Source organism: Rana temporaria, chromosome 3 (genome assembly GCF_905171775.1).
Source record: "Rana temporaria chromosome 3, aRanTem1.1, whole genome shotgun sequence".
Classification (NCBI taxonomy): domain Eukaryota; kingdom Metazoa; phylum Chordata; class Amphibia; order Anura; family Ranidae; genus Rana; species Rana temporaria.
The window spans coordinates 425066321-425129636 of NC_053491.1; the positions used below are offsets into that span (position 1 = coordinate 425066321).

The 63316-nt window shown below is 43.6% G+C and overlaps 1 protein-coding gene across 1 annotated transcript; it reads left to right on the forward strand.

Moving 5' to 3' along the window:
- The first annotated feature begins 2948 nt into the window (after window positions 1-2948).
- PLPP5 (phospholipid phosphatase 5) lies at window positions 2949-35145 on the forward strand. The gene is made up of 8 exons (XM_040346234.1): window positions 2949-3008; window positions 11151-11243; window positions 17303-17411; window positions 21610-21700; window positions 24256-24319; window positions 26130-26254; window positions 29759-29929; window positions 33946-35145. The coding sequence occupies exons 2-8, from the start codon at window positions 11173-11175 to the stop codon at window positions 34113-34115; spliced, it is 801 nt and encodes a 266-aa protein (XP_040202168.1). The 5' UTR covers window positions 2949-3008; window positions 11151-11172; the 3' UTR covers window positions 34116-35145.
- The last annotated feature ends 28171 nt before the right edge of the window (window positions 35146-63316 follow it).

The window sequence follows — 63316 nt, forward strand, 5'->3', positions numbered from 1 at the left end:
AAGTGGTTAAGCTGCATAATGGTCCGGGGCTTAAGTGGTTAAAAGATGGGGCATACATGGGCAGGAAAAATGGGGTGGAGCCAAGGGGGGTGTGGTAAAATTAGGTTTTACCAAGGGTGTCAAAAATCCTTGCACCAGCCCTGCCGGCATGGGGCTCTGTAGTTTGGAGATTCCATAGTGTCTTGGGTGGGACGGGATCTCCAACCCTGTGTCCAGATTTTGTAGATTACCAGCAGGGGGTGTGCTCAGCACTTATAATGAGGGTGAGGGAAGACCTCATGGCTCCCAGTTGGAGACTGCTCCACACCCAGAGAAACAGGAGGTCTCCAGGAGGCAGAGGGGCTGCAGGAGGCAGAGCTGTGGGTACTAAAGTGAAGCCGTCCACTAGAGTCCTGTGGTCTGGGTGACCAGGATAAAGTGCAGAAGTACTGCTACAGAGAGCCAGGTGGGCTAGCATTTTCTGTTCTGTGTATTTGCTAGAGAAGAACCCCTGCGTGAGAAACTTTGTTACAGACTTATTTTCCTGTTTTAATAAACATGAGCTACCATGCCCTAAAATATAATTCCTCACTGGCTTGGATCCGCGTAACCTATGTAATTTAAGATCCGCCGGCGCAAGTTTTTGAGGCAAGCGGGTAATTCACAAAACACTTACCTCAAAACTTGCGGCGGCGGATCGTAATTCCCCTGGCGTCCCCGCGCCGATCGAATCGCGCATGCGCCGTCCGGAAAATGAAAACGTAAAATGACTGCGTCGGGCCCGCGTACGTTCGTGAATTGGCGTATCTCGCTGATTTACATATCCTCGCCGTAAATCAGTGAGAACGCCCCAGCGGCCATTTTAAAATTGCAGTTAAGATCCGACGGTGTAACACAATTACACCTGTCGGATCTTAGGCATATCTATGCGTAACTGATTCTATGAATCAGTCGCATAGATACGACCGACGCAACTCTGAGATACGACGGTGTATCGGGAGATACACCGTCGTATCTCTATGTGAATCTGGCCCAACATCTTTATATACAGTGAATGGCCACAAGAGCTCCAACTCACGGCTCTCATATAGATTCCTGGTCACCCTCACCCGCTGAGTTGGGACACTGACATTTTTTTGCTATAGTGATTTGAAACAACGTCAGGGAATTCCATTGCTGGGGTGCTTATTACATTCGCCCATTGTGGCTATAAGGTGTAAGGTGCCCCCCGCATGGATTCACAGGAGGTCACGTGGACTGGTATCTAATTTGGAATATTTGGTGCAAATCAGGGGTAACATCTGGGGAATTGTCTGCGGGAGTAGTTGGCAGCCGTGCTGTCCCAGCTCCTAGGGGAGGCTCTAGTTCACATCATTGGGGGTGGATAATCATATTTATGGAGGGTTTGGTTTTATGGGAGGGTAGGAATGTAGAATTTAGAGGATGGTAAATGATTATGGGGAGCGCATGTATTCTATAGAGGAGATTGCCTGCTTCCACCGATGTTGTAATATTTGTAGCCAATCAATAAACAGTTTGGGAGATCGTCTTTGGGTGTTCACGTTCTGCTTTTTAATTTTTTTCTAAACAGTATATGCTTGTGAATACGCCCGGCCTCTTCGATGGGTGGCACTCCGACTTAATATCAGGTTCCCAGTCATTTTTCTCTTTAGGTTTTTATAAGAATAGATTCCCCCCAGCAACAATAGATCCCTAATATAACAATACTGTAGATCCCTCTCAGCAGCCACCGTCAACAGGGCCTATGCTCAACAGTAGGCACCACCAGCAACAATAGTTCCCCCCACAATAGATCTCCCCAGCAACAATAGTTCCCCCCACAATAGATCTCCCCAGCAACAATAGTTCCCCCCACAATAGATCTCCCCAGCAACAATAGTTCCCCCCCCACAGTAGATCTCCCCAGCAACAATAGTTCCCCCCCACAATAGATCTCCCCAGCAACAATAGTTCCCCCCCACAATAGATCTCTCCAGCAACAATAGTTCCACCAACAATAGCTATCCCCAGCAACAATAGTTCCCCCCCACAATAGATCTCCCCAGCAACAATAGTTCCCCCCACAATAGATCTCTCCAGCAACAATAGTTCCACCAACAATAGCTATCCCCAGCAACAATAGTTCCCCCCCACAATAGATCTCCCCAGCAACAATAGTTCCCCCCACAATAGATCTCTCCAGCAACAATAGTTCCACCAACAATAGATCTCCCCAGCAATAATAGTCCCCCCAACAATCGATCTCCCCAGCAACAATAGATCTCTCCAGCAACAATAGATCTCTCCAGCAACAATAGATTAGATTACCCCTGCGACAATAGATTACCCCCTGCAACAATAGATCTCCCTAGCAACAATACATCTCCCCGGCCACAATAGTATCCCCCCCAACAACAATAAACCCCGCCAGGAACAATACAGTAGATAGGGCCCTCTGATCCCTCCTGTATTGATTGTATTGTGACTGTACTGTCTTCCCTGATGTAAAGCGCTGCGCAAACTGTTGGCGCTATATAAATCCTGTATAATAATAATAATAATAATAATATCCCAGCAGGCAGCAACAATGGACCCCTCCCTCAACAGGAGACCCCCTCTCTCCCCCACTAATTTAAGATCCCCCCAGCAAAAATGGATCCATCAGCATCAATAGACCCTCCAGCATCAATAGACCCTCCAGCATCAATAGACCCTCCAGCACAGCCCAGCCCCCCTCATTCAGTGCTGAGCCTGCGTTTCCTCGCGTTCCTACTGGAAACAAATAAAAAAAGCCCTTTATTTATAGAATGCAAACTTTCTACACCGTCCAGTGTGTACCAATTCCGCCTGACTGATGGGGAGAAGCCAGCTGACAGCTGTACGTTCCTGGGCGGACAGCAGGTGGCGGTAGTCTTTGTGTCTGTCAGCAGTCTTCTCTGTCAGCGGCTTCCCTCTCGTTGTCACTGAGCTCCCTATATAAGTAGCGGATTGCAGCCGAGCCGCGGAGAGCGGGGTGCCACGTGTGCAAGGTAAGGGGGCGGGGTCAGGAGGTGATGGCAGCTGTCAGTGATAATGGGAGAATGATTGTCGGTGATGGGAGAATCCCCCGTCCGTTATAATGTGTGTGTCCGGGGATGGGAGAGATGGCTGCACAGGAAGGCGGAGGGATCACATCGTTACACGTCACCTAATACATTGCAGTGAGCGATCAGGTGTAACTTGTCATCTCCCATTGTCTGCATGGATTGGCACCGGGCACCGGGGTGACTCCCTGTGTCACTATTCTTATTATTACAAGGTGTTGCGGAGGAATGCTAATGTCATCATGCATGGGGGAAATTAAAAGATGCTTGTGGCTAATGAATGAATGCAATGTTTAATTCTCCACACGCATGATCACATTGGCATTTATTTGTCATTTGCTAGAAAATCACTTGGAACCCCCAAACATGATCTATTTACTGGCAGCGGAAGCCCTGCAGAATAAAATGGTGGTTGTTGGAATTTTTTTATGTCACGTTATATTTGCACAGCTGCAAATTTTCAAGAAGAAACACTACTTTTTTTTTTTTTTTATAGCGCACACAAGCACAATAAAATAGAATTTTTTTAAATTATTTTTTTTGTAAAAATATATAAAAAAGGTGTTTGTGTAAATAGATACCAAACATGTTCTGATTCAAAAAAGGCAAAGCAGGTTATCAGTTTAGAAAGGGCCTGTTCGTACAACATGCAGCCCAGTGCGTTTTTTTTTTTTCCTGCAAAGTAGGTTACATGGTTTTCAATGGCATAGTTCACACCACTTACAGAAAAAAAGTAGAACGTGCTGCATTTTTCATACTGGAATGCTGTAAAACGCATCAGAAAACACTCCGGGACACACGTGGCCTTAGGGTTATGAAAAAAAGAGGGGGGAAAAATTAGGGTTGTCCCGATACCACTTTTTTAGGACCGAGTACAAGTACCGATACTTTTTTTCATGTACTCGCCGATACCGAATACCGATACTTTTTTTAAAATGTGTCCCCAAATGCAGCCATGTCCCCCCCACATATGCAGCCATGTCCCCCCTATATGCAGCCATGTCCCCCCATACCTAGATGCCGCCGCCGCATGGGTTAAACAGCGTGCAGGGAACATCACAGCTTTCATTTGAATAGCTGTAGTATTCCCCGCTGCGCCGCGTATAGACACTCCCCCTTGCTCGGGATTGGACAGATCCCGAGCAAGGGAGAGTGTCTATACGCGGCGCAGCGGGGAATACTACAGCTATTCAAATGAAAGCTGTGATATTCCCCGCACGCTGTTTAACCCATGCGGCGGCGGCGTTGTTGTGGTATGCGACGGGGTCGGCGGCGGCATTCGTTGTATTCTATTTAGGTATCGGGGGTATTTGCGTGAGTACAAGTACTCCCGCAAATACTCGGTATCGGTCCCGATACTGGTATCGGTATCGGGACAACCCTAGGGAAAATGCACTGGACGGCATCAAAAACGCACTGGGACGGTTCAAAAAGGCGCATGCAGAAAAGCATCTAGAACACATCTGGGCTGCGTTTCTATGGTGTGAACTGGCCCTTAATTGTCAACTCAGGCTCTTGCACTGATGGTCATAGCGATCCCTCACGTTTGTGGTGCGATCACACTCCAGATCCGTACTGGATGTACTTCTGCATGTGCGTTTTTTGGCGCATTACGGTGTGTTTTCGATGAGTTTCTGGATGTGTTCCAGATGATTTTTTTTTTTTTGTAACGGGGGCCAGTGTGCTTTTTTTTTTTTTTTTTTCATTTTTGATGCAATTTACCACTTTCCAGTGCAGGAAAAATGCAGCATGTTCCACTTTTTTTTTTTTTTACTCTGAAACTGGAACTGACCACAGTTGGAAACCAAACAACCTACTTTCCATATGTTTTTGATGCAGAAAAACACACACTGGACTGCATGTGGGGTGAACTGGCCCTAAAGCTTTTAACCGCTTTAATACTGGGCACTTTCACCCCCTTTCTGCCCAGGCCAATTTTCAGCTTTCATCGCTGTTGCACTTTGAATGACAATTGCGTGGTCATGCCAAATTGAACCCAAACAACATTTTAATGTTTTTCGACACACATAGAGCTTTCTTTTGGTGGTATTTAATCACCTCTGGCTTTTTTATTTTTTGCTAAATAAACGAAAAAAGACAAAAGTTGAAATAAAGAAAAGAAAAAAAAAAAAAAAAAATATATATATATATATATATATATATATATATAGTTACTGATCAAAATTTTTGTGTTCGATGAATCGATTTTTTTTTTTTTAAATCGATTAATCTCGATTAATTATAACACACATACAGATCCAACTACTTTTAGCTGATCTCCTTGCAGGCTGATTCCCAGTGCAGCTACCAACCACTGGAAAAATGGATAGCAGGATACAAAAAACACACAAAGACAGCACTCGATGGGAATAGCGTTAAAACTTTTATAGTCTTCAAGTAGGTAACAAAATAAATATTGCACTGGAGATAAAATTGATGTAGCTACATAAACTGTAAAAATGGTGCAAGTAATACCAAACGGTACCAAAAGCAGTCATAAAAACATGTAGCTAAGTATGATACTGGTATAAAAATGTGTACAACGATGCCACTGCTGAATCCAGATGAGGAGAAGTTAAAGGGGTTTTCCACCCTTTTTTTTAAGTTTATTAAAAGTCAGCATCTACAAAAAGTGTAGCTGCTGGCTTTTAATAAACTGACACTTACCTCCAGTGACGCGCCGGCCGGGGCTCCGCTCCTCGCCCCCCCTCGCCGGCTGGCGTCTTCATTACTAGTGTGGGCACCCGGCAGTGATAGCTTTCGGCTTCACGGCCGGGCACCCACTGCGCATGCGCAAGCGGCACGGCGCGTCCGATTGGACAGGCACTCGCCTACAGGGAGGGGCTGTGAAAAGGCGATTAAGCTAATCGCCTTTCCAGCCCCTCGGCGGAAATGGGACAAGAAGTCCCCTTCTCCTGAAGCCCCCCCCCCCCCCCCCCAAAAAAAATTACATGCCAAACGTGGCATGTAAGGGGGCGAGGAGTGGGTTAAGAGGAAGTTCCATTTTTAGGTGGAACTCCTCTTTAACATCAGTCCGTCGGCATGTAGAAGGGAACTATCACAACTCCCAGTGGATGGTTGTAGAATCCCAGGTTGATAGAGGGAAGTGTAACAGCCCTTGCGTGTGGCAGATAGTAAGGTCCCACCGGCATGCAGATATGAAGGCACAGCAAAGGAGCCCTTCAGATGGACACGGCAAGCCCCGCCGGTGTCCGTGACCTTACTGGATCTCCGACGGAACTCCCTAAAGCCGGCGGAGAGGTGAGTACAAATCAAAATAATTTTGATCGATCAAAAAAAAAATACGGTAAAACCATTGGTTGCTAGGATGCAGGCAGCTGGGCTGTTCAGCAGCCCTAGTTGTTATGGTGCAGGCAGGTGCAACTAATAACATGGTAACACTGCCCTGTTTATACAATATTACTGTGCTGCAGTGAGGATGGAGTGTCCGGTATGGAAACTGGCTGCCTTTACTTACAAAAAAATGCATTTACTATTTTTTTTATTTTTTTCAAAAGGTGAACATATCCTTTAAATGAATAAACCTTTTGTGTGACGTCAGAGTGCGGCCTTGTCGTCTGTGTTTGCCAAAGTATTACGTGTCCTTTAAGTAATTAGTGAAGCAGGTTTTGTAGGATGTCGGGTTAAGCCTCTTTTACTGCTTTCTGGATCAGATGCTGGAGGTACAGATTATAGCTTGTGTAAAGTTTACCTCTCATAAATCTTTTTCTCTTTAAAATAATATGGGAACCCCAGGGTATATCTGCCGGTGAGAGCGAGTTACTGGTTTACAGATAAAAATCAGTTCAAGTGTAACTAAAGGCTAAGGTGTGTTTTTTAGGGAGATTCACCCTCTCTATTTGTCCTGTTTACTATTTATCATTGAAAGTAAAATACCAAGTTTTGGGCTGTCCCCAGAAAAGTAATAGCGGGAAAATCTTCAAATGGGGACACTGGTTCTGGTGACCGGGGAGGTTCCTAAGAAATATATTTGCCAGGACTTCCTGTTTTGGCTGTGGGGCAGGAAGTGAAGGTAAATCTCTCATTGGGACAAGGAGGGGTAAAAATAAACCTGACGGGTTTTAATCCTCCCTTGCTCTATCCAGAATGGAAACGTTGATTGCCTATAGTTCTACTTTTAAATTTATTTTAATCATTAAACAATATTGTTTTTCTGTACTTGCTAAAATTGTTCTTAGTTTGAAAAAAAACAAAACCATGCAGCCACCATATTTAAGTACTAGTAACATGCATTATATACAATTTTTGTATTGGGGCTTTGACACTTTTAAAGTGAAAGTTTTAGCAAAAAAAAATCGTCACAAGGAACATTAAAGCGTTCCATCCAAAAGTATGAGGAGCCGGTATTCTGCTTCCTACCTCTTCCGGGGCCACATTTTGACAGGTACCCTTTCCAACTTCCAGGAGACGGCGCTTGGAAGTTCAGCCCCCCCTCCTCCTGCCTCCACTGCAAGGCTTCACTGCCGGTTTCCCTTGCCCTGAATGACAGCAGCAGCACCCGAGAGCTGATCCAAAAATGTGCCTCGGGTGCCGACATTGCGGTCTCCCTGGACAGGTAAGTGTCCTAATATTAAAAGTCAGTAGCTACAGTATTTGTAGCTGCTGACTTTTCATTTTTTCATCGGGGGCGGAGCTCCTCTTTAACTTTCAATGTGTTTCTTGTGCATCATGTGACTCTTGGTTTTAGGGCCAAAACAACTAATCGATTATGAAATTAATCGATTACAATTTTCATAATTGATTAATCGGGCAGTAACATAATGGGGTTTATAAAACTAGAATTAGCCTTTTATAGTACAAAAAAGCAAATTACTACTGTAAATATTACTTTCACTGTCCCACAGTAAGAGCCGGTTCACACTGGGGCGACACGACAGGCGGCTCAGCCGCCTGACGTGTCACGTCCCATTCACTGCAATGGAACCGTTCTAATAGTAGCAACAAAAGTCGCTCCGACTTAGAAAAAAGGTTCCTGTAGTATTTTAGGGGCGGCTCGGGGCGATCTGCATTGACTTCTATACAGAAGTCGTTTTGCGAATCGCCTCTGAAGTCATCCTCAGGACGACTTGCAGAGTCGCCCCCGAAGTTGTGCCGCCTATGTGTGAACCGACTCTAAAAAAAAGAACCCCTTACAGTAGCGATTATTTGCTCTTTTTGTACATATTTTTGTTTTTTTAACCCCCATTATGTTACTAAACATCTCAGGCCGGGGTCACACCTCTGTTTTTTGGTGCTTTTTGCAGAAACACACTACAGTTCATTTACATGTTTTCCTATGGGACACGTTCACATCCATGATTTTCTTTTCGGCTGCTGTGTATTTGGAAAGGGCGAGGACTTTTTAACGCAAAACGGTGCTATTATTATTTATTTTTTGGTTCAATATATTTCAATGGAGAAGCTGCAGAAAAGCATGTAATTTTTTTTTTCCGGCAATTTGTGTTTTGTAATCTGCCCAACAACAAATTGGCCCATAAATGTTTTTTTTTTTTTTAAGGCCATTATCCGATTAATCGAAACAATAATCGGCCAACTAATCGATTATGAAAGTAATCGTTAGTTGCAGCCCTACTTGGTTTGTTGAAATCTTTCTCTTCTGATTTTATGTTTTTTTTATCACCCATGCCTGCTTCCATAATCTTCTGGTGCGACAGGGGTCAGTAGAGCTCAGAAACCAATGACAGATCCCCATTAAAAGTGCAGACTATGCCCAACCTTTCCTTCATTCATAGAAGCTGTACTATAGCTTCCATGGATGATATCCACTCTGGATTGCCTGTCCCATGTCCCTCAGCTCCCCAACCGCATCAGGAAGATTCTGGTAATTGGGCTAACTAATGTCCCTTGTGGTTTATTTATATACACTTACCGGTCACTTTATTAGGTACACCTGTTCAATTGCTTGTAGGGCTGTTACTGATTAAAATTTTCGTGTTCGATTAATCGTTTTTTTTTAATTTATTTTTTAAATGGATTAATCGACTAATTTCAATTAATTATAACGCCCATACACTTTTAGATGATCACCTTGCATTGCAACTCTGCATTAGTCAGTGGTGTGTGTGTAATAAATATATATATATATATATATATATTATAATAAATACATACACACACCGGCGCACACACAGTGGATATAACAAGTGTGTGTGTGTGTGTGTGTGTATTTATTTATATATATATATATATATATATATATATATATATATATATATATATATATATATATATATATATATATATTAGGGATGCACCGATATATCGGTGCCGATACATATCGCCCGAAAACAGCTGTTTTGGCGACATGCCGAAACAGCTTAAAAATTGCCGATAATGGGCATCGGGTGCCCGTAAAAAAGATGGCCGCTGGGCTGTCACGGCTCCGTCCGAGTGCACTGCACGAGCGTCACTGCCAAAGTGTCCCTGTGTCCCTCCTGAGTCCTCCTGACTCGATCGGCTATTCAAAAATGGCGCCGGGTGGCGCCATTATGTAACTGCGCATTCGCCGCCCGGCCGAGCGTATACAAGCTTTCCCGAGCCCGGCCGGCTGCGGGCTCGGGAAAGCTTGTATCCGCTCGGCCGGGCGGCGAATGCGCAGTTACGTAATGGCGTTGATCGAGTCAGGAGGGACACTTTGGCAGTGACACTCGTCACTGCCAAAGGTAATGCTGGCAGGAGGTAGTGGCTTCTTCTGGACGTCCTCTCAAAGCAAAAAGATGGGGTTACTGCTGAAGATATCTTGGTGAATAATCCTGCCAACTAGGACTAAGGAGAACATGGTTTACTAAAATCAAGGTACCATTGCAAACGTAAACTACACTATGCCTTACCTTATTTTATCCTCCTCTCTAACCTTCCAACCTTCCAAATTCTAACATCCTGGATTTTTCCCAAGGCACTCTGCTTCAAAAGGAAATCCCCCTAACAATGCTGCTTGGTGATCTGCAATCTTGGCAACCTTCAGGTCCACCATTATATCTTACCTCTTTAGACAAGCATATCCTTTCAGTTTTATCCTCTTCAATCATCTAGCAGGGCCTCATGTGCCAAAATCTGACATACGTCATTCCACCACCCTTACAATATGCTGTTCTACACCTCATGCCTCTAGAATGTTAGCTTGTGCTGGAAGGGTCACTCTGGTATTGTTTGTAACTGTAATGTTCTACTATACAAATGTTACTGAAACATTTCATATATATTTTCATATATATTTTAAGTATTCCCTCTCCGTTACATCCAGCAGGAATGCAGTTCCGGTACCTCCAGCAATAAATGTATTGGGAAGGAGTGCTGAGGTCTCCTGGAGGGTCTAGGTGGGTGCAGGAGGTGATGGTGGCAAGAGCTGGCAGGAGGTGATGGTGGTGAGAGCAGGAGGTGATGGTGGCAAGAGCTGGCAGGAGGTGATGGTGGCAAGAGCTGGCAGGAGGTGATGGTGGCAAGAGCTGGCAGGAGGTGATGGCGGCAAGAGCTGGCAGGGGGTGATGGTGGCAGGGGGTGGTGGGGGCAGGAGCTGGCAGGAGGTGGGGGTGGTGTTTTAACATACAATTATTAAAAAAGAAAAAAAAGAAAAGTAATTTTCGGTTTCGGCCTGACATTTTTTTTTGTTTCGTTTCGGTTCTGAAATTTCCATTTCGGTGCACCTCTAAAATATATATAATATAAAATAAATTAATTATGACAACTTTTTAGTGCATCACTGATGTATAACTCAATGATGCCACGTGAAGGCTCTTTCACGTGTGTATACATTTTTGGCTTTACTGCCAAAAAAAAAAGAGAACCTGTCTTATCTTGGCATCATAATATAATATCGGGGTCTGCTCTTTCTGGATGTCTTACTTGGTAACAAATTATGACGGCACCCAATGCTGATCTATATGGGTATACACCCTAGATATACCAGTGATTGGCTGAAGCCCTCTGTATACATTTGGAAAAAGCTGGATTATAGATCTCTGATTCGCAATTATTTGGCTGGGCTTCCAGAATGATTACATAGGGAGGGTCTGGAGGTGTTGAGATTTAAATCTGTGCTTATGTTACCTTTTGCTTGTCATCTGCTAGGAGACGCGACTTTTGTACCAGGATGGAGAAGAGGCTCCTGGAAGGGTTTGCAGCCGAGTTCTTTATCAGAGTCCTGCTGCTCGGTATTTTCCTGTAAGTACATCAGTCTAGTTAATGAGTAAAGCTGCAGTGATATGAATGTTTGTATAATGTGTTTTATGACCTATATTGATCCCTTCTTCTTTTATGTACACATAAAATTCCCTTTTTAACCATGGTAAGTGAGCAAACTGATTATTGTCACAGGAAAATTATATCTGTATAAATATTATATAGTAAATACTTTTTGTTTAAGGAAAGTCCTCTTGTATAATGAAACGCAAAATCCACAGGAAAGTGATTTGTTTGAATAGCCTGTATGTGGATAAGTGATTAAAATGTTAATCAATACTACTAGAAAAGTAACGGGTCAGTTTTTAGGGTACTTTCATACTGCTCTGTAGCAAAATTGCATTAAAAACGCTTATGCAATGTTCCCCTAGTGTCCTGTTCAGCTACAGAAGCGACAAGGGGCTTAGAGTGGTTGTAAGGGATAGGTTATTTTAAAATAATAAATATGTTCTACTTGCCTGCTCTGTGCAATGTTATTGCACAGAGTGGCCCCGAAACTCCTCTTCTGTGTGTGCCCTCATTACAAACCGATTTCTATGGGGGCACGTGTGCGGGCACACTACTGGGCCGGGCTCTGTGCGTTCATAGACACACACAGCGTGGCTCAGCCCTATTCCCCACTCTGCACACAGGATTTGACTGGCAGGAGCCAATGCCTCTGTACCCTTAGTATGTAAGTTTTTAGGGGGGGTAAGGGTGCAATACACCTGCTGGGACATTTTTTACCTTAACCACTTAAGACCCGGACCAAAATGCAGGTGAAGGACCCGGCCAGTTTTTGCGATTCGGCACTGCGTCGCTTTAACTGACAATTGCGCGGTCGTGCGACGTAGCTCCCAAACAAAATTGGCATCCTTTTTTTCCCACAAATAGAGCTTTCTTTTGGTGGTATTTGATCATCTCTGCGGGTTTTTATTTTTTGCGCTATAAACAAAAATAGAAAGAACAATTTTGAAAAAATGCCCTTTGGTATATGATGTGCGGCCCTCGGTCCTCAGCAGTCTGTAATGGGAACGTTGATTGGGGTAATGGCATTGTTCTCTACTAGCTGCATGTAACATGTTCCCAGTTTTGTATTGTCTTCTGCAGCAAATTTCCCGCCAAAAATGTGACATGTCCACTCCTCTGATTCTCATTTCCTCTATTTATGTCTGCAGTTTCTGACGGTTTTACATGAAATGTATTGAACTTTATGTGCGTCTCTTTGGTGATGTCAGAAGCCACGTTTAAGGCCCCGTTTAGCTGATGGGTTGATGGCCACTGCTCATCACGCACACTACTGTTCTGTGCTATAAGTGTATGTGTGGTGTTCTGAGCACCGCACACACAACCAGCGTGAGGGGGACACCGAGCCACTATCAGTCACCCTACATTCGCATGTATCTGTTTAGTGCGTTTTGCAGCTTGCAGAAACGCACTACAGTCCATTGAACATGGTTTCCTGTGGTACACGTTCATCTCTATGTGTTTTTCAGCCAGTGCGTTTTTGGACTCTGGGACTTTTTTATGCATTTTTACATGCCTTTTGTATTTGTTTGTTTTTTTCCTCCATAACACACTGTGTATAGCTGGTTACTAAGGAGTGGGCCAGGAACCCGGTCATGGTGTCCTTTACAACTGACAAGTCATGAGCTGTCGGCTTCCCCGCTGACACCTGAATGTAGAAACAAGAATTGTCGGCAATAAAATAAACTGGGGTCAAGGTGCTAAGTGTGTGTGTGTGTGTGTGTGTGTGTGTGTGTGTGTATAACACACACGCACTCACACTCTATCTCACAAAAGTGAGTACACCCCTCACATTTTTGGATATATTTTATTATATCTTTTCATGTGACATCACTGAAGAAATGACACTTTGCTACAATGTAAAGTAGTGAGCTTGTATTATGCCCTGTACACACGATCGGAATTTCCGAAGGTATAAAATCTGATGGAATTTTCCGTCGGAATTCCGTTCAAGCTGTCTTGCATACACACTGTCAGACCAAATTCCGACCGTCCAAAACGCGGTGACGTAAAAGACTACAACGATCCAAGGAAAAATTAAGTTCAATGCTTTCGAGCATGCGCCGATTTGATTCTGAGCATGCGTGTTCCATACAGACGATCAGAATTTCCGATGGGGGAAAAAAATCCTATTTCTAAACTCCGACGGAAAAAAGTCCGATGGGGCCCACACACGGTCGGAATATCCGATGAAAAAATTCCATCTGACTTTTTTCATCGGAAATTCCGATCATGTGTACAAGGCATAACGGTGTAAATTGGCTGTCTCCCCAAAATAACTCAACACACATCCGTTTAATTTCTAACGCTGGCAACAAAAGTGAGTACACCCCTAAGTGAAAATGTCCAAATTGGGCCCAAAGTGTCAATATTTTGTGTGGCCACCATTATTTTCCAGCACTACAACCCTCTTGGGCATGGAGTTTACCAGAGCTTCATAGGTTGCCACTGGAGTCTTCTTCCACTCCATGACAACATCACGGAGCTGGTGGATGTTGGAGACCTTGCGCTCCTCCACCTTCTGTTAGAGAATGCCCCACAGAGGCTCAATAGGGTTTAGGTCTGGGGACATGCTTGGCCAGTCTATCACCTTTACCCTCAGCTTCTTTAGCAAGGCAGTGGTTGTCTTGGAGGTGTGTGTTTGGGGTTGTTATGTTGGAATATTGCCCTGCGGCCCAGTCTCTGAAGGGAGGGGATCATGATCTGCTTCAGTATGTCACAGTACATGTTGGCATTCATGGTTCCCTCAATGAACTGTAGCTCCCCAGTGGAGCCCCAGACCATGACACTCCCACCACCATGCTTGACTGTAGGCAAGACACGCTTGTCTTTGTACTCCTCACCTGGTTGCCGCCACACACGCTTGACACCATCTGAACCAAATAAGTTTTATCTTGCTCTCATCAAACCGCAGGACGTGGTTCCAGTAATTCATGTCCTTAAGCCCCATACACACTATTAGATTTTCTACGGATTTTTGTCTTCAGATTTACCAAAACCATATAATAGGAGGTTAAACCTTAAGAGTTTCAATTTGTATGCAATCAAGCAGGCCCTTGTACTACATGGTTTTGGTAATTATGAAGACAAAAATCTGCAGAAAATCTAATAGTGTGTTAAAGTGATTGTAAAGCTTTGTTTTATTTTTAAATAACAAACATGTCATACTTGCCTCCACTTGTTTTGCACAGTGTGGCCCCGATTCATGACTTCTGGGGTCCCTCTGCAGCTCTCACGGCTCCTCCCCACATTTGATTAACCCCCTAAGAGAAGCTTTCTCCCGAGTGGTTACCTTGCGGGCACGCTCCCGAGTCATTCATTCAGCGTCCCTAGCCACTGAATGTATGACTCGGCTCCACCCCCTGGCACCCGCGTCATCGGATTTCATTGACAGCAGGGGGAGCCAATGGCTGGGCTGCTATCAATCTATCCAATCAAGAGCCAGGACCCTGTGGAGAGATGGAGAGCGCATCATCGCTGAGTGAATTCCATGGCTCAAGTAAGTAAAATGGGGGGGCTAGGGGGTCGGTGACTGACAGAATTTTTTTCACCTTAATGCATAGGATGGATTAAGGTGAAAAAACGCGAGGGTTTACAACCTCTTTAAGTCTGCTTGTCTTCAGCCAACTGTTTGCAGACTTTCTTGTCAATCTTTTTTAAAAGAGGCTTCCTCCTGTGATGACAGCCATGCAACCAATTTGATGCAGTGTGTGGCGTATGGTCTGAGCAACCAGGTAAGGAGTACAAAGACAAGTGTGTCTTGTTTACATTCAAGCATGGTAGTGGGAGTATTATAGTCTGAGGCTGCATGAATGCTCCTCCCTTCGGAGACTGGGTCACGTGGCAGTATTCCAACATAATGACCACAAACACACCTACATGATGACCACTGCCTTGCTAAAGAAGCTGAGGGTAAAGGTGATGGACTGGCCAAGCATGTCTCCAGATCTAAACCCTATTGATCATCTGTGGGGCATCCTCAAATGGAAGGTGGAGGACAGGGCTGGACTGGGACAAAAATTTGGCCCTGGACTTCATCCAGACCGGCCCACTTTAATTCAATAAAATGCTGACCCCACCCCCCGAAAAATCACCCCCAACAAAAGGCCCCTACATCCTTTATTGTATATCATGAGAGGGTGAGAGAGAGGGGAATGAGAGAGAGAGAGAGGGAGGGTTGAGGCAAAGGGGGTGAGAGGGGGTGGGTGAGAGAGGGGGGTGAGTGTAAGAAAAAGAGAGTGAGTGTAAAAGAGAGGGGGTGAGTGAGTGCTTTCACACTGGGGCACTGCCAGGGCATTAGAAAAAGTCCTCCAAGCAGCATCTCTGTTTTAACTCCCTGTAGTCCCTATGGCCAGTCCATCCCTGGTGGAGGAGCACAAGGACTCTAACATCCATCAGCATCCATCAGCTCCATGAGGTCATCATGGAGGAGTAGAAGAGGACTCCAGTGGCAACCTGTGAAGCTCTAGTGAACTCCATGCCCAAGAGGGTTAAGGCAGTGATAGAAAATAATGGTGGCCGCTCAAAATATTGACACTTTGGGCCCAATTTGGACATTTTCACTTAGAGGTGTACTCACTTTTATTGCCAGCAGTTTAGACATTAATGGCTGTGTGTTGAGTTATTTTGAGGGGACGTCAAATTTACACTGTTATACAAGCTGTACACCCACTACTTTACATTGTAGAAAAGTGTAATTTCTTCGGTGTTGTCACATGAAAAGATCTAATTAAAAAATATATAATATATATATATATATATATATACTGTCAGCGGGGCAGCCTGCTGACAGCTGATGACTCATCGGTTGAGGATGTGGCAGGCAGCTTCCCAGCCCACTCGTTAACCAGCTAAACAGTTTGTTAAAGAGAAAAAAATATCGAAATGCATGTTTAAGAAAACGCACCACAAAATGCGCTTGAAAACCGCATCAACCACGAAGATGTGAACTTGGGGTCACTGATGTGGATGAGGAGGAGAGGAATGGTTTTTGCTCTGTATGTCCCTCCTTGTGTTGCCTGTGTATGTGTGTGTGTGTGTGTGTTAGAGCTGCACGATTATTCGCGGAGGGAATCGCGATCTCGATTCTCCCCGCGGGATGACCCGCGATTTTTGGGTGCGGCCATAAATTATTCTCACCTGTCCCATGTGTCCCGGAATTCGCTCACATTCCCCATCACCACCATCCTCCAATCCGCAGCAGGAAGGTCATCATCCGCCGCCCGCTGCTGTGCCGCTTGGCATGCCGGGATATATGGAGTCCCACCCCTGTTAGTGAAGGGGGAGGTCTCCTTGTAGAACTACCAATCCCAGGATTCCTAGCGGGCCTGGTTCCAGACAGGGAGCAGAGCAGAGAATGCTGACCGGAGCCGGGGAGATGAGGGCAGGTGCTGGGGGAGCCCGGCCGGAGCTTTACCGCTGGAGGAGGCAGAAGACGGGGGCACCAAGGTGAGGGCCGGCGGAGGGGTTTCCATGTAACCCGGAGCCTGAGAGAGAGAACCATTGTACTACCTGGGGGCCTGAGCGAGAGTATACATATATGGATAGGGGTGACAACATGGGCAATGGTGACAACATGGGCAATGGTGATAACATGGGCAATATTGACAAGAACGGGGGTTTACTATCGCTTTAAATAAAAAAAAGAGAATCGTGATCTTCATTTTATGCAAAAGAATTGCGATTCTCATTTTTCCCAGAATAGTGCAGCTCTAGTGTGTGTGTGCGGCGCTCGGGACACTGTGCATACGGGAGTGGGAGGGAACCTCTATGGGACTCCATAGGTCCATGTGACACCGGGGGCACAAATGGATTGGGGTAGAGTTTCAAAAGTAAACTTGGAAGAGATCACTTATAAAGCGCAAACTGTTAATACATGTATGTTATGTTATTATCGGTTTTATTTAAAAATAAGTTGTCACTTTAAGTTAGCCAATACAGGTATCACTTAAACTCCAAACTAAACGCACCTAACAAATCTATAACTAGATTGATGAATGGTGATCATTAAACGTTTTCTTCTCCTCCTTTCACAGTCTTACAGAGATGATGCATCCCTTCCAGCGAGTGATTCAGCCAGAGGAGATGTGGCTCTATAGAAACCCGTATGTGGTCTCCGATCGAGTTCCCACTAACAGTATGTTTGTAAGTACCCCACCCTGTGCTAATATGTACCTTATTGATATACAATATGTGAAGGAAACCTGTGCTGATTTGTTGGTTGGTTCCCTGGCTGTCATGATGATTAGTGGTGGGAAATACTTTCTAAGGCAGCACAGCCCTAAGGCGGGTATGTCGGCAAACCGTTCTGACTTCTAAATCTGCATGCCTTTCATTGTAGTAATACAGCTAAATACAGTCAGGTAGTTGTGTATTTAGGTCAGAAGTGGCAGCACCCATGTGCATCCGGCTGAAATTCAGAGGACGGAAATGGCGAGAAGCCATTGCCCTCATTTGTGTGTACGGACATTTAGAGTTGAAAATATGTTTATTAGAATTTTAACATATTAACCACTTACCCCCCGGACCATATTGCTGCCCAAAGACCAGAGTACTTTTTGCGATTCGGGACTGCGTCGCTTTAACAGACAATTGCGCGGTCGTGCGACGTGGCTCCCAAACAAAATTGGCGTCCTTTTTTTCCCACAAATAGAGCTTTCTTTTGGTGGTATTTGATCACCTCTGCGTTTTTTATTTTTTGCGCTATAAACAAAAATAGAACGACAATTTTGAAAAAAAATTATATTTTTTACTTTTTGCTGTAATAAATATCCCCCAAAAATATATAAAAAAACATTTTTTCCTCAGTTTAGGCCGATACGTATTCTTCTACATATTTTTCGTAAAAAAAAATCGCAATAAGCGTTTATTGATTGGTTTGCGCAAAAGTTATAGCGTTTACAAAATAGGGGGTATTTTTATTAATATTTTTTTTTACTAGTAATGGCGGCGATCAGCGATTTTTTTTTTTTTTTTTTTTTTTTTTTTGGTATTGCGACATTATGGCGGACACTTCGGACATTTTTGACACATTTTTGGGACCATTGGCATTTTTATAGCGATCAGTGCTATAAAAATGCATTCGATTACTATAAAAATGCCACTGGCAGTGAAGGGGTTAACACTAGGGGGCGGGGAAGGGGTTAAGTATGCCTGGGTGTGTTCTTACTGTGGGGGGGGGGGGGGGGGCCTGACTAGGGGAAACACTGATCTTCTGTTCATACATTGTATGAACAGAAAATCAGCATTTCCCCCCATGACAGGAACGAGAGCTGTGTGTTTACACACACAGCTCCCGTTCCCCGCTCTGTACCGAGCGATCGCGTGTGCCCGGCGGCGATCGCGCGTGCGCCCCTAGTGGCGGCTAATAGGCAGGACGTCATATTACGTGATCTCACCTAGGAGAGCCACCTTGTGGACGTATTATGACGGTGCGGCGACGGCAAGTGGTTAAACATGAGGTGTTACAATCAGGGAACAGTTACAGATACGTGGTAGTAAAGAGTCAGCCCAATGGCTATCGCCCACAGCAGGACTCCCACCAACGTATAACAAGACGGGAACAATTATGACAAGAACCCGATACAAAAATTGTGAGTGGCCAAAATGGCCTCTTAATAGATGACAATATTGCAACCAGAGTCTACAGGAAGGAGACAATAAAATCAAAAGAAAAAATGACAAATAGGACAAAAAGAACAAAGACCAAAAATAAAAAGGAACAAGGAAAATTAAAATAAAAAGGGGAGCTCAAGAACCAGGGGTGTGAGAGGGCGGGGAGAAAGGGGAAGGGGGAAAGAAAGAGAGAACAGGGGGAAAGAGAAGAAGAGAGAGAAGAAAACTAGAGGGGAATCAAAGGGTAGAGTGAGAGTTGCCGATAGAGCAATTGGAAGAGACAGAGTGAAGTAAGCGGGGGGAGGGGGACCTAGCTTGCCTCTAGGTGGTGACACATACGGAATGATCGTGTATGGACATTTAATGTTGAGCTACATAAACAAATCTCACAGGGATATACAGCTAAAGTATGTGCAGAGGACACTAGTGCTTCTCCTGGATAATATAAGTTATATTTTTATAAAATGTTATGTAATATGCATATACTGCAGGGTTTGATTGGAATCTAGGAGCCAGCCAAAAAAGTTAGGAGCCAGAAAACGCACCCGTCCCGACGAGCTTGCGCGCAGAAGCGAACACATACGTGACCAGCGACCGCATATGTAAACGGAATTTTATTCAAAAAAGAGTATTTTTTTCCCAAAAAAAGTGCGCTTGTAAGACCGCTGTGCAAATACTGCGTGCCAGAAAAAATTGCAACGATCGCCATTTTATTCTCTAGGGTGTTAGGATAAAAAATATATATAATGTTTGGGGGTTCTAATTAGAGGGAAGAAGATGTCAGTGAAAATAGTGAAAAATTACATTAGAATTGCTGTTTAACTTGTAATACCAACGGCCACCACCAGATGGCGCCAGCTCACACATCTGGTGGTAATAACTTGTAATACTAACGGCTCACCAACCGATGGCGCCAGCTCACAAAAACAAAAGAAAATGTTTTTTTTGCCCACCTTCCAAGCCAAGTCGCCAGGACACTATTTCTAGTCGCCATGGCGACTGGGATTTGTCGACCCCTGATATACTGTATGAAATGTAAAAATCACAACAATCAGCCATAAGATGGGGACCACTGACAGGTAAAGGGAATGTCGTTGATTATTATCCTTCTTGTTTAGGTCCTGGGCAAAAAAAAAAACAGTTTGCACACCGTGTGTGTGGTGTTTTTTTTGGACCTAGACTCAAAGGTTGGCAAATGTAAGCAAAATCAGAAAACTGTAATGTTCTTTTCCTGGTGCCTATTTATGGCAGCATACCTATGATAGAACTCCGCTCCAATCCTAGTTATGCTGCCAGATAGGCACCAGGAAAAGGGTCATAATGTTTGTTAACCCACAAAAAAAAAAGATTTATTGGTCCCTTAAAGCCGATAGAACAGCGCTTGTGCCGTGTAACCTGCTCCCCTCTTAACTGTATAATGGGGGAAAAAAACAGAATCTGCCACTTCCTGTGTGGCCTCTCTAAACAGACCACGAAAATCAGGGCTGCTCCGCTGTAAATCGGTATTTACAGCGCTCATTTTTATGAAAGACTACTGCAGTGTGATCTGCCAGGCTCTAAGAGGTTCTGGCAGTGTGACTGTCACATTTTACATCTCTGTTTTTGTATAAATATAGAAAATTGTAGATTAGCCAATAGGAAGCATTGTATTTCATCAAGATCACGTGGCCTCCATTTTGTATCAACAGTTAAGCTATCATACACACAGCAAAAGCATTGTTTTTAGTGAGAGTGAGTGAGAAACTTATATAGCGCAACACATTGAATCGCCTCAGGGCGCTTAGTAGTCACCCAACTCATAGACTTGCATTGTAAGAAGGCTCAAAGCTCAACCTTTTGTGTAGCACTGTAAATCGGGACACTCATGCCTGCATATACATGAGCTGCCCCCTAAGGCCCCTTTCACACTGGGGCGTTTTTCAGGCGATTTAACGTTAAAAAAAAAAAAAACCTGAAAAAAGCCTCATCTGCAATCCCAATGTAAAAGCCTGAGTGCTTTCAGAGCCCTTTCACACTGTCAGTGCCAGAAAAACGCTGGTAAAGCACAGCTAAGACCCCTTTAACACTGGGGCGTTTTTCAGGCGCTTTGGCGTTAAAAAAATGGGAAGGAGACCACAAGTGTATGCAGCAGCGGGAACATGTTCCACCCTAAAAACAGGTTGAGCAAGTAATATGTTCCCTAAGGTAAAATAATTCTACTTCCACCAGGATCTGTCCCTGAGCCGAGCATTTCTGCTACCTGGTGTCCCCAGGTTGTCATGTTGGTGCCCCCAGCTTGTAAATAGTGAGTGAAGTAGCAATAAAGTGACTAGTTCATCTCTCTGCCACGCTGCTTTCTCCTCCTATCGGCATGCTCTGTATCAGCACTAGAACTGATGACTGGCTCTTGTGCTGCTTCTTCCTCTCCCATTCTAAGCCCTGCTCAATTGGGACTTTGAGATGTTGCTCTCAAGTCAAATTCAGGTACTTGTACTGCTTGTATCAACAAATACATCTCTAGTGTTATTGAATGCAGAACTGCATACATGCTTGTCTTAATCTGCCTGGATTTCAACTTTGCAATGGGGATGGGAGGGGAAACCTCTAGCGTGTCTGTCTTTTATTAAAATTCCTGTTTGGTATCAACATTCACATTTTGAAACATAGGAAAGTTGCACACAGACCTTACATTCTAATTGTCATAATTGTGTACAGATGTTTCCTTTATCACTACTTTTTGTGTTTCTAGCTGATCTCTTTCTTGGCTCCCATCTCGGTTGTGGTTTTGGCCCGCCTTTGTCGCCGAGCGGATCGCGCAGACGCACGTGAAGCTATACTTGGTAATATTTGTACTGATGGCAGTTCTTCTAAAAACAACCACAGATAGCTGAGCAATTTCCTCTCTGAGCCGATTACACAAGTTCAAGTGTGTTTTTTCATGTGGTTATACCGCTCATGTAGTGAGAACATGACTGGCGTTGGTAATGATGGGCTGTGGATTAAAGCAGTTCAAACATCAGCCATAATTTAGTTTTTTGGTTCAACCATTTGAGGTGAATGGGGAAATCCTCCCTGCTGAGGCTTTGTATTCTGACATTTGGGACACTTTCCCACAATCGGAATACACTGATCAGCACTGCGGGCTATAGCCGGCAACACTGATCGGGTGGCAAAAATCCCTTCCTAGGAGTAGATTTCCTCTCACTTCCTGTTGTCTCCCCCCATTTGTAAGTTCATGCTATAGGTTAAAGGGGTTGTAAAGTTAAAAAAAAAAAAAAATCCATAAATGGCTTCCTTTACCTTAATGCAGTCCTCCTTCACTTACCTCATCCTTCCATTTTGCTTTAAAATGTCCTTATTTCTTCTGAGAAATCCTCACTTCCTGTTCTTCTGTCTGTAACTCCACACAGTAATGCAAGGCTTTTTCCCTGGTGTGGAGAAAGCCTCTTGAGGGGGCGAGCAGGAAAGTCAGGACGCCCACTAACACACAGCTCCTTTCTCTATCTGCAAAGTAGAGAGTGTCCTGACTCTCCTGCTCGGCCCCTCCCCCCCTCAAGAGGCTTTCTCCACACCAGGGAGAAAGTGTCGCATTACTGTGTGTAGTTACAGACAGAAGAACAGGAAGTGAGGATTTCTCAGAAGAAATAAGGACATTTAAAAGCAAAATCGAAGGATGAGGTAAGTGAAGGAGGACTGCACTAAGGTTACCTTTACAACCCCTTTTAAGTACAAGTAAAATTTAGTAAAATATATATGTGCATATGTAATACACATACAACACACACATGACATCCCAGTCCGTAGGGTTCAATATTGAGTTGGCCCACCCTTTGCAGCTTCAACTCTTTTGGGAAGGCTGTCCACAAGGTTTAGTAGTGTGGACTGGTCTGCACAGAGTTCTGACCTCAACCTGATGGAACACCTTTGGGATGAATTAGAGGGGAGAATGTGAGCCAGACTTTCTTGTCCAACATCAGTGCCTGACCTCACAAATGCACTTCTGGAAGAATGGTCAAACATTCCCATAGACCAGTGATGGCAAACCTTGGCACCCCAGATGTTCTGGAACTACATTTCCCATGATGCACATGCACTCTGCAGTGTAGTTAAGCAACATGGGAAATATAGTTCCAAAACATCTGGGGTGCCAAGGTTCGCCATCACTGCCATAGACACACTCCTAAACCTTGTGGACGGCCTTCCTAGAAGAGTTGAAGCCGTTATAGATGCAAAGGGTGAGCCAACTCAATATTGAGCCCTACAGACTAAGACTGGGATGCCATTAAAGTTCTTATGTGTAAAGGCAATCTAGTGTATGTGTACCGGACCTACGTGTGTGTTTGCATTTGTGTGTGGTGCTTTTTAATATTTTTATTTATCTTTTTAATAATTTTACTTGTACTTAATAATTGTACTTGACCTATGGCACATACTTAATTTTGTAAGAGTTATTCTGGGCAAAAGGTACCTCCACTGAAGCTTTATCACTAAGAGCCCTTTCACACTGGAAACGCCAATAGCGCTAAAACACTGCGATTTTTACCACGTTTTTACCGCAATTGTACCGCGTTTTTACAGCATTTTCAATTAATTTCAATGGAGATGGGCGTTTTTGGAGCGTTTTAATAGCGCTATTTTTACAGCGAAAACGCCACAAAAACGCACCAGTGTGAAAGGGCTCTAAGGCTTGTTTCCACAACAACCCAAAATTTTCAAACTCCAGTTGTCGCAGAAAGTGAGGTGGAATCTTCTGAACAGGGGCACAGACAGAAAAACAAATGTTACAGGGGTGTCCCTGTATGCTGCCCAAAAAATGAAACAACATTTTTTGGGCTTGTACCTGTTCCAGCTTGCATACAAACTCAACTTTGCATTCTATGCAGTAAGATGATAAACCTTCTGTGTGTAGCAGCCTCCCCAGCACTCCCTAATTACCTACCGGAGCTCCATTTCTCTCCAGTGATGTCCACGATCCCCATCAGCTATCCAGGACACTCCTCCTCAATGGCTGAGACAGAGCAGCAGCGCCATTGGCTCCTGCGGGCGGCTGTCAGTCAGCTAATCATGGGAGAGAGGAGGCAGGGCCAGGTTGGGGCTTTGTTTTTGAATGTATACATGGAGCTTGGGTGCCCCCTGTAGCAAGCTATGGGACACTCAAAGGAGGGAGGGGTTAGGAGCAGTGAAGAGGGATACGAGAAGAGGAGGATCCGAGCTGCTCTGTGCAAAACCAACTGTACAGAGGAGGTAAGTGTAACATGTTTGTTAATTAAAAGAAAAAAAAAAAACAATTGAGCCTTTACAATCACTTTAAGAACAAACTTGCAGAGCATCTCTTGTTTGTAACTGGGGAACTGCCTGTACTTTATAATTAAAACTCTTTATTTTGTTTCTACAGCTGCCAGTCTTGCTTTAGCTCTTAATGGTGTGTTCACTAATACAATAAAACTCATAGTGGGAAGGTAAGACTTTTTTTTATTTTTTTATTTGCACAAGTAGAGGTATTTTTATACAGGAAAAATTTCAAGTTGGATTTTTACTAATTTATTTTTGGAAGCATTGCGCTGGTTTGCTTTGCTTTTGACAAAATTAGAGAATAGCCACAGAACACTTGTGTATCCCTGTGCAGGCAAACATGGATGTATACTGTGATATGAGTGAGGCCTCAGTTATGTAGCCGGGGAAATTTTTGCCTTTTAATGTAATGTTAGTGTTGTGCAGTATTGTTTCATGACGAATGCTATAAATTCTATAAATTGATATTTGGCCCCATCTAGTGGTTAAAATGTGAAATGGGAATGATTTCACAGCAGAAGAGGGGAGGGATACGATTTAAAGGGAACATTGTGTTGGTTTTTTTCCTTGGTTATCCTTATGTCATATAGATATATTAACGGGCTTTCCCGCTAACTGCATTTTATGTTGAGTCTCTTTTTTTTTTTTTTTGTTGTCTATAGGTTTTAGGCTTATGACTCTTTGTATGAATAATATAATCTGATAGAGCTCGATTGTTCTTTTCATATTTGTTACCTATGTCTGAGGCAACATTGTTCATTTTCAATAAAAAAAATATTGGAATTCAAATGTGAAATGGACTTCATTCATTTTTGTTTTTTCAAGAGCATGTGATTTGCATAATTCACATGCTCTTGAAAAACAAAAATGAATGGAGTCCATTTCACATTTTAACAACTAGATGGGGCCAAATACCAATTTATAGCATTAGTCATGAAACAATACTGCACAACACTAACATTACATTAAAAGGCAAAAATGCCCCCGCTGCAGTGTATACACATAGAGAGAGATATATACGTGTGTGTGTAATAAATATATATGTGTGTGTGTCTCTATCTATCTAATATATATAATCTCTATATCTCTCTATATATATCTCTATATCTATATCTATATTTTTCTATCTATCTATCTATCTCTAATATACAGATTTTAGGCCTGATTCACACCATTTTGATCCATGGTTCTATGGAACCAAAAACCAGGAAAAAAAAAAAAGTCCCTGGCCCTTCCCATAAAATGCAGATGTGAACATGACCCATAGGAAACCATGTTATATGGACTTTAGTGTGTTTCCGCAAAACTGAAAACACAAACAAAATGAATGGTTGTGAACCAGACCTTAAAATTTGATCCCATTAGTGATTATCGTTATGGAAAAGGGACTGTGATTAGCATTCTCTGTATGTGTTGGGGACATGTCACTTCACTTCTGTTTTGGGGCAAAAAGTGAGAGAAATCACAGTTGTGGCAGGAGTGGGGTCTCCTCGCTTGTTCCGCCAATAACAAATTTTGGATTTCCCATCACTTTGCATACCAGTGACAGACAAGAAGTGATTGCGTGGTACTGCTTGGTCAGTGAAGAGAAAAGAGGAGATCCATACATGTTGTGGGCGGGGGAGGGGACACTATTCAGGAAAGGTTTGTTAACCATTTTCCCTTGAGGACTGCCAGGTCCGCAGGTATCTCCCTGCCCCCCATAGATATGAAATGCTGTATGGTTACAGTTAGTGAATCGCACAAAGGTTGGCCATACGTTATACCATCTTCTTGGATTTACCAAAACCATATGAGGCCAAACCTAATCACTTTCATTTTGTATGCAATCGGGCAGGGCTGCATAGTTGAAGGTAAATCTAAAGGAAATTGAACAAGAAAATTGTATAATTGATGGCATTCTGCAATTACCATCGGCATTGGGACTTGAGATTTTGTGCATTCAGATGATGATGATCTCTTCTTTATATCTTTTAGGCCACGTCCCGACTTTCTGCAACGCTGTTTTCCAGATGGGCGAGAATTGCCAGGACTGGAATGTACGGGGGATCCGGAAGTGGTGACTGAAGGGAGAAAGAGCTTTCCTAGTGGCCACTCCTCATGTGAGCAAAATGTCCTTTTTGTCTGCTTAAACTTTTTTTTTTATAAATGACCAATAACTGAATTCTGGATCTTTTCAATGTAAGGCCACACGTTATTTCAGCATATGTCAAGTTTTCAGGGTGCACTACTCTTCCTCCAGTCAATGATCGACATGGAACGAGCAGCCCCGAGCTTGCCAGTCAATGATCGACATGGAACGAGCAGCCCCGAGCTTGCCAGTCAATGATCGACATGGAACGAGCAGCCCCGAGCTTGCCAGTCAATGATCGACATGGAACAAGCAGCCCCGAGCTTGCCAGTCAATGATCGTCATAGAACGAGCAGCCCCGAGCTTGCCAGTCAATGATCGACATGGAACGAGCAGCCCCGAGCTTGCAGAACTGCTTGACCACATTTTAGTGTAATCCAGGACCAGCTCTGATACTAGAATTCCTATCTTATATTATATTATAGTGTCAGAATCGCATCATACTGGGCATTGTGGAGGAAAATAAATTTAAACATTTACTTTAATGGAAAAATTGGATCCTTCCTACGGAAGATGCTGAAGATTTGTTACCCCAACATTTTATGTTCCTGATATGCGTCTGCTGTACTTGTATGCGAAAGTCTCCTGTTCGATCTATATTTCCTTTGTGTGAAATCACTGGTATTCCTGCCAGTCCCTCTGCTTTCCTATTAAAAAAAACTGACCATACTAAGCAGGACAGCACATCGTGATCAGTCCTCTAATGATCAAACTTGTGCTGACAAGCCCCCCTGCACTGCCTTTCACTGGAAAGCTCCGTGTGCTGCTGCTTCTCCTCCCCCAGCTCTAATGCAGCTGAGAACAGAGGGAACATGATCACTTATAAAAAAAAAAAAAAGGGGGGGGGGGTATTTTCATTTACATTTTAAACTGAATGGGTTGTTTTACAAGGTGATCGTTTACAATCACTTTAAGTAGGGTTGTCCCGATACCACTTTTTTAGGACCGAGTACAAGTACCGATAATTTTTATCAAGTACTCGCCGATACCGATTACCGATACTTATTTTTTTAAATCTCATGTGACAGTGGCACATGTGTCCAGTATTTTTTTTTTTTTTATCAGCCATGTTGGGGGGCTTTGGTGAGATATCAGGGGTCTTAACAGACCTCTGACATCTCCCCTTTGAGACAGGGAAAGGGACTAGGGACACAGATTCCCCAGTCCCTTTCTCAGCTGCACTGAAAATGAACGGAGAGAAGACGGCGGCTTCTCTTCATTCATAAACTGAAACATTGTAAGCACAGTTTACGATGTTTCAGTTATATGAATGGACAGAGTCCGTGAACAGCACGGAGGGGGACACTGAGGGGGTTAGCAGCAGAATGGAGGGGGGCTGGAGGAGGATACGAGGACAGTCGGCGGTGATCGGTGCTTGTAAATCCCCCACCGATCACCCTGACTGTCCAGGTATCGGGTGAAGCATCGGAGCATTTGCCCGAGTACAAGTAACTTTAAGCATGCAAAACAATATGGAATAAATATTTTGGATTTAAAACAATTCTGCCCCTAGGTTTCAGGTATTTTGCTGTAAATATATAATGACCCTTTTCATTAAGCAGTATCAACACTGTGTCATGATATTTTATTAAATGCAACTTTGGGCAAAACTAAAAATGTATATAAGATGCACCGTGCCGCTAACATTAAAGCATTGTTAAATCCCTAACTTGGAAAAACAACCAATTCAATTTAATCTAGAAATGCAAGGCAAAACCATTGTGTGTGTATGTATATATTGCAAACTGTTGGCGCTATATAAATCGTGTGTGTGAATATAATATAATATATATATATATATATATATATATATATATATATATATATAGTACAGACCAAAAGTTTGGACACACCTTCTCATTCAAAGAGTTTTCTTTATTTTCATGACTATGAAAATTGTAGATTCACACTGAAGGCATCAAAACTAAATATAAAAATAAATAAAATATATTTCATATTCTAGGTTCTTCAAAGTAGCCACCTTTTGCTTTGATTACTGCTTGGCACACTCTTGGCATTCTCTTGATGAGCTTCAAGAGGTAGTCACCTGGCGCAGCACCCCATCACTCTCCTTCTTGGTCAAATAGCCCTTCCCCCGCCTGGAGGTGTGTTTGGGGTCATTGTCCTGTTGAAAAATAAATGATGGTCCAACTAAACGCAAACCGGATGGAATAGCATGCCGCTGCAAGATGCTGTGGTAGCCATGCTGGTTCAGTATGCCTTCAATTTTGATTAAATCCCCAACAGTGTCACCAGCAAAGCACCCCCACACCATCACACCTCCTCCTCCATGCTTCACGGTGGGAACCAGGCATGTAGAGTCCATCCGTTCACCTTTTCTGCGTCGCACAAAGACACAGGGGTTGGAACCAAAGATCTCAAGTTTGGACTCATCAGACCAAAGCACAGATTTCCACTGGTCTAATGTCCATTCCTTGTGTTCTTTAGCCCAAACAAGTCTCTTCTGCTTGTTGCCTTTCTTTAGCAGTGGTTTCCTAGCAGATATTCTACCATGAAGGCCTGATTCACACAGTCTCCTCTTACCAGTTCTAGAGATGTGTCTGCTGCAAAAGGTGGAAGAACCTAGAATATGAAATATATTTTCAGTTGTTTCACACTTTTTTTTGTTATGTAGAATTCCACATGTGTTCATTCATAGTTTTGATGCCTTCAGTGTGAATCTACAATTTCCATAGTCATGAAAATAAAGAAAACTCTTTGAATGAGAAGGTGTGTCCAAACTTTTGGTCTGTAATATAATATGTGTGTGTATATATTTATGTGTTATGTATAAATAAATACTATCCTCTCTGAGTCCCCCTCCCACAAGGGGTTGAGACAGCAAGGAGTGAGTCAACAGGGGGCAGAGAAACAGCAGCTCACTGATCTGTCCAATGTACAGGGGGAGCATGTCTGCACAAGTCTTGGCCATCGGAGAACAGGTAGGCTTTTCTCCCAGGGATGGTTGTGCTTCCATGTCAGTCTGCAGTAGGAAAGCAGAGGAACTGGCAGGGTCACCAAGAATTTTGCACAGAGGAGGCAATACAAAGAGAACAGGATACTTTTTAACACAAGTACTTGGTACAGCAGGCACATATCAGTAATATAAAATGTTGGGGTAGAACTTTAACTCAGTAATGCAATTAAATGCAGTCCTCCATAATCTAGTTTTCTCTACCTCCTGTAATGGTGACAGTGCTGTTGGTCCTGCAGTAAAATTGCATGGCGGGGTAGTCTTGGGCAGACCTCTTGTTTTTAAATGGTCCCTTTTTCAGCAAAAATGTGGGTTTTGTTTGTTTTATAGATTGTATAGATATTTAACCCTATACATAAATGCTGATCATTGTTAGCACCCTTGCCGAGGTCGCAAATTGCTGTATTGAGATTTATTAATCTGAGCTCAGCCATCGGATTTGATTGATTTTTTTTTTTTTTCCTTTTCCTATATTTATGTTCTGTTTCTTTTCCCCTCAAGTTGCATTTGCTGGACTGGGCTTCACAGCTCTTTATATTGCGGGGAAGCTGGGAAGTTTTTCCATCACTGGTCGTGGACATTCCTGGAGACTGTGCACCTTCTTGTTCCCGCTGCTGTGTGCTATCGCTATTGCTTTGTCCCGCACATGTGACTACAAGCACCACTGGCAGGGTAAGTACGCTGGATTAGGAAGGGGGGAAGTGTCCATAGGCTGGGCTTATGATAAAAAAAACAGAAGCTATCTTTAAAAAAAAAAATACAAAATTGAAAAGCTTGACCCACAGCTCCTGCTTTTTCAAGGCTTCATGCTGGCCCTTTTTTATTGTGAGGGATATCCTCCATGACCAATGAGGGAGATTGGCAGGGAAAATGTTACCGCAGAAATCGAGATTTGAAAATCATTTCGTCCTCCTGTATCTCTTAGGCCCCGTACACACGGTCGGACCAAACCGATGAGAATGAACCGAAGTTCAGTTTCATCGGACCAAACTGACCGTGTGTATAGGCCATCGGTCTGTTTTCCTTCGGTCCAAAATTTTAAAACATGCTTCAAAACCGAACCGATGGACCGCTGCCCGATCGGACCAAACCGATGGTTAGTACAGAAAAGCATTGGTTCAAAACCCGCGCATGCTCAGAATCAAGTCGGCGCATGCTTGGAAGCATTGAACTTCGTTTTATTCAGCACGTCGTGTGTTTTACGTCGCCGCGTTCTGACCCGATCGGATTTTGGACTGACTGTGTGTACACATATCAGGCCATGCGGCCACTTCAGAGGTGAACCGATGAAAACGGTCAGACGGACCAGTCACATCGGTTTGGTCCGACCGTGTGTACAAGGCCTTAGTCTTATAATGCAGTTTACACGAAAGTAGCTGCTATCCCATAGAACACATGATTAAAATGACATGGAATACATCAAAGAATGATATGTAGTTGTGACAGGTGTACATGAGGAAATCGTTGAAATCCTAAAACTTGACACTTTTGTGAAGCAACGTTCACTTCTTCAGGAGCCAAACATATTCTATAGGATATCTGTAGAAAGACCATGTCATTAGTATACCACAGGGCTCGACAAATCCCGGGCGCCAGGTCGCCATGGCGACTAGAAATAGTGTCCTGGCGACTTGGCTTGGAAGGTGGGCTGGCGCCATCGGGTGGTGAGCCGTTGGTATTACAAGTTAAGCATTACAGTTAAAGTTAAATAGCAATTCTAATGTCATTTTTCACTATTTTCACTGCCATCTTCTTCCCTCTAATTAGAACCCCCAAACATTATATATATTTTTTATCCTAACACCCTAGAGAATAAAATGGCGATCGTTGCAATACTTTCTGTCACACCGTATTTGCGCAACAGTCTTACAAGCGCACTTTTTTGGGAAAAAATTACACTTTTTTTAATTAAAAAATAAGACAACAGTAAAGTTATCCCCATTTTTTTTTTTTATATTATGAAAGATAATGTTACGCCGAGTAAATTCATACCCAACATGTCACGCTTCAAAATTGCGTCCGATTGTGGAATGCCGACAAACTTTTTCCCTTTAAAATCTTCATAGGCGACGTTTAAAAAAAATCTACAGGTTGCATGTTTTAAGTTACAGAGGGGGTCTAGGGCTAGAATTATTGCTCTCGCTCTACCAATCGCGGCGATACCTCACATGTGTGATTTGAACACCGTTTACATATGCAGGCGCTGCTCACGTATGTGTTCCCTTCTGCGCGCAAGCTTTTTTTGGGACGGGGCGTGTTTTCTGGCTCCTAACTTTTTTAGCTGGCTCCTAGATTCCAAGCAAATTTGTCAAACCCTGGTATACCATAATACAAGAAAAAGGACTACATGGCAGAAAATAAATATCTGCCATAAAAAATAAAGAGGGGGACTGGCACAAAAATAGTTGTCAAAACGTGCGGGGCATCCCTTGGATCCAGGACCGACGGCTGTAAAAGAAAATGCACTGATCACCTGGATTCCTGCATTGCAGTGTTGGAGCCTATCCAAGTTTTAACTAGTATACCTGTAAACTCTGACATACTATACCCACTGAAGTGACTAGCCTCAGGTGATGAACAGAAGTGAAACCAATCCTCCTGCATAAGTTGTACCTCTTTATCTGTAGGCCTTTCTCCACTACAGCCTCCTAAATCACACATTTTACACAGAAATTCTGAGCTCCAGAGGGCAGGGGGTGGGGATCTAATGTCACACACTGCACAGCAGAGTTGAGTGTAATCTGAGACCTGAGGGGAAGGAATGGACACACCCTCCCTTACAGTCTTATAAGGAAACCTGCACAGCTGAGGCTGTCCTTCCCCCCCCCCCCTCTGTGGTGTTGGCAGAACCTGTCAGAAGTGATTTGTACAGACAGCAGAGGGAGGTGCTTTGGATTGAGGGAAATGGTTTTTTCATTTTTTTTTTTTTTGTGTGTTACAGGGGGCGAGGTGGGGCAATCGGTCAGATCTTTTACACTTTTTTTTTTTTTTTTTTTAAAGCGGAGGTTCACCCTAAAAACATTTTTCAAACATTACATTGTGCTCATTTCCAACATTGGCCCAGATTCAGGTAGATCCGCGCAATATTTGCGTGGGCAAAGGGCAAAGATTTTGCTCTGCGCCCACGCAAATATTTCGATTTGCCCGCGATTCACGGAGCAGTAGCTCCGTAAATTGCGCGGGCGCTATGCTAATTTGCCCTGCGTAAGGGCTCCTAATGTAAATGATCCCGCCGGGGGCGGGAATCATTTAAATTAGGCGCGCTCCCGCGCCGAGCGAACAGCGCATGCTCCGTCGGGAAACTTTCCCGACGTGCATTGCGGCAAATGACGTCGCAAGGACGTCATTTGCTTCTAAGTGAACGTGAATGGCGTCCAGCGCCATTCACGAATCACTTGCGTAAACAACGTGAAATTCTAATTTCACGAGCGGGAAGGGTGGCTATACTTTAGCATTGGCTGCGCCTACTATGAGTAGGAGCAGCCTTATGCTAAAGTCGCCGTACGGAAACTCCGTACCTTGCGTGCGCAGGGCCCGCGCAACTTTTGTGAATCGGTGGTAGTATGCAATTTGCATACTATACACAGATCACAATGGCCGCGCCCCCTAGCGGCCAACGCAAGAATGCAGCCAAAGATATGAAGGCATAAGGAGGCTTATGCCTGTCATATCTTAGGCTGCAGTCGGTGTAACGAGGTTCCTGAATCAGGAGCACTCGTTACACCGGAGCAAGTAAGCACTTGCGCCGCGCAACCTATGGTTGCGCGGGCGCAAGTGCTTCTTGAATCTGGGCCACTGACAGTATGCTGATTTTTTTTTTTTTTTGCTGTACATACCGTCGTATAGCTATTCCCCCCCCCCCACCCCCCTGGCTTCCAGGTAGTGGCTCTCGCGGGAGTGGGCATTCCTATGCAGAGGGTAAGTGATTGACGTGATGACAAAAACTTCCCCCCGGCGCATAAGGCGCGTCACGAGTTTCCGAAAGAAGCCAAACTGCGAGTTGGCTCTATAAGGCGCCTGCGCTCCGACGGTCGGCTTCTTTCGGAAACTGGTGACGCTCCTTATGCGCCGGGGGGACGTTTTTGTCATCACGTCAATCACTTAGCCTCTGCATAGGAATGCCCGCTCCCGCGAGAGCCACTACCTGGAAGCCAGGGGGTGGGGGGGGGGGGGGGAATAGCTATATGACGGTATGTACAGCAAAAAAAAAAAATCAGCATACTGTCAGTGGCCCAGATTCAAGAAGCACTTGCGCCCGCGCAACCATAGGTTGCGCGGCGCAAGTGCTTACTTGCTCCGGTGTAACGAGTGCTCCTGATTCAGGAACCTCGTTACACCGACTGCAGCCTAAGATATGACAGGCATAAGCCTCCTTATGCCTTCATATCTTTGGCTGCATTCTTGCGTTGGCCGCTAGGGGGCGCGGCCATTGTGATCTGTGTATAGTATGCAAATTGCATACTAACACCGATTCACAAAAGTTGCGCGGGCCCTTTTTAGGGTGAACCTCCGCTTTAAATGATCAGGTTTAATATCTGTGTGTGCTCTGGACACAGGCCACTATACACGGCATTATCTACAGGGAGGTTTCATATATTATGCAGTTTGTTAGATTGTACAATGGAACATATGACTATTTAGGACCTTTGTAATATATTCTGATTGCCTATTGTCTCTATTCATTTTAGATGTTGTGGTTGGAGCTCTCATTGGACTCTTCTTTGCCTACCTGTGCTACAGGCAGTATTACCCCCCATTGACAGACAAGGAATGTCAGCAGCCATATCGGACCAAGGGACGAGTGTCCGGAGCTCAGGAGAGGAAGCTGAGCACTGCAGGGTACAGCCTGGATGTATAGCTGAGACATTCCATACATATAGACTTTCACTGCCACAGTGTACTGAGATGCCCTCCTATGGTGAAGAGGTGGTCTTCACTTTTCTCAGGAGCAGATAATCTATTTATTAGGGGCAACTTTTACCTTCTAACAGGTTTGGCGGTTTCCAGTTCTCTGTTACACTTGAAGAGAATATTCTAAGAGGAGGACCATGCTATAGATTGACATTTCCAGTGAGTCTTTTATGCCTAGTTTGGGTATGTAGGACAACCTATAAATACTTGGCAGTTGTGTAGAACATATTTATTGGGACAGTGGTAAATTATATCTGGGCCCCAGGGATATCCTTGCTGTATCCGACCAAGACCTGATCTGACGACGATGGGATTATTCATACTATTAAGTGATTGTAGATTATGAGGGATGGATCGCTCAGTGCTTGGAATGTATCTGCTGTGATCAGTTTACTGTAGATTATCACAAGGTCATCCGATACGGATTATCAAAGTCTAGTGATATCATGATTCTAGTCTTATGTGGACAAAATCACATAGTGCTACGAGAATGGCCTGTGTTCTTCTAGGCTGATCATGGAACGGATTCCTCCAGCCACACGGTTGAGGTGGATAGAGGAGCCCTCCCCACTGGGACATTGTATTCCGACTGGGATTCTTCGCTGTCAGAAAAAAAACTGATCGGCGGCTGCTGATCGAAAAAAAAATAATTTCCACCAAAGTTGATTGTTAGGAGTTCTGTTGTGGGAGCGGCCACACCAGGATCTTAATTTGACCGATCTCTACTGAACTGCCCGAATTTCAATCCATGTATGGCTGGGTTTAGACTGTAGAATCATACAGTGCTAGAATTATGTGCAATTTCCAGTGACAATAGATTACAGGACAGGATTATATGGTGCTAGGTTTGGACCGAACTGTAGTTTGAGAATAACCAAGCTGTGTTGGTTTTAAAAGCACTTAACAGACTTTGAACAGTCAAATTTCCTTCTGTAGTTGAATACCATCACCTAAATAGTATTCAAATGTCCAAAAATAAAAAAGTCTGAAGATGTAGTTATTGGCCCGGATTCACAAAGCACTTGCGCCGACGTATCTCGAGATACGCCGCGTAAGTGCAAATATGCGCCGTCGTATCTGTGCGCCGTACCCACAAACTAGGATACGCCTAAAAACAGGCTTCATTCGACCGACGTAACTTGCCTACGCCGGCGTAGAGTGGGCGCATATTTACGCTGGATGCATTTGGCGCACCCATTGATTTTCTATGCAAATGAGGGAGATACGCCGATTCACGAACGTACGTCCGTCCGACGCAGTGCGCGTAAAGTCTTATGTCCGGCGTAAAGTTATGCCCCATAAACGAGGTGTAACTTGGCAGCATCCATGCAAAGGGCTGCACCAGGGAACTCAAGCCGACGTAGTTTACGTTGTACGTGAATAGGACTAGGCGTAGGTTACGTTCACGCCGTAGGCAGTGATCCGACGTATCTTAGGCAGTTGTTCCGACGTGATTGTGAGCATGCGCACTGAGATGCGCCCATGGGACGACGCATGCGCAGTTGGCAATACGTATCTGTCTGGCGCTCGGCCCATCATTTGCATGGGGTCACGCCTCATTAGCATGGCCCACTTCCACTTGCGCCTTGGAAACCCAGCGCAGATTTGGAAGCACTGGCTTTGTGAATTCAGTGCTTGCCTCTCTGCGATGCGTCGGCGTAGCGTAAAGGAGATACGCTACGGTGGCATAAATATGCGCCAGTGTTTGTGAATCCGGGCCATAGTGTCTAAAATGTGGCCACAAAATTGAACTACAGGTTTTCCCTCTTCCCAGTTTTTTTTTTTTTTTTTTTTTTTTTTTTTAATAAGAACGTCTGTCGGAAAACTGCGAACATGTAAAAAAAGAAAAACTAAGGTCACCAAGTTTAGAGAAATACTTTTTAATTGTGTGTTTAGTTTTTTTTATGGTTTCTTTTAAGTCATTTCAACATTGGAATTTGTTTAGCTGGAAGAAAATGTTCAAAAGGGAAACTAGATTTATGTAGCAGTTATTTTAATTTTAAGATCAAAGTGTGGATTTAATCAGTGTAATATATAGTATAATATAATACTAGTTTCGGTGGGTGCTTGGGTTTTAACAACCTGATTCTCCATATAGTTATATTGTCCATGGGGGCAACCATATTGTCTCATTACATGTGTGGTCACTGCCTTTTGCTGAACAGTACAACACTATGGTTGCGTTTCACTGCTCCTGCTTACATTCAGCTTGATTTAAAGTCCATTTTTTTTTTTTAATAATTATTTTTTAGTGGTAAAATAAGTGGTTTATTTTGCCAGTACAAGATTGCTTATGCAGAAAAATCTTAAGGTATCACAATAATCAATGAGAAAAAAATCTCTATTCTAAAACGTTTGAAAGTAGCTCCAAGGAGCTTACTCAAAAAAGTCACCTGTTCTTCCATAGAAGTACATGGGTCATAATTGTATAAGTTGTGCGCACAAAGAACCATATTAGTGAAGCACTACCCCCGAAGGAGCTGCTGGTTAAATTTTGGGTTTGCCAGTTACCTTTGTAGCTTCGTTGTCAGGGTGGGAAAGTCCATAATAAATGCAACGTCCAGACAGATGTAAAACCTTCAACAGTTGGGTTTTATTTTCTTTACTGCAGGATAACTTGAAGTAAAGAAAGTTAGAAGGGAGTAGAAAAGCAGGGGAAGGTTCGGGCACACTGGATAGCCCCCTCTCACTTGGCCTAGCAACTGGGATGATGCACAAACTAATGTCCAGACGGTCTCTGCCACAGACCTTTTGGAATGAACTTTGTCTCTGCCACAGACCCTTGAATGAGCTTGGATGTGTCCAGGAATCCTCTGCCACAGGATTTCAAAGTCCCGAACCTCCAGCCGTGCAGTAGAAGAGCCTCTAAGCCGGAACCGGCAGACTTAAGGGCTTTCACCAGGCCTCGCCCGAGACGTCAGCACTTTGCCGGTCTCCTCCAGGGCAGGTACTCCCCCGGTCTCCCTCATTAAGACAGCTTCCTCCCTTGTGGACAGACCGCTTGGGATCCCCTTTTAGGATTGTAGGCCCCAGCCAGCATAGCTGGGCCTACTTAACAGCAAAACAACTTCGGGCCAACGTGGCCCCGACATTGGGTACACACCAGACACACACACACACGTGCCAGGGGGGCCACGAGGCGAAGGACCCCGAAAAATGGCATCTGTCCCTTAAGTACCCCTCCCCAGCACAGCAGGGTCACCACTCCCACTGCTGAGAAGGGACACCCAACACACCTTGGTACACCGGTGTTCCAACATAGGGCCAATATGGCCTACATTTTGAGTTGTCACTAGAAGAAAAAAAGTCTGCCAATGGGAGGAATTTTTTTTTTTTCTGGTGACAACTAGAGGTATTTCCCTCACTTTGGAGAGATTTACTGTATTTATTGGCATATAACGCTCACTTTTTCACCCTGAATCGGGTGCAAATAGTGTATTAGTGTTATACGCCCATACTGCAATTTGGGCTGCCTCAGGGAACGAGGAGGGGGGTGGGACGAGCGCCGTCAGATTACATACAGGAGAATCTCCTGTTTACTCTGCGGCCTCTGTAATAGGAAGTCTCGTCTCCTGGACTGACATTGGACCACAGGCTTCTATGGTCCATCATAGAAGCATGTCCAGGAAACGGGACTTTGTATTAAAGAGGCCGCAGAGTAAACAGGAGATTCTCACTGTATGTAATCTGACGGTGCTCGTCCCGCCCCCCTCCCTGTCCCCTCCGAGGCAGCAGTAATCTGAGGTGAGGCTGCAGATGGGTATCGGTCAGGCTGCATTCATGGCAATGGTGAGGCTGCACATGGGCGTTGATCAAGCTGCCTTGATGGGCAATGGTGAGGCTGCAGATGGGCAATGGTGGGTGAGGCTGCATTGATGGGCACTGACCCTTATTTTGCTTCAAAGTTCTCTATTTAAAATGTAATTTTTTTTTCCTGAAACGTCCCTCCTAAAATGAAGGCGCGTGTTATATGCCTGTGCGTGTTGTATGCCGATAAATACAGTAATTATTTTTCTTGTGTATATGAAGCAGAAAGTGAAGGGGCATGGAAAAGAACAAAAGGGAAACAAATGGCTTTAGATGCAATGCTTTAGGGCTGTGTATCAGCTCTGACCTGGCTAAGAAAAAAATCGTACATTCTCTAAGGCTGAACATGCTTATCTCCATATTCAGTGATTAGGGTTGTTGTCACATTCCATGATTATTTATATATATATATATATATATATATATATATATATATATATATATATATCTCACAATATTCAAGAGATGGAACCGTAAAATCTAGATATTAAACCAGAGTCTAAAATCTCTGGAAAAAGAAATTCCAGCAACTGCTCTCATTATGCAGTTGACTGCCTCACTTTTCTTTTCTTCTTTTTGTTGGTTTGATTATCCTATTGGATAGCTAAGACCATTCATAGGGGGCCGAGTATGGTTATCATATTGAAATTTTCTATGAAGGGAAAACACTTTTTTTTATATATTTTTTAGCGTAGCCATGTATAATGACTGAATATAATAAATACAGGGTTTACAGTAGTTTGTGTATGCGTGTGTTTTGAGTATACTTGACAGTGATTGCGATTGCTCTATACGGATGATGTCATACAGACCATATTGACATTTATGTTTTATGTTTTGTAAGCGAATCTGTGTGACTTTGTTACCTGGTATGTGAACATATCCAAAATTGTGACGAGGGGTAAATACCAAAGCATATTCCCCAGAGATGAATCAAAAAAATCTGATGTGCAGTTGAGGGTGCCCATGTAACCCTGGTATGTGTACATTGGTGACACTTTTTGTATATCTGGGATTGCTGAAACAATGGCTTTCCATTTTACAATTTTATATTCTGCTACTTGAACCTCTGCGTTTGCCCTTGCTACTTAAAATCCACAGCAAAATGGCAACTAAATACTACATAGTAGTGTGTGACTGTTGACCGCAAAGCCATTTTTATTTTTATTTTTATTTTTTTGCACATGTTTGAAGAAAAATAATTTTAGCCCTGAAGATTGCATAAAACCCCCAAAACATTATATATTTTCTGAAATTAGAAAACACTCAAATTTATTTTACTGCATACAAACACAAACACTTTTTTTTTTTTAAACCATTAGGGCTCTTTCACACAGAGCGGACCGTTTCTGGGTCCGCTCCGTGTGTCTCCGTCGGCTCAGCGGGGATCCCCGCTGAGCTGTCGGCGGATAGGGCGGTCCCCGCACACAGTGCAGGGACCGCCCTGTCTCCGCTCCGCTCTGCCCTATGGGGAACCGGATGCAGACGGACCGTCTGTCCGTCTGCATCCGTTCCGTTCCGCCGGACGGAAGAAAAATAGGGTTTTCTTCCGCCCGAAAACCGGATCACGACGGACGCGGACGTTGGCGGATGCTCCATCCGCTAACGGACGCGATCCCATAGGGATGTATTACAAGTCCGTTAACGGACTTGTAATAACGGACAGGCGGAACGGACGTCTGAAAGGGGCCTAAGGCTCCATGCACACAGAAGCTGATAAACTGCACTCTGTTGGAATATGTGTCCATGCAGTGAGCAGTTGAGTTTATGGGCTTTTTTTCTGAACGCCAGAAATTTGCGTTCGAAGTGCAGTTTTTCGGTGGAAAAAAACGCTAAAAAACGCCGAAAAACGCTCAAACGCATCGTTTTTGTTATCCATTGGAAAAAAAAAGCTACACTGAAAACGCTAATAAAAGCTATTGCAAAAACGCTAAAAAATGTTGAAAAGCTCCCTGCAAAGCTACTGGTGTGTTTTATAGCTTTTTTTTTTTTTAGCTTCCAGTGCATGGAGCCTAAAAGATTTTGTTGAGTAAATACCAAATCGATTTAACATTATAAACGCCTGTGAAATGGGGACAAACTACAGTATCTAAAATTGTCTATGGGTAACCCTTTAACCACTTAACGACCGCCGCATGTACATGTACGTACACAGAATGGCACGTACAGGCAGATGGGCGTACCCGCACGTCCCTGCCTAGATGTGGGTCTGGGGTCCGATTGGGACTTCAACCCCCCCCCCCCCCCGGTATATGCGGCGGTTGGAAATTGTCTGGGAGCGATCCAGGATGAGGGGGCGGCTATTCGTTTCTAGCCACCCCCTCGTGATCGCTCCCCGGAGCTGAAGATCGAGGAGAGCCGTATGTAAACACGGCTTCCCCGTGCTTCACTGTGGCGGCTGCATCGAATGTGTCAGCCCTTTTATAGGGAGACACAATCGATGACGTCAGACCTACAGCCACACCCCCCAGTTGTAAACACACACTAGGTGAAACATAACTCCTTCAGCGCCCCCTGTGGTTAACTCCTAAACTGCAACTGCCATTTTCACAATAAACAATGCAATTTAAATGCATTTTTTGCTGTGAAAATGACAATAGTCCCAAAAATGTGTCAAAATTGTCCGAAGTGTCCGCCATAATGTCGCAGTCACGAAAAAAATCGCTGATCGCCGCCATTAGTAGTAAAAAAAAAAAAAAAATTAATAAAAATGCAATAATTTTTTTTTTGTAAACGCTATAAATTTTGCGCAAACCAACTGATAAACGCTTATTGCAATTTTTTTTTTATTTTTTTTTTTTATTTTTTTTTTTTTACCAAAAATATGTAGAAGAATACGTATCGGCCTAAACTGAGGAAAAAAAAATTTTTTTTTATATATTTTTGTGGGATCTTTATTATTAGATAAAGTAAAAAATATTGATTTTTTTTCAAAACTGTCGCTCTATTTTTGTTCATAGCGCAAAAAATTAAAACCGCAGAGGTGATCAAATACCACCAAAAGAAAGCTCTTTTTTTTGTGTGGAAAAAAGGACGTCAATTTTGTTTGGGAGCCACATCGCACGACCACGCAATTGTCTGTTAAAGCGACGCAGTGCCGAATTGCAAAACCTGGCCTGGGCCTTTAGCTGCATTTTGGTCCGGGGCTTAAGTGGTTAAAAGCCTGTACATGCCTACACAAAGTCACTAGGAAACTATGTAGAGGAGTCTGCACATAAGTCTTAGAAAGTTTTTATACTGTTGTCTAACAAAAATGTTTTACAAAAATAGTTTAGGCTGGCAATATGCTGTTTAATTTATATATATATATATATATATATATATATATATATATATATATATATATATATATATATATATATATATATATATATAATATAATTTTTTATTTTTTTTTGTCTAGCCAGAGGGCTGAGCGAAAAAACTAAACTGTATCCTCCCTTGCTATGAAAACGCACAGATGACTACTGTAGCCACTGATTGAGTGGCTTTTATCCAATATGGTGGTTTAACAGTATTAGATCAACTTCTGTTCAACTGCTGGGGTCGCGCATAGATTGAAATTCGTCTGTTCCCGCTGAACCATCTGAATTTCGATCCATCTGTGGCCAGTTGACCTGTGGCCATGCTTTCTTCTGCCTCCCCATCCCTTGGATTGCACCACTTGTCCGCACCCAGGATGAGCACACTTCATAGTTGGTGAAGCAATACATTATCGGAGTTGAACATTTCCAGCAAAACAAAATGACTTCTGACACATCTTATATGAACTTGGAGGGATCTTTACTAATGAGCAAGATTAAGTGTAAGTGTGTGTGTGTGTGTTAGGAGGGGGTATAACGTAAGTAAAGGGAATATTTAGTGTTTATGTAATTTTGTTTTTGTCAGTTGCTCCAGATACTGGCTGCTCCAATTTTGATAAATCTCCTTCACTTTTTGACTGTAGTCGATGTATATTTTTTACTCTCACCAATAATCTTTAGACTTCAGTAATATTACAATTTTCTTTTTACCTCGTATACTGTGAACACCATGCTGCAAAAATGCAATCAGCTGGGAATGGGTTAATGTCGATCAGCACATGGACCTCTGGTGGCCATATCACAATGTAAATGATGTACATAACCTGATGCTATACATGTACATAGGGTCCTGTTCTGATGCTGTACTACATATGCCCAGACTCCACTTTCTGCAGCCTGAATAGAGCGCTCTCTGCGATAGGCCAGGTCATACGACTTCATTTATCAGAGTCTCTGGGAGAACAACTGTCAAAGTAGAATTCCAGCCAAAGTACCATTTATTAATCATTTTTATTTTTTTAGAAGTGAGTGAGTGAAAAACGTATATAGCGCAGCACATGCAAACTAAATCGCCTCTGGGCGCTCGTTGGCCATTTCTCCTTTGTCATCAAAAGAGATGGGTTTTAATCTTTCTTCTAAAGGCCAAGTGGTTCTCCGCCAACCGAATGCTGGTTGGTAAAGTGTTCCATAGTCTGGGACCTTGGACCGCAAATCTTCTTTCTCCTTTGGACTTGAATCTGGCTTTGGGTATCGAGTAGATTTTGGTTGGTCACAACCAGAAGTGATCACATTCCCTCTGTTCTCAGCTGCATAAGAGCCGGGGGAGGAGAAGCAACAGTATACTGAACTTCCCAGTGAATGGCTGTGCAGGGGAGGTGTTAGGACAGGTCTGATCATTGGAGGAGAGCAGTTGGAGTTCCCAGCACAGCCAGAAGTGTTCTTCTACTTAGTGTGGTCAGTTTTTTTTTTTTATACAGGGAGTGCAGAATTATTAGGCAAGTTGTATTTTTGAGGATTAATGTTATTATTGAACAACAACCATGTTCTCAATGAACCCAAAAAACTCATTAATATCAAAGCTGAATATTTTTGGAAGTAGTTTCTAGTTTGTTTTTAGTTTTAGCTATTTTAGGGGGATATCTGTGTGTGCAGGTGACTATTACTGTGCAGAATTATTAGGCAACTTAACAAAAAATAAATATATACCCATTTCAATTATTTATTTTTACCAGTGAAACCAATATAACATCTCAACATTCACAAATATACATTTCTGACATTCAAAAACAAAACAAAAACAAATCAGTGACCAATATAGCCACCTTTCTTTGCAAGGACACTCAAAAGCCTGCCATCCATGGATTCTGTCAGTGTTTTGATCTGTTCACCATCAACATTGCGTGCAGCAGCAACCACAGCCTCCCAGACACTGTTCAGAGAGGTGTACCGTTTTCCCTCCTTGTAAATCTCACATTTGATGATGGACCACAGGTTCTCAATGGGGTTCAGATCAGGTGAACAAGGAGGCCATGTCATTAGTTTTTCTTCTTTTATACCCTTTCTTGCCAGCCACGCTGTGGAGTACTTGGACGCGTGTGATGGAGCATTGTCCTGCATGAAAATCATGTTTTTCTTGAAGGGTGCAGACTTCTTCCTGTACCACTGCTTGAAGAAGGTGTCTTCCAGAAACTGGCAGTAGGACTGGGAGTTGAGCTTGACTCCATCCTCAACCCGAAAAGGCCCCACAAGCTCATCTTTGATGATACCAGCCCAAACCAGTACTCCACCTCCAACTTGCTGGCGTCTGAGTCGGACTGGAGCTCTCTGCCCTTTACCAATCCAGCCACGGGCCCATCCATCTGGCCCATCAAGACTCACTCTCATTTCATCAGTCCATAAAACCTTAGAAAAATCAGTCTTGAGATATTTCTTGGCCCAGTCTTGACGTTTCAGCTTGTGTGTCTTGTTCAGTGGTGGTCGTCTTTCAGCCTTTCTTACCTTGGCCATGTTTCTGAGTATTGCACACCTTGTGCTTTTGGGCACTCCAGTGATGTTGCAGCTCTGAAATATGGCCAAACTGGTGGCAAGTGGCATCTTGGCAGCTGCACGCTTGACTTTTCTCAGTTCATGGGCAGTTATTTTGCGCCTTGGTTTTTCCACACGCTTCTTGCGACCCTGTTGACTATTTTGAATGAAACGCTTGATTGTTCGATGATCACGCTTCAGAAGCTTTGCAATTTTAAGAGTGCTGCATCCCTCTGCAAGATATCTCACTATTTTTGACTTTTCAGAGCCTGTCAAGTCCTTCTCTTGACCCATTTTGCCAAAGGAAAGGAAGTTGACTAATAATTATGCACACCTGATATAGGGTGTTGATGTCATTAGACCACACACCTTCTCATTACAGAGATGCACATCACCTAATATGCTTAATTGGTAGTAGGCTTTCGAGCCTATACAGCTTGGAGTAAGACAGCATGCATAAAGAGGATGATGTGGTCAAAATACTAATTTGCCTAATAATTCTGCACTCCCTGTATATAAAAGCAAGAGGACTAGAAGGAACATCAGGGATTCTACACTAAGGAAGCAATACAAAGGACAGGATACTTTCTCATGCAAGTACAGTGAAACCTCGGATTGCGAGTAGCGTTTATATTTTATATAACAATCCTTACTCGATTTGCGAGCGTTGTCTCGCAAGATGCGCAGGATTCAAGCCACTGGAATTTGCCTTGCTGCATTTGACCAGAGGTGCAGGGCCCCCCGTTGACGCTCTGGGACACTTGGAGACACTCAGGGGGTAATCCACAAAGATCTGGCGTAACTTAATTTTTTCCATTTAAGTTACACTGCCTTAAAATTTCTACCTAAGTGCCCGATCCACAAAGCACTTGCCTAGAAATTTTGGGCTGTGTAACTTAAATTCCGCCGGCGCAAGGCGTTCCTATTTTCATGGGGGCGATTCCCATTTAAATTAGGCGCGCTCCCGCGCCGGCCGTACTGCGCATGCTCGTGACGTCATTTTCCCGACGTGCATAGCGCGAAATTACGTTACGCCAAGCTTTGTGGATTGCGACGGGTCAATAAAGTTGCGTCGGGGGAAAAAAAAAGATACGGCGCGAAAAAAAAAATTCAAAATTAAAAAAAAAATCGCGTCGCTGGACAGAAAGGTCTGTTTTTACAAGGTGTAAACAGTTTACACTTTGTAAAAGCAGCCCTAATTTTGCGTTTGCAAACTAAAACTTACGGAAAAAAAACAAAGCTGAAAAGCTTCGTGGATCTCCGTAAGTGCTAATTTGCATCCCCGAGGCGGCATTTCGACACAAAATGCCCCCAGCGGCGGATGCGGTACTGCATCCTAAGATCCGACAGTGTAAGTCCCTTACACATGCCGGATCTTCTGCCTAACTATGGAAAACTGATTCTGTGGATCAGTTCCATAGTTGGAAACAGGGATACGACGGCGTAACAGCAGTTATGCCGTCGTATCCCTTTTGTGGATCTGGCCCTTAGTTCCCCAGTGTCTCCGTTGCCCCCGCACCTCTGGCCACATGCGGTACTGCATACACCAGCGCCCCTGCACCTCTGGCCACATATAGTACTGCAGTCACTGTAGAACAAATTATCTGAGTTTCCATTGATTCCTATCGGGAAACTTGCTTTGATCTACGAGTGCTTTGGATTACAAGGATGCTTCTGGAGCGAATTATGCTTGTAATCCAATGTACTTCTGTACATGGTACAGCAAGCACATATCAAGAATATGAAATGCTGGGGTAACAAACACTTTAAGCATAGTTAAGAGTTGGGCTGGAATTTTACTTAATGGCTAAGCAAGTTCACGTTTTACTTGCCTGTCTGTGAAGTGGACGCTTTGTTGAAGGTGTATGGACCAAAAGAGAAGTTTCTTCAGACTCTGATCACTTTGGGCAGTGTGTCTCTACATTCCTAATCTACTAGCCACTTTAATTGACAAGAGCCTGTACGAATTGGTATTATGCAGGGATTTGACCATATGTAGCCTTTATAAAGGATTTATATTTACCTCTTTTTTAGCTTTACTTACTTTGTCTGAACACAGCACTTTAGCTGTCCTGACCACACACTGCCCTCCCACAACATGGGAGACTTTTATCTATTTTGATAGTTTTTGAATATTGCAGCTTGATTCACAAATGCCTCCGTCTGCTCTAACGTAGCACTGCCATAGAATAAAACCCGTCCCTGACCACTTCTTATTGTGTGTCTGTTTTGGAGAGATAATCTGTCTCTTTTCTCTAGTGGTAAATCTGTCTCGTACCTGTGAAAATTTGTCAGGATTTCAGGTGTAGGGATTGCAAATGCACAGAAAATCCGTGGCATAGACTGGTTACTGACAGGGAGCCTGATTTGAATCTAAATTTTGTTAACATATTGGAGGTCCTTTTATCTATCTTGTCGCAAGCAAAACAATGTTAACGGGAGCAATGGGACACATCATGAAACGGATGGTTGGAGCAGAATAATGGTTGTTTTTCAAGCAAATAAGCAACCTGATATATCATAAAATGTGTTAAAGATGGAGGTACGGTGCAAAAACCATATATGTGAAAAAATCAGTGATGACACCAAAAGAGAAAAAAAAGGAAATGAATAAATGAAATGTGCAAACTGCTACCAAAATTAAACCACAACCTGAAGTGATTAATATAAATTGTGTACATAAACCAGTGACTGGATAAATGTGTACCAATCTCTTGGTAGCAAAAGACAAAAATATATAATCAATCCAAGGGTATAACATTAAAACAATTTAAAATCATACATGAATCAATGTGAAATAATTAAAGTCCATAAATGAATCCCAAATGTGATAGAAGTGATACATAAATCCAAGGTCTTCTTATAATAAGTGACGTGACATCAGAGATTACAGGTTAAACCTCCTTCCACCAAGTGTGCACCCAAGTGAGAGAGATGTAGTCTCCTTACCAGATGCTGCGACCACAATCAGGCGGTCAGACCAGGCACAGGGTTTTTAAAGTCACCCAAACAAGACTCATGGCTGGGGCGAGTTCAGATGTGCTGAATCAAATGCTGATAGGGATCTCAAATGTAAAAACAAAAGCAAAAAGGCCCATAGTGTAGACTGCGACTTTAATATAAATGGTAATGCACTTACAGGAAATGGATGTACTGCGCGCGTTCATATACAACTGTCTCCTCCCGTTTCTTCTCCTATGTCAGTCTCTTGTTCCGTTTCTTCTCCTATGTCAGTCTCTTGTTCCAAAGAGCGTGATGACGGTGTGGCTTACTTCCCGACGTCATCACGCTCTTTGAAACAAGAGACGGACATAGGAGAAGGAACGTACCTCGTACCTCCATCTTTTTTAACACATTTCCTGAATTTGTATCTACAAGTTTTGGTACCGGTACACTCTTTTGTTTAGCGCAGTGTTCTTTTCCAATTTTTTCAGCCTTTTCTATGATATATCATAAATCAGGCTGCGTCTCCTTCAGGAAAGTCTCTGATTCGGGTTTACTGCCTTGTGCGTCTGTATTCCTGGGCAGCTAAATTCTATAGTTTTGCAAAGTTCGGAAATAGACTTATTACTGAAGATAAGACGAATTTCTACTCTAAACAGAGGCATAATTAAGAAGAAGATACGGTCACATTTAAGGGTGACTTAGGTTTCATTCACTTGGGCACATGCGTATTTTCTGCATGAAAGAAAAGTTCTTGTTGGCAGAGATAGAAGTTTCTGCATAATATCTGAAGATCTACATATAATTCTTCAGTGTCCTAATTATGTTTTGTGTATGCCTAAACACAGTACACATTTTTGTAAGTATATGAAGATATGTGTATGGGATCGTTAATTACTATAGTGCTGCATTTAGTTGTGTACAAAACCAAGCAAAGCTCCAGATCTAAACGTAGTGGGACTTTTTTTTCTGCCTGTGTGAATGAACCCTAAAGCATCCAAAGGATACATCCAGCTCACTCTCTACATTCACAGTATGCCGTTTTTTTTTTTTTTTGCTGTACATACCTCGTACAGCTATTTTCTTCCCTGGCTTCCGGGTCGGGACTCCCGCGGGACTGGGCGTTCCTATCCAGCAGGTGATTGACGTGATGACAAAAATGACCTCCCCCCGTCGCATAAGGAGCGTCACGAGTTGCCGAAATAAGCCGAACTTCGGTGCGCTAGCGCCGACTCGCCGTTCGGGTTCTTTCGGCAACTCGTGACGCTCCTTATGCGACGGGGTGAGGTTTTTGTCATCACGTCAATCACCTGCTGGATAGGAACGCCCACTCCCGCGGGAGTCCCAACCCGGGGAAGAAAATAGCTGTACGAGGTATGTACAGCAAAAAAAAACGGCATACTGTGAATGTAGAGAGTGAGCTGGATGTAATGTTAGAAAATCGTTTTTAGGGTGAACCCCTGCTTAAGCATTGCTTTGCCCTGCAACCGGATTCATAGATGTACCCCCCCCCCCCCCCAAGTCATAAATTCCTTATTTTTGGCTGTTCTAAAGTTGTGCTTATGACTGAATGAAACCTACCCCATTAGTTAAGAGTCTGTTTTAGAATGAAAACCTGTTACACAGGAAAATGGGTGCACAAGTTTATAATGCTGTCGCAGAGACACATTGCTGAAGGAGACGCATCCTGAATTGAGATTGTGTCCCAAAGGCCTCATTCACACCTGAGTGTATTCTATCTCAAAGATCTAGTACTCGCCATCCAGAATCCTATGTATTTCAATGGTGAATGTTTGAATTTGAGCACACAAGACACCTGACGCTACATGAGCTATTTGGGCATCTATGGCCCCATAGACCTTAATGGGAATGCCAGAAAATGCTCAAATCAAGTGTTTTTTCAGGCGTACTTCAGGAATTTGTAAGCCTGTAAGAACTGGTCCCCTCCCCCTAGTGCTTTCCATTGGCTGAAACAAAAATGCCTAAAGATTGAAGGCACATGGGTAAAAAAAATCTTGAAATGCACTTCTAAAATACTGGTATATGTGTGTAAATAAGCATAGATAGCGATGCCTGAAAATCGCTCTATTCAGGTGTGAATGCAGCCTTATTGGCTTCATAATTGCCCCCTATTGTGTATTTGGGCAGTTCCAAAGTCAGGAACTGTCAGACATCAGGTGACCCATGACCCTCTGCAACAACAGTTCCCATAATTCTATCCTGGCCAGTTTCTTTCAAAGTATGGCCCTCTGTCCTCTTCAGTACGGTTTTCAATCTGATGGGTGGCAGTTGGTCAGATTGCCTGTATGGCACGTTCACATCTGAGAGGCACCTGGGATATGATCTGAATGTAAAACAGTGTTAAGAGTCCAAAAACTTTTCAGGACCAAAATGCCATTGTTGTGTAGGTGACACTGCCTTGGTTACCACATGTTTACACATGTCATTTTGTATGTCTTGTTCATACATGGGGACGTATGTATATGAAATGTGTCTTCTTTCTTTTTTTTTTTTTGTTTTGTTTTATTGCAGATTGTAATAGATGTAATTTTCAGTGAAGTTTTATATGTACTAGCGCATTTACCGGAATTGTTTTATTACCACAATGTATGGTTTTATCTCTTCTAGTAAATGGAATACCTACAGTGTACGGTTGGTTGTATTTCTGCTAATAAATGGATTTCCATACTTTGTCCAAGATTTATTTTGCTTATCTGGAAGGTACCGAGACCCAATCTCTACGAATCTAAAGGTGTCCATACATGAGACTGTCACCCACACGTTGCAGCAAAATGGTAACTCTGGAGGAGCTGTAGAGATCCACAGCTCAGGTGCAAGAATCTGTCCACAGGACAACTATTAGTCGTGCACTCCACCAATATGGCCTTCATGGAAGAGTGGCAGTAAGAAAGCCATTGTTGGGGGGGGGGGGCATAAGAAGTCCCATTTTTCAGTTTGCGAGAAGCCATGTGGGGGACACAGCAAACGTGGAAAAGGGTACTTTGGTCAGATGAGACAAAAATTTAACTTTTTGGCCTAAAAGCAAAATACTACATATGGTGGAAAATCAACACTGCAGATCACCCTGAACATACCATCCCCACTGTAAAACATGGTGGTGGCAGCATCATGTTGTGGGATGCTTTATTTTTTATTTTTTTCAGGGACAGGGAAGCTGGTCAGAGTTGATGGGAAGATGGATGGAGCCAAATATAGGGAAATATTAGAAGAAAACCTATTGAAGTCTGCAAAAGACTTGAGATTGGGGTGGAGGTTCACCTTCCAGCAGGACAACGACCCTAAACATACAGCCAGAGCTGCAATGGAATGGTTTAGATCAAAGCATATTCGTGTTAGAATGGTCCAGTCAAAGTCCAGACCTAAATCCAATTGAGAATCTGTGGCAAGACTTACATTTCTGTTCAGAGATGGTCTCCATCCAATCTGACAAAGCTTGAGCTATTTTGCAAAGAATGTGCAAAGAAATCACTCTAGAGTTTCTGATATAGAAAATTACTGGTAAGTGTGCCACATCCTATATATAACATGGAAATGGAGCCCCTAGGGGTGGAATTTTTGAGGCACTTGGTGCCTCAAAAATCCCACCCCTAGGGGCTCTATTTCCAAAGCTGGTACAGACATCCCCAAAAAGACTTGCAGCTGTATTTGCAGCGAAAGGTGGTTCTACAAAATATTGACTTGGGGGGCTGTTTTATTCAAATTGTAATCATATGATCGCTATGACTGGTCATAGCAATCCCATGATGAGTGGCCAGGTACCAAGCTCCTTGATCCAATGGACATGGTGGAGATGGGATCCTGCTGCACTGTGCCCATGTGCTTAGTAATGTACCAGTACATCGCTGAGCCTGTAGCTGCTGGCCGATCGCAGTGAAATTACTGCAAGTAGTTAAATCCATTGTTCTTTTTGCTTACATGTGTATACAGAACTGCACCAATTTGTGCTTGTGAATGCTTTTCATACAAATGTGCAGAGTGAACGCCACCATCTTTCCCTCTGTGCGCTCACCTGAGGGTGTGGACCTATACATACAGTACAGTACATTTCAGGTGCTTCAAACACCTTCTGAAGATATCTCTGGTTCTACTACAAGGAACACTCTTGATTAATCTTGCAGTATGGTACAGCAGAAGGGGTTATACTATGATTCAAGTGATGAGTACCTCAACTTAAAGTGGTTGTAAACCTTTTGTGTTTTTTCACCTTAATGCATCCTATGCATTAAGGTGAAAAAACACCTTGCACTCTCCGGCCTCCCGTGCCCCCGTTTTACTTACCTGAGCCCCGAACGTCCGTGGGCTCGTTCCCACGCCGTTTTCCAAAGGCTTTTCATTGGTTGGATTAATAGCAGCAGCGCAGCCATTGGCTCCCGCTGCTGTCAATGACGCGGCACGCTGGGGGGCGGGGTAGAGTCATACACTTGGCGGCTATGGCCGCCGAGTGTATGACACGGGAGCACACCCGCAAAGGTAACCCCCTCGGGAGAGCGCTTCCCAGAGGAGGTTAGCTCTTGCGGGGAGAAGCTGCCGTGGGACCCCAGAAGAGGACGATCGGGGCCACTCTATGCAAAACGAATTGCACAGTGGAGGTAAGTTTTTTTTTTTTTTTTTTTTTTTTTAACTCTTTTAAAAAAAAAAATATTGTGCTTTCTGCTAGCTTATGCCGCAAAACATGTAGAGGACCCTGTCAAGATCTGCATTCTGGTGCCCCTTGTGTTCATCTGCCTTTTTGAATATTATGAACAATGTACAGCTGTAACTATTTTATATATCATTTTTGTATGGACTTGTCCCCTCCCCATTTTAATCATGTTTTCTATTTAATAAATTGTTATATTTTATCATAGTCTCGCCTAAGTCCTTGGGTCCTTGGGTACCGAGGTTTGGAGAAAATTGGACTACCGGGGGGCATGTTTGGGGCAGTCCCAGGTATTCCCTGCCATATGTACCGTACTTTCGTATAAGACGACATTTTACACTAAATAAGAACGGACAAAAAGCAGGGGTCGTCTTATATGCCGGGTATAAAGCGGGAGTCGTCTTATACGCCAGCCGCCCACTGGATATTCAGCCCTCCGGATGCTCGCTGAGTGTGCGGTAACGCCTGTATACATACAGCATACACTGCCAAGCCAATCCCGGCGAGTGACGCACTCCACCAATGAATACAGAGCCTGCAGGCTATATACAGTAGCCTGTTCGGATTTTCGGTGACAGTCAGAGGCGCGGGCTGATAATGTCACAGCCTCTGCCAATCCGAGCAGGCCCTGCACTCAACAACAGAAGGCATAGTTCACCGTGACTGGCCCAGCGCGGTACACTGCATGCATACTGTGAGACGGCATTACCGCACATCCAACAGGCTGAGAGGGGGTCATCTTATATGGTGAGTATATCACAATACCACCATTTTAAATTAGGGGGTTATCTTATATGCCCAGCCGCCTTATACGCCAGCAAATACGGTACACATTTTGGCCAGCCATGGTGCAGACATTGTTTCCCAAAGACAGCACCATTTACCAAGACCGTAATGCTCCGATTCACACAGCTGGTGTTGTCAAGTTGTGATTTGACCAGCATGCAGACAAAGTCTATCACCTTCCCAGGGGGCCGCAGTCATGGGACCTCAATATCATGGCCACTATGGTCATTTCTGGAGAACGAGGTTCGGGCTCGTTTACCACCTCCTGGAATCTCTGTGAGAACTGGAATTTTTTTTGCATGAACAGTGGTATCAGATTCCATTATCCGCCATCCAACACCATATAAGGTAATGATTTCATTTGACCTGGTGTTGCCATACTTTTGTCCAACCCTTGTATGTGCAGATACCGCTGTCAACCTGTCCTGCAGGAAGAATTGACTAGCTGTGTCTGATTTTTGCCCACTGCTCGTCTTCTGAAGAGACTTTCAGCCATCCTATGCCCAGTGGCAAGTCAAACAATGTTCTACTTTTTGTTGAGAAAATGTGAGAAACCTCTGCACTTGATCAGCAGGGGTGTCATGTGCCAGTCATCTGTTTGAACAAATCTGTCAAGCAGCGTCGGAGCAACCCGCAGGAAACCATTGCTTTTTTAATGGGATTCTAAAGCTGCACTGCACTTGTGCAGGGAAAGATTAAAAGCTGGGGTTCACCCGTACATAACACTTTTTCCCCTTAGATGGATGCTCGTTTTGTCTAGGGGAATCGGCTAGTTGTTTTAAAATATGAGCTGTACTTACCGTTTTCGAGATGCATCTTCTCCGTCGCTTCCGGGTATGGGCTGCGGGACTGGGCGTTCCTATTTTGATTGACAGTCTTCCGAGATGCTTCCGACGGTCGCATCCATCGCGTCACGATTTTCCGAAAGTAGCCGAACGTCGGTGCGCAGGCGCAGTATAGAGCCGCACCGACGTTCGGCTTCTTTCGGCTACTAGTGACGCGATGGATGCGACCGTCGGAAAGCCTCTCGGAAGACTGTCAATCAAGAAGGAACGCCCAGTCCTGCAGCCCATACCCGGAAGCGACGGAGAAGATGCATCTCGAAAACGGTAAGTACAGCTCATATTTTAAAACAACTAGCCGATTCCCCTAGACAAAACGAGCATCCATCTAAGGGGAAAAAAAATTTATGGGTGAACTCCCGCTTTAAGGTAATAATCCAGAAAGTAGTTTATTGATTGGGATAGTAGCCAATGATTTTCAGGGGGGGCTGAAATTGTCTTGTTTCATCATGGCTTAAGAGAATGTGAGGTTGACAATCTGGAAATCCAGAGGTAACTGGTGATTTGGCTTGTGTTTATACAAACTGCACCACAGTATCGTTCAACTATAATTATAGTTTAATAAAGCCCAAATCAAAAATGTGTTGCAGCTAACTGATCATTAGTTGTGATGGCTGTATTCGTTTTCTTTTTTTCACCTGGTGCTTTGGCCAATAACACACCTCCTGTATTAGAGTACCCTCACTCTGGATGAAGGAGCACAGGGGGCACCTTTTGGACAGCAGCATTGTCTGTCTGTGGGGAGGGGAGTGTTAGATGTACTAACAGATTTAAAGTGATTGTAAACGATCACCTTGTAAAACAACCCATTCTGTTTAAAATAGAAATTAAATGCAAAACATTTGTGTATAGATATAAAAAAAACATAAATACCCTTTTTCCATTTTTTATTAGGGCTGTTACTGATCAAAAATTTTCTGCTCGATTAATCTTCTTTTTTTTTTTTTATCGATTAATCGGCTAATTTTGATTAATTACAACGCACATACAGATCCAACTACTTTTAGCTGATCTCCTTGCAGGCCGATTCCCAGTGCAGCTACCAACCACTGGAAAAATGGATAGCAGGATACAAAAAACACACAAAGGCAGCGCTCGATGGGAATAGCATTAAAACTTGTATAGTCTTCAAGTAGGTAACAAAATAAATATTTCACTGGAGATAAAATCGATGTAGCTACATAAACTGTAACAATGGTGCGAGTAATACCAAACGGTACCAAAAGCAGTCATAAAAACATGTAGCTAAGTATGATACTGGTATAAAAATGTGTACAACGATACCACTGCTGAATCCAGATGAGGAGAGGTTAACATCAGTCCGTCGGCATGTAGATGTCCCATGAAGGGAACTATCACAACTCCCAGTGGATGGTTGTAGAATCCAAGGTTGATAGAGAGAAAGTGTAACAGCCCTTGCGTGTGGCAGATAGTAAGGTCCCGCCGGCATGCAGATATGAAGGCACAGCAAAGGAGCCCTTCAGATGGACACGGCAATCCCCACCGGTGTCCGTGACATCACCGGATCTCCGACGGAACTCCCTGAAGGCCCGGAAGCCGGCGGAGAGGTGAGTACCAATCAAAAGAATTTTAATCGATCAAAAAAATTTAAGATTAATCGATTAATTAAAAGTTAATTTGCACAGCCCTATTTTTTTTATAAGTGATCACATCCCCTCTGTTCTCATCTGCATAGAAGCTGGGGGGGGGGGGGGGGGGCTGCACACTAAGCTTCCCAGTGAATGGCTGTGCAGGAGGTCAGGACAAGTCTGATCATTGGAGTAGAGCAGGCTGACTTCCCAGCATAACTGGAGAACTGACCACGGTGTAGCGCCTGCAAACCGACCTGAAACAGCCACTGCTGTGTCTCCAGTGTGAAAGCCCAGAGGGCTTTCACACTGGAGCGTTGCACTAGCAGGACGATAAAAAAAGTCCTGCTAGCTGCATCTTTGGAGCGGTGAAGGAGCGGTGTGTAACCCTTTTTCGGCTGCTAGCGGGGGTGTAAAACCACCCAGCTAGTGGCCCGAATAGTGCAGCGAAATTGGCGCCGCCCCAGTGTGAAAGGGGCCTTAGTGTGGTCAGTTTTTAACAGGAAAGCAGAGTGACTAGCAGGAACACCAGGGATTTCACACAAAGGAAGCAATACAAAGAGAACATGATATTTTCTCATACAAGTATACGGTACAGCAGTCACATATCAGGAATATGAAGTGTTGGGGTACCAATATATATATCAAACTGAAGCCAAACTCTGGCCTATACTTTATAAACAGTTACAGTAAAAAAAAAATCATTTGGAATAATAGTTTCATATAAATCTGTTAATTGTAAGCACCACTGTTTTAGTGTTTAACCCCTTAACGCCCACCGCACGCCTATTTACGTCCACAGAATGGCACGTACAGGCAGATGGGCGTATATATACGTCCCCGCCTTCTAGCGGGGCGGGGGTCAGATCGGGACCCCCTCCTCTGCGTGCGGCGGGCGGATTCCCGCGGGGAGCGATCCGGGACGACGGCGCGGCTATTCGTTTATAGCCGCCCCGTCGCGATCGCACCCTGGAGCTGAAGAACGGGGAGAGCCGTATGTAAACACGGCTTCCCCGTGCTTCACTGTGGCGCTGCATCGATCGAGTGATCCCTTTTATAGGGAGACTCGATCGATGACGTCAGTCCTACAGCCACACCCCCCTACAGTTGTAAACACACACTAGGTGAACCCTAACTCCTACAGCGCCCCCTGTGGTTAACTCCCAAACTGCAACTGTCATTTTCACAATAAACAATGCAATTTAAATGCATTTTTTGCTGTGAAAATGACAATGGTCCCAAAAATGTGTCAAAATTGTCCGAAGTGTCCGCCATAATGTCGCAGTCACGAAAAAAATCGCTGATCGCTGCCAATAGTAGTAAAAAAAAAAAAAATTTATAAAAATGCAAAAAAACTATCCCCTATTTTGTAAACGCTATAAATTTTGCGCAAACCAATCGATAAACACTTATTGCGATTTTCTTTACCAAAAATAGGTAGAAGAATACGTATCGGCCTAAACTGAGGAAAAAATATTTTTTTATATATGTTTTTGGGGGATATTTATTATAGCAAAAAGTAAAAAATATTGAATTTTTTTCAAAATTGTCGCTCTTTTTTTGTTTATAGCGCAAAAAATAAAAACCGCAGAGGTGATCAAATACCACCAAAAGAAAGCTCTATTTGTAGGGGGAAAGGGACGCCAATTTTGTTTGGGAGCCACGTCGCACGACCGCGCAATTGTCTGTTAAAGCGACGCAGTGCCGAATCGCAAAACCTGGCCTGGGCATTTAGCAACAAAATGGTCCGGGGCTTAAGTGGTTAATAGTTTGTCTTTTGAAAAAGAACAAACTTACTGGCCCGATCACCAGATAAAAATATAAGAAAGAAAGGCTAAAAGGTAAAATGAATGTAGCCATCACATCTAAGAAATTCTAATATAAAAAATGTTTGCTTTTGGGTAACTTCACTTTAGCTTATTTTTCAGCTGGTCCCTAAAGGGTAATAACAAAATGACAAATAAAAAATAATAATATGGCGTATACAACTGCTACACAAATCATATTGTAATTGAATGTTATTAAAAATGACCTTTCCTTTTCAATCTGAAGCGCTGTAATCTTCCATATAATGCAATATGACTACCTGGAGGTGTTCTGTACACAAATGGTGTAAAGAACGCCCCCAGAAATGTCATTTCCTGCTTGTGTGATTGGCTCACCAATTTCCCCCAAAGTCTACACTAAGATACAAGTCAGATATCCGGCATCCCCTGCAACAACAATGTAATTCTTGGTGAGATACTCCTAAGGGGAAATCGCGTCTAAAGGAATATAGGGCCAGATTCACGTAGAGCGGGCGCAATTTTACGTAACCGGTTTACGTTACACCGCCGCAATTTTTCCGATTTAGTGCCCGATCCACAAAGCACTTACCTGGAAATTTCCGGCGGTGTATCGTAAACAGGTCCGGCGCAAGGCGGCCCAATTCAAATGGGGCGGGTACCATTTAAATTAGGCGCGCTCCCGCGCCGGACGTACTTCGCATGCTCCAGTCGCAAATTTCCCGACGTGCTTTGCGCGAAATTACGACGCGCCGACGTTTTGTGAATCGCGACGTGAAAAAAGAGTTACGCCGGGAAAAGTAAAACATTTTCAAATAATTCAAAAGCGACGCGGGAAAGACAGGCATACTTTAACATGGTGGAGTACTTTTACACAATGTTAAAGGTGCCCTATCTTTGCGACGGAAATCTAACACTCGCGACGACGGGAAAAAGCCTCGTGGATCGCCGTAACTCCTAATTTGCATACCCGACGCTGGTTTACGATGCAAACTCCCCCCCAGCGGCGGCCGTGGTACTGCATCCTAAGATCCGACAGTGTAAGTCCATTACACCTGTCGGATCTTCTGCCTATTTATGCATAACTGATTCTATGAATCAGTCGCATAGTTAGAAACAGAGATACGACGGCGTATCAGGAGATACGCCGTCGTATCTCTTTTGTGAATCTGGCCCGCAGATCCTGCCAATTTCCTCAGAGTTTTGCAGGTGCAGAAGCTGAGTTATAATATTGGCACATGGACACAGACAAACAAACAGCTATTCCTTCAGAATAACAAAAGTTAGGAATCTGCAAAAAAGTTTGTTAAAATCCTGGCAATGTACATACAGTGGGGAAAATAATTATTATTTGATTCCCTGCAGATTTTGTAAGTTTGCTCACTTACATAGAAATGAAGGGTCTGTAATTGTTATCATAGGTGTATTATAAATGATAGAGAGAGAATATCAACCGAAAATCCAGGAAAAACAGGCTACAAATGTTATAAATTGAGTTGCAGTTCAGTGAGTAAAATAATTATTTGATCCTCAAGCAAAACATGACTTAGTACTTGGTAGAGAAACCCTTGTTGGCAAGCACAGAGGTAATACGTTTCTTGTAGTTGGTGACCAGGTTTGCACAAATCTCAGGAGGGATTTTGGTCCACTCTTCTTTACAGATCTTCTCCAAATCCTTACGGTTTCTTGGCCGTCAGTTGGCAACTCGAAGTTTTGGCTCCCTTCATACATTTTCTATAGAATTAAAGTTCTGGAGACTGGCTAGGCCACTCCATGACCTTAATGTGCTTCTTCTTGAGCCACTGCTTTCTTGCCTTGGTGGTATATTTTGGGCTATTGTCATGCTGGAAGACCCATCATCTGTGTTCTGGCTGAGTGAAGAAGGTTCTCATACAAGATTTGACATGGCCCTGTCTTTTCTCCGCTCTCCCCTATGGGGGGATCGGATGAGCACGGACCGTATGTCCATGTTCACCCGATCCGATCCGCCAGACGGAAGAAAAATAGGATTTTCTTCCGTACGATTTTGCGGATCATTGCGGAGGCGGGTGATTACGGGTGTCAGCGGATGGTCATCCGCTGACACCCGCAATCACATAGGGACCAATGTATGTCCCATTTATATCCGCAACGGATGGATGAAAATGCGGACATACGGTCCGCACGTGTGAAAGGGGCCTTAGTGTCATAGTCAGCATTTTTCTTCCTCCAAAAATGTCAAATTGATGCCAAAGAGCTTAATATTGGTCTTTTCTGACCAATACACTTTCCCCCAAACCTTCTCTAAGGGCCCATTCACACCCGCTAGAGGGGAAAAAATCCATTATTCTCAATGGAAATGGTTCACATCTCCACTCCAAAATGCCTAAAGCCGAACAAGTTCTGGACCCTTTTTTGTCGCTCGAATCCGGCTGATTTGGGCGTTTTTGAACGTTTATATTCCCATAGAAACTAACGGAAACGCTCGATTCAAGCGTCTAGCGCGACAACAAGCGTTTCTACAGGCGTTTTGTCGCTTTAACCACTTCCAGACCTGCGCACGACGATGTACGTCCTGTTTTTAAAGATTGATATCTCGGTAACGGCAGCAGCTGCTGCCACAACCGAGGTATTAATCTTTAGTGTGCGCGGTCTGGTACACGATAACGGCGGTCTCCGCGGCGGATTCGCCGCGAGATTGCCGTTATCGGTGGCGGGAGAGGGGCCCCCCCCTCCCGCCGCTCTCCCGCGCCCTCCGCCACTTACCGGAGCCGTCGGTATCGGCGGAGGAGATCGGGACTGTTCGGCAGCTGAGCGGGGACGAGACTGAAGGAAAAATCTCCTTCGCCCGTCCCCATAGCTCTGCTGGGCGGAAGTGACGTCAAAAGGTCAGTCCCACCCAGCCTCTTAAAGAGACAATTTTGACAGTTTCAAATTTTTTTATTTTTTTTTGCATTTTAGTCTAATTATGAGATCTGAGGTCTTTTTGACCCGAGATCTCATATTTAAGAGGACCTGTCATGCTTTTTTCTATTACAAGGGATGTTTACATTCCTTATAATAGGAATAAAAGTGATCAATTTTTTTTTTCAGTGTAAAAAGTAATAAAATAAATAAAAATAAATAAGAAAACAAAAAAATTTTTTTTTTAAAGCGCCCCGTGCCGACGAGCTCGTGCGCAGAAGCGAACGCATACGCGAGTAGCGCCCGCATATGAAAACGGTGTTCAAATCACACAAGTGAGGTATCGCCGCGATCGTTCGAGCGAGAGCAATAATTCTAGCCCTACGCCTACTCTGTAGCTCAAAAAATGCAATCTCTATAATTTTTTAAACATCGCCTATCGAGATTTTTAAGGGTAAAAGTTTGACGCCATGCCACGAGCGGGCGCAATTTTTAATCGTGACATGTTGGGTATCATTTTACTCGGCGTAACATTATCTTTCACAATATATAATAAAATTGGGCCAAATTTATTGTTGTCTTATTTTTTAATTAAAAAAAGTGATTTTTTTCCAAAAAAAGTGCGCTTGTAAGACCGCTGCGCAAATACGGTGTGACAAAAAGTATTGGAATGACCACTATTTTATTCTCTAGGGTGTTAGAAAAAAAATATATAATGTTTGGGGGTTTTAAGTAATTTTCTAGCAGAAAAAACTGTTTTAGTCTTGCAAACACCAAATCTGAAAAACACCTAAGGTCTGGAAGTGGTTAATCTGTTCTGTGAAATAGAATATTCACACAGGAAGAAGATAAAAAAAATCTACAAACATAGCAACAAATGATGAAAGATGATAATTTTTCCTATTGGCTAAAATAAAAAACAAAGAAGTTCAAAAACGTCAGACAACGCTGTATGCAAACGTGCGACAAAACGCCGGAAAAAATGCTCAAAAACGCTACGCTCAGGTGTGAATGGGGCCTTAATGCTTTAGATATTCATTGGCAAACTTCAGACGGGCCTGTACATGTACCGCGTTGAGGAGGGGGACCTTGCGGCGCTGCAAGATTTCAATCCAATTTGTATTTCTTTAATTTGCGAATAATCGCAAACGGTGGTCTCCTTCTCGCCAAGCTTCTTGCTGATGGTTTTGTAGCCTTGTAGCCTTGTGCAGGTCTATAATCTTGTCCATGATGTCCTTTGGTCTTGTGTTTGAATGGAAGAAAGATTCTGTTTTATTGTTGGTTGGTAAGGGGATCAAATACTCAGTATCATCTGAGTTCTGCCTGAGCTTCACACAAGGCATGGTCACAAATTGGGCTTCTGGCAGGGGAGTAGCTGACAGGCAATAATAGCAGAGATTAAGAAGTAAAGTATTTCAACATGATTTAATAGTTTAATGGTTTAATTGCTAATTTCTTTAAAGAAAGGCCCATCATCCATATGTTTTTATCTCTGTAGGGGACCAAGTAACTTGGTCCTGTAAAAATGTGTCCCTTAGTTTCTATGCGGTGTGGTCAGACAGGTTTTCCCACCTGTCTAACAATGCTGCTAGAAAGACAGTTTTATGAAAGAAAGCTCTACTCTCTGCTCTAACATTGTGTGATCCACAGGCTGGGCTGTGTATGTGTAAAAGCAACCACTGATACATTGTAGACACAATGCCACAGTGCTGAGTGGCCAGTCCCTCTTTTAAAGGGTCACTAAAGGAAAACATTTTTCTAGCTAAATAGCTTCCTTTACCTTACTGCAGTCCTGGTTTCATGTCCTCATTGTTCGTTTTTGCTTTGATGTTGCTGTAATTCCTCTCTGTTCTGGACGCTTCCTGGTTGTCTGTTTCCTGATAACCACAGTACTGGGAGATTTCTCACTGTGGTCACTAATCAAGGAGGTGAGATTACTGTGTCTAAGGCTCCATTCACACCTAGGCGACAAAACGCCCGACGCTCGATACGCTGGAGGGGCGAATTTCCATTGCTGTCTATGAGATGGTTCACATCTCACGCCGAACGCCGTACGCCTGCCGCCTGAAAACAAGTCCCGGACCCTTTTTTTCAGGCGGCATTGGCGTTCGGCCATAGACAGCAATGGAAATGATTTGTGAAAAAAAAAAAAAAAAAGTTACACAAATCGCGGCAAAATACGCTGCATACGCGGCGTTACAATGTGAATGCAGCCTAAAACCCCTCAGCACCAATCCAGTTTCGTTTTACAAAGCATCACTGCCCTCTATTGGCTCTCTGGCTTTGTACATCAGAGAACCAGGAAACAACAGCGAAAAAAACAAAACAAAACTAAACCGTAGGTACATTATATGATTGGTTTTTATCTATTTTTAAAAGGAATCAGTTAACTATTATGTCTCTATAAATAAATGGTGATTCTGCGCAACATATCACACTAATGGAATAGTGATATCACATAAGCAAGATAAATGTAAGAGCTGACAAATAATCAGCATATAGTATTAAATGCAAGGAGAATAGTGAGTCCAAATATAAATATATATATACTCAAATAGTGAGTCCAAAATATATAATACTCATAAGGCGAATGTGCAAAAATATATAAAGAATATTGTGCAAAAAAACCGGAATGGAAGTTCAATCCCAATAGTAAACACAAATCAGCTGTCAGGGCAGATATTCTGAATGCACTGGATGAAGGTGAGCACCAGCTCTATGGTGTGAGTGCACGGCCGTGCGATAGAAGATAAACCAGATCCCTGGCTGAGCTCCCGGGACTCTTACCTCTCAGCCCTCCTAAATGGGCATTGATGTACAGGTCACTCGCAGCCTTCTATGGGTGGTCCCTGATGTTTCCTCTCTTGATCTGATGGATCCTTCCTTAAAGCGGTAGTTCACCCCCCCCCCCGACACATTTTACCATCGAGACAGGCATTGTAGCGCGAGCTACAGTATGCCTGTCCCGATTTTTTTAACCCCGTACTCACCTTGTAGTCGTCCATCGTAGATTTCGGCTCCCGCGGGGAATGGGCGTGCCTATGGAGAGGGAGGATGATTGACGGCCGGCCCTGGCACGTCACTCTCCCCGAAGACAGCCGGAGTAGGTCTCGGCTCTTCACGGCGCCTGCGCACAGGCTATGCGCACGCGTCGTGAAGACCAAGCCTATTTCGGCTATTTCCGGAGAAGCGTGACGCGCCAGAGCCGGCCGTCAATCATCCTCCGTCTCCATAGGCACGCCCATTCCCCGGTATCTTCGATGGACGACTACAAGGTGAGTACGGGGGTAAAAAATTCGGGACAGGCATACTGTAGCTCGCGCTACAATGCCTGATTTTAAGGTAAAAGAAAGAAAAAAATTTTTTTTTTCCCGTCGATAGGGTGAACCCCCGCTTTAATTGGGACAGATGCTCCTCAAAACCAGATGGATGATGTGGGTTATAAGAGAGAGAGAGAGGGGACTCCCATAGTGAGGTAACGTTTGGTGCAGGTACCTGCACCAAACGTTACCTCACTATGGGAGTCCCCTCTCTCTCTCTCTTCTAACCCACATCATCCATCTGGTTTTGAGGAGCATCTGTCCCAATTAAGGAAGGATCCATCAGATCAAGAGAGGAAACATCAGGGACCACCCATAGAAGGCTGCGAGTGACCTGTACATCAATGCCCATTTAGGAGGGCTGAGAGGTAAGAGTCCCGGGAGCTCAGCCAGGGATCTGGTTTATCTTCTATCGCACGGCCGTGCACTCACACCATAGAGCTGGTGCTCACCTTCATCCAGTGCATTCAGAATATCTGCCCTGACAGCTGATTTGTGTTTACTATTGGGATTGAACTTCCATTCCGGTTTTTTTGCACAATATTCTTTATATATTTTTGCACATTCGCCTTATGAGTATTATATATTTTGGACTCACTATTCACTATTTGAGTATATATATATTTATATTTGGACTCACTATTCTCCTTGCATTTAATACTATATGCTGATTATTTGTCAGCTCTTACATTTATATTGCTTATGT

Excerpts from the sequence above, each read along its gene's own strand:
- PLPP5 (XM_040346234.1), top strand. The coding sequence starts at position 11,173 with ATGGAGAAGAGGCTCCTGGAAGGGTTTGCAGCCGAGTTCTTTATCAGA. Across the intron at positions 11,244-17,302 it reads CTGCTGCTCGGTATTTTCCT|TCTTACAGAGATGATGCATC; the intron begins GTAAGTACATCA and ends CTCCTTTCACAG. Across the intron at positions 26,255-29,758 it reads TCCTAGTGGCCACTCCTCAT|TTGCATTTGCTGGACTGGGC; the intron begins GTGAGCAAAATG and ends TTTCCCCTCAAG.